Source organism: Chanodichthys erythropterus, chromosome 19 (genome assembly GCF_024489055.1).
Source record: "Chanodichthys erythropterus isolate Z2021 chromosome 19, ASM2448905v1, whole genome shotgun sequence".
NCBI classification, from domain to species: domain Eukaryota; kingdom Metazoa; phylum Chordata; class Actinopteri; order Cypriniformes; family Xenocyprididae; genus Chanodichthys; species Chanodichthys erythropterus.
In genome coordinates, this window is record NC_090239.1 from 30,478,945 (window position 1) to 30,551,033 (window position 72,089).

Below are 72,089 nucleotides of genomic sequence, written 5' to 3' on the forward strand. Positions count from 1 at the left end.
GATAGCCACTTAGAGTATGTTTACATGACAATGATGGACTAAAAAAGGAAACTTTTTTTTTTGTACAAATGACAACGTTATCAACTATCCTTGTTCAAACAGATCTGCACAAATGACTAAAAACGTTGAATTACGCATGCCAGACAAGTAGTTGGCGATGTCACATTGTAAAGAAAGACTACTCACCTGCGCATACGCATTCTTTTACAGAGCACTACATATCCACCTTATTTTAACAGTTTAGTGCACTTTGATATTCTTCTCATTATTTCCCTATAGCGGCTAATAAATCAGAAGTCTCGCACATTCACAGAAAACAAACTGAAAAATAAAGTGGATAGACTAAACACAATACGCATGTGCATGACGTCACTGTTTTCACAGATTTGCGGTTTTGCAGTTTACATGGAGATGACAAAGGTGTTGTTTTCAAATCTTTCACTTTGAAACCTCTTTTCAAAAGTTAGCATTTTCAGGCCACCAAAACGCCATTGTTGTGTGTATGAACGGCCAAAATGCATAAAAAGTTTTTAGTTGATAACGGTGTTGTGTAAACAGCCCCTTAATTTTAATATTGTGTCAAATATGAATTTTGGGTACCACATTATTTTAAGGGCCCGATAGTGAAGTGACATGTGGCCAAGAATGGCGTCCTGGAATTTGTGCTTTGCGTTTCACCCACACACAGCAGTGAGTAGTGAACAAACAAACACAGAGAGCACTGGGCAGCCATTTTTGCTGCGGCACCTGGGAGTAAATTGGGGGTTAGGTAGCAATTGGGAGTTAGGTTGTGGGTAATGAGAGTAGAAGAGAGAGCTGTTCATTCACTCTCCCCACCATTTCCTGCTGGTACCTTCGGTTTACAAGTCTGACTCTCTAACCATTAGGCCACAGCTGCCCCAAATGTAATAAATATGTAGTATTGACACACTGGTAGTTAATGATTAACAGAACATATAGTAAAGGTATATTAGCCATTATGCAGTAATTAAGTTTTAACAAACCAGTAATTATTAATTAATTAATTGATTAATAATTAAGGGGATTGTTCACCCTAAAATGAAAATTAAGTCATCATTGGTGTTGTTCTAATGCTGTATGCCCTTCTTTCATGAAATTTACATATGTTTTTTTTTTTTTTTTTTTTTTACCAAACCCTATTGTACCCTCAGAACACTTGAGGAATATATGAGATGTGTTGCGGACCATTCTTTGATATTTTTGCATCTTTTTCTAAAAGCTTCACGCTGGTCCCTATTCACTGCCATCATATGGACGAGTGCGAGTGGGACATAAAAAAAAATCCTTTTGTGGTTCAAAAAAGAAAGAAGGGTATATGGCATTAGAACACCATTGGAACAACAGAACAAAATGATAACTTAATTTTGATTTTAGGGTGATCTCTTTAACTGAACATTATATTAAGGGCATATTATTATTTACAGCTTATCAAACATTTGAAGGATAAATAAGCAGAAATGACACTTAATGAGTTATTCACCAGAAGAGCCAGTAATTATGGCTAAGTTCCCAGTAATACCGTACTACAATTTCTGGTGTGTTCATGCTTAACTATTGCATAAATAATGCCTAATATGCCTTCATGTTCAGTTTATCATTGACCACTGGTGTGTTAATGCTTAACTACCGCATGATTGATTATGGACCCTTAAAATGAAGTGTTACCAAATTTTTATCCATTATTGCACAGGTAACTTGCATAAAACTATTATTCTTCAGGTTTTCCTTTTTAATTTTAATAATGACATCTATTTTATGTAAGAAAACTGAATCAAACCATTTTTTACTGCAACATTGCTTTCATAATGCATGAAAAAAGGGTTAAGAGGAGTTGTTCTGCACCAGAATGCATTCCCTGAAGGTGCCATGGAAATGACCATTACATGACAACTCCTTGCTCTGAGTGGGTTCTTGAATTTGTTCCCATGTTTTCTCAGAAGATTTGTGGTGCCTTGTTATTCTCCCTCCATAAGAGTTATCCTCCTTGGGATAAGAATGTGGTATATTTCCTTTCCCATTTCCTTTGTTGTGTTTGGATAGGTCTGCTATTCTGTGAAAATGTGCTGCATTATAGTCTGGATGTCATTACTTCAGTAGTTGTTTCCGACTGCTCTGTAAGATTTGTTGACCCTGTTGGCTCTCGCAGTGGTTCCCAGACATAGACTGTCAGGGCTGAGCTCATGTATCTCCATTTGTGGTTGATTTGATATTCCACACAACATTAACCAAAACCATAACTCACATTTAAGAATATGTGGATGCCTATGTATTATATAACAAAATATCAAGCATTTATTTTTTTATCAAAGATAGCATAGTATGTTTCTCAAGTAAATCAATTCAATAATAATTTAATAAATTAGTTAAAAAATTAGTTTGATGAAACAACACATGCAGAGATTTACATAATACCAGGGGTGTCCAAAGTCAGTCCTGGAGGGTCACTGTTCTGCAGAGTTTAGCTTCAACTTGCCTCAAAAAAGTTCCTAGTATGCCTAGTGAGACCATTTATTAGCTGGTGGTGAGTTTAATTGGGGTTAGAGCTAAACATTGCAGGACAATGGCCTTCCAGGAGCTGGATTGAACACTCCTGCAATGAAGACAGAAGACCCTTTGCTGTGACATTCATATATTTAACTCAAGTGCTGTCCATTTCTTCTGATCATCCTTGAGATGGTTCTACACCTTCATTTGAGTCCAGCTGTGTTTAATTATACTTTTTGATTGGACTTGATTAGGAAAGCCACACACCTATATAAGACCTTACAGCTCACAATGCATGTCAGAGCAAATGAGAATCATGAGGTCAAAGGAACTGCCTGAAGAGCTCAGAGACAGAATTGTGGCAAGGCACAGATCTGGCCAAGGTTACAAAAAAAATTCTGCTGCACTTAAGTTTCCTAAGAACACAGTGGCCTCCATAATCCTTAAATGGAAGACGTTTGGGACGACCAGAACCCTTCCTAGAGCTGGCCGTCTGGCCAAACTGAGCTATCGGGGGAGAAGAGCCTTGGTGGGAGAGGTAAAGAAGAACCCAAAGATCACTGTGGCTGAGCTCCAGAGATGCAGTCGGGAGATGGGAGAAAGTTGTAGAAAGTCAACCATCACTGCAGCCCTCCACCAGTCGGGGCTTTATGGCAGAGTGGCCCGACTGAAGCCTCTCCTCAGTGCAAGACACATGAAAAAAATACCTGAAGGACTCCAAGATGGTGAGAAATAAGCTGATAGAACATTTTGGCCTTAATTCTAAGCGGTATGTGTGGAGAAAACCAGGCACTGCTCATCACCTGTCCAATACAGTCCCAACAGTGAAGCATGGTGGTGGCAGCATCATGCTGTGGGGGTGTTTTTCAGCTGCAGGGACAGGACGACTGGTTGCAATCGAGGGAAAGATGAATGCGGCCAAGTACAGGGATATCCTGGACGAAAACCTTCTCCAGAGTGCTCAGGACCTCAGACTGGGCTGAAGGTTTAGCTTCCAACAAGACAATGACCCTAAGCACACAGCTAAAATAATGAAGGAGTGGCTTCACAACAACTCCGTGACTGTTCTTGAATGGCCCAGCCAGAGCCCTGACTTAAACCCAATTGAGCATCTCTGGAGAGACCTAAAAATGGCTGTCCACCAACGTTTACCATCCAACCTGACAGAACTGGAGAGGATCTGCAAGGAGGAATGGCAGAGGATCCCCAAATCCAGGTGTGAAAAACTTGTTGCATCTTTCCCAAAAAGACTCATGGCTGTATTAGATCAAGAGGGTGCTTCTAATAAATACTGAGCAAAGGGTCTGAATACTTAGGACCATGTGATATTTCAGTTTTTCAGTTTTGCAAAAATGTCAACAATTCTGTGTTTTTCTATCAATATGGGGTGCTGTGTGTACATTAATGAGGAAAAAAATTAACTTAAATGATTTTAGCAAATGGCTGCAATATAACAAATAGTGAAAAATGTAAGGGGGTCTGAATACTTTCCATACCCACTGTATGTTATTTGCGCCTGCGTGTTACGTCATATCCAGAAAAGTAACTCCTGCTGTTGTTATTAAAAGTTCGTCATCACAACGAAAAAAAAAACATAATTCAAATAAGTAAACATCCGGGGAATTCACTAATAATTGCGTGGATTGCTTGAGAAATTCTTAAGAAAAATTTTAATTCATGAATACAGAATACCAAATACATTTGTTCTTGTGTTAGTGAATCTATGGCCAGGGGCTAGTTGCTCAAAAAGTTTAATCTGGATCAGAATGATCTGGATTTGGAAATTGCATGTTTTGCTATCCAGGATCAGGTAATCCATCTTACTTTGCAAAATTGGATTGGATCACTCTGATCCAGATAGGCCAACACACTTTTTCAGATGAACAAATCTGGATTACTAGTGCTCTACGGAGCCACTAAAGGGACATGATGATAGAAAGAATATGAGATGGGGAAAAAAAAAACATTTCAATGCTTTTGCGTTCACTCAGAAAAGTTCTGTGTAGTGTTCACCTGAGAAACTTTGTGTTCGCTCACAAAGAACTTTTGACTGGCTCATCTTTCTTATGATTGTGCCAATGTAGTTTACAATGATTAAAAAACACTTTGAATTAAATAATATATTTGTTTGATATTTACAGCTGTTTGAGGATTATTTTGTTGCACCAAATCTCTTTTTGAAAGGCTAAATATGTAGCCTAATGTCTACTTCTAATTTATTACTTTAAAAGTTAGCTAATAAAGAGCAAAATAAAAACTATCTGTGTGTATATATAATACATGATGAAAATGTTGTTTTTTTCGACCAGTTTTAGACACTTCTGATGGAATCAGTATAATCCAGATTTTTTGGATCAAAGGTATCACAATCTTACTAAAAATTTTTGAACAACACAAACTGATGATTTTATGGATTTTGTGATCTAATCTGATTTCAGAATCCTTTTTTCCTTTTCAACAACCCATTTTCAAGATTTGATCCAATCCAATGGCCGATATCCAATCAGAGAACTTTTGAACAACTGGTCCCTGAAGTTCAAAAGTAATCTGATCTGATTTCGGCTATCGGATTGGATCAAATCTTGAAAATGGGTTCTTCCAGTGCTTGAAGTAGAAAAATAAAAGTGCCGGTACACCTGATGCTCAGTTCAAAATGTTTTCTTAAAGAAGGGAGGGCACGGTGGTCTTCCGTACACACAACATGTCGGAAGTGTCGGTACGCAAGGAAAACTGGCGCTAAAAGTAAAAATAGTGTGTACTGGCCCATTTCAAGCACTGGGTTCTTCAAAAGAAAAAAAGAATTCTGAAATCAGATTAGATCACAAAATATAATCTTGGTTTTGATAATATAATCTGGATCATCAGTTTGTGTTGTTCAAAACTTTTTAGTAAGATTGGGATACCTTAGATCCAAAAAATGACTGATGTGTATTTGGATTTATTACTTTAACAGTTAAACTAATCAAGATATAATCAAAATAAAAAATAAAAAAATGTGTGTATGTATATTACATTATAATATATTATTATATTATAACATAATATATTATTATATTATAACATGCTATAAAAAATTATCTGTGTACTTCACATACACACTCTAGGGACATCAGAGACTTATTTTACATCTTGCAAAATGGGGCATTATAGGTCCCCTTTAAAGTTTTATTACATTTTTGTTCCCGAAATCCACCCTTCTAATGGGATTAGTACTGTATAATTTTTTAGATCAAAGGTATCCCCATCTTACTAAAAAGGTTTGAACAACACAAACTGATGATTTTATTCAAAACCAAGATTGGATTTTTTTCTCTTTTGAACAACCCATTTTCAAGATTTGATCCAATCAGATGGCCGAAATCTGATCAGATTACTTTTGAACAACTGGCCCCAGGCTACTTAGCCTTTCGGTAACCTACTGTAAAGTAAAAAAGAGATTTTTGTTCCATAAAATTCCCAAACAGCTGTAAATATCAAACAAAAATATTTTATTTAATTCAAAGTGTTTTTAGGGTATTATTGTCTGTAAACTACATTGACACAATTATAACTGATGAACCAGTTAAAAGTTAGCTGTGAACACTGTGCATAACTTTTCTGAGAGAACGCAAAAGCAATTTGAAATGTTTCTTTTTTCCCCATCTCATAATCCTTCTGTCACCATGTCCTTTGGGGGTCTCCGTAGAGCACTAGTAATCCAGATTTGGTAGCCTAATCTGAAAAAGTGTGTATCTGGGCGATGCAATCCAATTTTGCTTTGAAAAACAGATCATAATCAGCAAGCATGTTTCTAAATAAAGTTGTTTTTTAAATAAAGTTTGAGGAAGCTTGGTGGTGGTGAGGTTGATCGCGACCATGGTGTGCTGTAGTCCGTTTATAGCCTACTGTTAGCTTTTTATATCTGACGACTTTATTTAGGCTTCAAAATGTATAAATGTTGTGTTAACTTGTAAAGATTATCTTGATAGACAAACGTGTAAGTGTCATAACCCTTTGTTAAACACAGAGCTTATTTTTTGCAATTTTCCAAAAGTCTATGGGAAAAATGCATAATGCACGTGACGTCACTGTCGACTATTCGACTACTGCGGTTACGCCCACTGAGTGGCAAAAAGACTGAGCGGTAGCATTGGTTTTCAGCGTGAACGCCACGAAAAACACACAAAACCAAAACGGGAAAGAGCTTTGCGACTGACTGTACAAATAGCTTTGACACAAAATCTTCGGTATTTTTACAGAATGCTGAAAGCTACAGAAAAAAGAAGCAAATAGATCGCTGCAATTCACAGAAACAACTGTACTCAGGCAGAGAAACATTGATTTGCAGTTATCATTTTGTGTCAAAATGTTGGATTTTGGGATAAAATCATACTCTTTATATTGTATTGTTATATATTGTGTTGACAACTCATCAATTAAATATTTACCATCTTATATTCTGCATAAGGGTGTTTTTAAATAAACACTGACAAAAACCATATAAGTTTTAGAGCTGGACGATATGATGATATATATAACATTGATATAAGTGATCACTCCGATTTAGACCTACCTATATTGTAGTTATATAAAGTGTTCACAGGCAGATTTGCGTATTTCCTCGGCGTCGAAATCAGGTACATGTCAGGAAACACGATTCCTGGCTGCATGCCGATATCCATGGATTAGGTTTCTTTGACATGTTATAAAGAACACTTTCGAGTCCAACCTTTAGTGTAATCGTTTGTTTTACTCGCGTTTTCCCAGTTTCCCCTATTAAATCCAGTCATGCAGCAGGTTCTTTTGCCACTCAGTCCAGCTGAGGGAGCGCGTTCCGGCGGGAAAGTGACGTCTATGCATACCCTCTATTGGACTCTTGTGCAATACGCATGCAGTTTTATTTTTTAACCGCTAGAGGACCTAGTGTACCTAAAACAGGGATCTACCTGAACTCTGGCAGGTCTAGTGTCCCGCGCGAGCCCTCAAGCGGAGAATTTTAGTTCTTCAGCCCTGTGTAAGAACTCACGCGCCTCCCGCTGCAGAGAGGAAGATGTTTCTTGTTACTTTGTTACAGTTTAATGTTTCATTAAAGATTAATGCGTCGTAAACTGTAAGTTCACATGATTTATGAACCACTGAAGATGCTGCTACAATCTGCTTATCTATTGTTTACCCCACAAAAGCCACACTCTTACCAGAGTGTAAGTGTTTAACTAATTTATACAACTATTTTCAGATTACTATTTTGATTAAAATAGTATAGAAGTAAATACAGAAGTAAAGTTTTTTTTAAAATCTCACTCCAACGCCAGACTAAATCGTGACTAGTTCCCACACAACATTACGAGTTTATTTTTAATGCACTGATTAATTGTGTCGATGGGATGTGGATGCGGATGGGAGGGGAAAACTCTGGACTTACATGTGAGAAAGAGACAGTGAGAGAGAGAGAGAGAGAGAGAGAGAGAGAGAGGAGGTGATTTTTTCACTCTGTTCAAAGCTGTATCATTGGACGCGAACTTGCACAGATTGCAGTTGCGTCTCATTTATGAAGAGACTCAAGACTCAACAACAAACAACAAAAGAATTCATCTGGAACAAACTGCACTCAAGACCACGATTGCTCAATAATGCAGCTCGCTTATTTGTAAAACTTAAGCGGACATGTATGAGGATCAGAGCGATTTTAGGCGTTGAGTCTATGAAGGAACTATGACGCTGAATTTATTATTTCAAAGCACATGTAAAGAGTGAATAATCTATCCGCACTACTTCATCCAGGACGCCCTTCATCCAGCATGTTCACTGTGACTGTAGTATTTCTGCTCGTGGTGAGTACAGTCTCCAACTCCAACTTTTCTTGCTGTTTTCACACTTGAGAAAGTGGAACATCATTGATATAGCAAACTATGAGTGAATTAAAAATAAGTAAATACATTTTAATATGTTTTTTGTGCCTTCTGATTGTGCTTATTGAATTAGTTTTTAAATTAATTTTCTGATTGATAATGATTGATTATTTTATAACAAAGGCATCTCAGTGGCTAAAAAGTGTCTTAATTTGCCTGAATTCACCATATATAACAGTGCACTGTAATGCTTTCATAATAACTTATATTACACTTTATAATAAGATGCATATTCTTATGAATAATAAAAACGCTATAAAACATATGATTCTATAATAATACATGTCTATTCATGCATCTTTTAAGAGTATAATGCATTACAACATGATTAGTGTCATGTTTTATAAGGCATTCAATCCTTTACATATTTAACAATGTAGAAATGTGTTTTAATGCTTTATAATTGTTTATGAAAACATTTAATACATTATGAAGCATATAATAAGGCATTATGAACACCTTTATTATATAATGCATCATACAATGAGGCTTCAAACTGTTACCTCTTTATTATACAGTATGAGGAATAACTCAGATTACCTTGTTACACCCACTTTGACAGACAGCACATTGTGTTCTTGCACTTGTCTCACTTGCTGAAATGTAGTTATTTATCAGGCTAATTGTTATTTCGTTTGTGTGGGAGGGTTGAATGTGGGGTGTATGTGTGTGCTATTGAAGCAAAAGCAGTGCCAATAATGACAAATAAGTCATCAAGTATACCACATAACTGCGGGCACATTTGTGAGCCTAACTGCTTAATGTTAATGCTCGATGTTTGTACCAATTTCCTGTCTTGTGGTCACATGTCTTGTCTTGTTTCAAAACTGAGGCTGGAGCTACACCCATCTGAGCAGCATGATGGGCGTGTGGGCAATAACTACAGTATGTTATGGCAAGAGGATGTCAGCGCGTGTCCTTCATATTAGTCATTTTTTTTCTGGTAGCTATAATTACTGTACATTTTTCTTCCATAATATAAGTATACAAACTGAACAGTGCGATTAATTAATTGAAATGAGTTCATTTCACTCAAATAATAATGAAAGTTCATTGTACTTAATAGAAAAAGGTTGCATGAACTCAAAATTTGATTGTAGTAAGCTGAACTTAATATGATCGAGTTGATGCAGATTTCTAATTCCTAGCATGCTTTGCTTCAGATTGTATAAGGAAAATAAATGTTGAAATTAAGTGTTATTTTGTGTTTTTGCACAAGATTAACATAGGGATGCATACGTTTGTGTTTAATGTTGTGTTATGCTGGGATTTACAGGGGGTTCTGCTGTTATGCTATGCCTTGTTTCCACCAAGCGCTACGGTTCAGTACAGTACAGTATGGTACGCAATTTTTGCTGTTTGCATTGTCAGAATTTTTGCCGTTTGCATTGTACCCTTTTTTTTAGGACCCTTCTGTTGGGGTACCAACACAACAGTACCAATAGTACCAGTACCAAAAGGGCGGAGCTATCTCACTGCAGAACTTTGATTGGTTGACAGAGAATCATCACTTGCGCGCGCTACAAGGGGAATGACAACACAATACAATTGCAACACAATGTGTATTTTTCGGTTGTTTTTCCTTGCAGCCTTCAGCCTTTGCTCAAACAAAGCTGCCGTATGTCCTCCATTGTTGTTTACTGTCACTTTCTTCTTCACACGAGAATGGCGTCGATCACTACTTTCTGGCATACACCACGCCCATCAAGCAAGCCGAATCAGAGTTTTCAGTGCCGAATCTTACTGTACTGTACTGAACTGAACTGTACCACTCAGTGGAAACGCGGTGGTGAAGAGTAGAGCCTGTGGTTAGGTTGAAGATGGGCTGAAAAACTATTAAGAACAAATATACTGTATGTTGTTTGATTTTTTATATATATATATATATATATATATATATATATATATATATATATATATATATATATATATATATATATATATACATATATATATATAGACTGTACATGAAAATATATAATGGCAGTCACTTAGATAATTAGAAATAGCATGTGTTATTTGCTATCTAACATTTAAAGCTGCAGTCTGCTATATTTGGCCCTCTAGTGGTTAATAAACAGAACTGCATGCGTTTTGCGGAAGAACATTGTAGCCGGAGATACTTTTCTCCATGTATGTCTATGGCGAGTCACGCAGTTACTGCGATACTCTGCGGCGGGTCCTACCAGTCCGGTCTGAAATAGTCTGAATACAAACACTTATTATAAGTGTACCATAATGATTCAGGATAAGACAAAAACACGGTTTGGAAAATGGATTCATGTTGTACATTCTCATTATATAATTTTTTAAATTTTGAACACAAAAAAAGTTACGGACAGCAGCTTTAACCAAGATCTGAATGTGATGTTTATGTAAATTAACTGTATAATTAACATTAACGGTGCCCTCGAATGAAAAATTGAATTTATCTTGGCATAGTTAAATAACAAGAGTTCAGTACATGGAAATGAAGTGAGTCTCAAACTCCATTGTTTCCTTCTTCTTATATAAATCTCATTTGTTTAAAAGACCTCCGAAGAACAGTTGTTATGTTATGCAACAGTCGGGGTGTACACCCCCAATATTTGCATGCCAGCCCATGTCCATTACACAAGGGCAGCCAGTATTAACATCTGGATCTGTGCACAGCTGAATCATCAGACTAGGTAAGCAAGCAAGAGCAATAGCGAAAAATGGCAGATGGAGCAATAATAACTGACATGATCCATGATATCATGATATTTTTAGTGATATTTGTAAATTGTCTTTCTAAATGTTTCGTTAGCATGTTGCTAATGTACTGTTAAATGTGGTTAAAGTTACCATCGTTTCTTACTGTATTCACGGAGACAAGAGCCGTCGCTATTTTCATTATTAAACACTTACAGTCTGTATAATACATAAACACAACTTCATTCTTTATAAATCTCTACAACAGTGTAGCATTAGCCGTTAGCCACGGAGCACAGCCTCAAATTCATTCAGAATCAAATTTAAAAAATATAACAGTATACAATACTCACATAATCCGACGCATGCATGACGAACACTTTGTAAAGTTCCATTTGAGGGTTATATTAGCTGTGTAAACTTTGTTTAGGCACTGTTTAAGGCAAGCGCGAGCTCCGTGGGCAGAGAGCACGAGATTTAGCAGCATAAATCGGCTCATATTTAATGATGCCCAAAAATAGGCAGTTAAAAAAATTAATAAAAAAAATCTATGGGGTATTTTGAGCTGAAACTTCACAGACACATTGAGGGGACACCTTAGACTTATATTACATCTTGTAAAAAAACGTTCGATGGCACCTTTAATGATGAATGCGGCGAGGCTGAGAACTGTGGGAGAGAAGGGAAGCAGGTGATGTGATTGTTAATGAGAGATGCCAGTGCACCACACTGGCCTTGCTCCGCTTCCATGGCTCTCGGCCCCGCCCCACTTGTCACAAAAATTTTAAGTTCTTTTAACTTCTTTTAACTGATCTCAAGACCCACAGAGAGTGTTTTCTGTGTCAGAAACTCAACATACATATTGCAAGTTGAATAGCCTATGACATGAAACATCCATTATTTTTCTGTTTGTCTTAGACATATGATTTTGCATTTTATGAAGAAAATGTGAGTGGTTCCTTTCACGTGCAAAGTTACATCTACAGTGCAAAGGTTGCTATAAAGTGGTTGCTTGCTAGCCCAACATTCTATGAGATTCTCGTCTCAAGATATGACTCAGGTCCCACCTTCAAAAATAAGTATGTGATTTATTTATTTATTTATTTTGCTCTACCAGGCAGAATCGTGAAATTTTAACCTGGTGGCGCTAGAGGTTTGAGAAAATAACTACAAATGTGGTTTGATGACATTTTAGAGCTTGCCCTGTATCATTATGCCAACTGCCAACTTTTTATGATACAATTCTAGAGGATTTACAGGCAAGGATGTGGAAAAATTAACAGATATAATAGGTGCCTTTGCACTTGAATATTCTCCAATAGACTCAAGGCTTCTGGAAAACACAGAAAATAATATAGCTTTAAAGTACAAACTAAAAGCAAGCAAGAGAGAGAGCATGAAAGAGCTCCATTAGCTCCAGTATGCTCATTAGTTAGAGTCAGCTTTGCCAGAACAGTAGATGACTTTGAAATGTTGACAAGTGCCAACAGGCTATAAGGGTTAAGAGTTAAGTGTATTCGAGCATACAAACAGCAGCTCTCAAACATCATAGCCCGTGTGACAGAATAGGAGGGAGGAACATTCTGCAGAACTGACTAATTCAGCCGCATGATATGCAAATCATGCAATTATTTGACAGTCATTCGTTGGTTATTCAGTATGTACCATATCTGTCATGACAACTTTATAAAATGGTGGTAGTTTGGAAGGGGGTTCTCAGTATAATAAAGGGATGCTTTGGCATACTTGTCTTTCCTAAGATTTGAATATATAGGATATATTTTTCTGAATTCTACATATAGCCCCTTTAAGATATTATAAACATCACCATCATGGTTTTCTGTGGAACTTTGAAACAATGTGTATTGTGAAAAGCACTATACAAATAAATTTGAATAAAAACCACTTGGAACACCGTAGAAATTACATAAGAGGATGCTTTGAATATGCTTGCATCATGGTGGTGACTTTCCATTCACATTTTTTATAGAAAAAGTTAAAAAAGACTTGTTACAGTTCACTGGAATTCGACAATCTCACAATCATGATGATTTGACACCAATGATTTGACAGTCAGCAGCCAAACGTTGGTAAATGCATTTAATTAGGACCATTCTTAGGTTTATGAGTAATGAAAATAAACATGTCCATAAATGTTAAGCTACTGATTTTTATCTGCTTAAACAAAACTGCACAAGTTACAGCAGCTTAGCCTGTCAGGCTGAATGTGACTGCAAACAGGTTCTATGACATGTGTTGTTGTTTGTGACCCTTCACACATTTCTAAAAACCTGGTAATCAATCAACCTGATAATTGCACACAAATTCTGTGTGGCCAAATCTCCAGAGTTACCCATTTGAGTCATGGGCTGAAATTTTGGGGGTTGTTGAACTTTACCTGAGTTGGAATGCTCCTGTAGGGGTGTGTTTGTGTTTTTATGTGTGTGAGGAGTTAACCCATGCCAGGGGGTAATGTGAGGGACAGGTAGAAACGAAGGGAATGTTAATTTGTGCTTTCCCAACCTCCTCTTCTTCTCACTCAGCTCTGTCACTTCTCCAGCTGACTCACAAACGCCTTGAGGGAATCATCTATTCTCTCTTTCTTTCATTCTTTATCTGTCTTTCTTCTCACTCTTTTAAACATCATTCCACACACCTGTGTTAAACGTGGTTACTCGATGCACATCACACAGTCAGCCAATCAAATATTGGCATTCATGTTGCACCTTCAGACAAAAAAACATTCAACAGCTGCTTCAAGTTATCTTCAAAGGCTTATGTTGCGTTCAATTTATGTTGGTAATATCATATTTGTGTGATGCACACATGACTGGCATGGCAATGTCAGATTTACAAGTGGGAACTACCATTTCGAGAATAATATAAGAATAATAAAATACATAAAGCATTCCTGAATTCTGTGTACATAAAACATTTTTACATAACCATTAAACTGTCTCAAAAAGTAAAATAAATGTAAGTAAATAAAAAGTAAAGTTACACTTTGAGATATAAAGTTGTCATTACAACACAAAATGTCACAACTATAAGAAATAAACTCACTATGTGAGATATAAACTTACATTTGCAAAATATTAAGTCACAATTATGAGATCCAACAATTGCAATTGGGAGATATAAAGTCACAATTATAAGAATTAAAGTTATAGTTGCAAGATTTAAAGTCACAATTGCATTTTTTTTGACTCTGAGGCAGAAACAGGCTTCCATAGAAATGAAAGCACTAATTATAGAAACGATTACCACAGAAATTTGTTCTGCTCGCATTGCATGAATGAGGCCCCTAACGAATATCCCTTTTCATTTTGCTGCACCAAAAACTATACTCATCAGTAAAAAAAAAAAAAAAAATTTCATGTCAAATTTATTTTAGCTAAAATCATTTAGGTAATTTTTAATTTTGTGAACAAAGTAGGGGTTTGAGTAACAAGAATGACTTACAGATGAAAAAGTTGCAATTGTGAGATATAAAGTGACACTGTGAGATATAAAGTTACATTTGAAAGATATTAAGACAATTATGAGAAGCAAAAATTATAACTGGGACATATAAAGTTGCAATTATGAGAATAACATTTACAATTGCAAGATGTAGTCATGTAGTCAATTAATTACTCTGAGGCAGCACTAATAAAGCACAAATTTTACAAACTATTCCACAGAAATGTGCTCTGCTCATGTTTAATGAATGAGCCTAATGAACCTTATGTGCATCCTTTGCTTTTCATTTTGCTTCACTAGTGCTAAAACCTATATTAATCAGTAGAAAAAAAGGGGGGAAAAAATCACATACATTTTATTTCAGCTAAAATAAAACATACATCATTTTGTAACAGTACAAATTTAGAGATTTCCAAGAATGACTTGCATGCATCATAAATTATTTGCTATTTTATCTTGTGAACATAAATAAAAACCTTTAGACAGAAGACATGCTTTGTAAGACAGAATACCCTGTTCAGCTGCCATTGCTAAGGCTGTACCTGTCAATCATTCAGTTAGATAGATGTTCAAAAGAAAGGCTGTTGTCGGAGAATTGAATTAAAGGATTAGTTCACTCCAGAATTCAAATTTCCTGATAATTTACTCATGTTATCCAAGATGTTTATGTCTTTTTTTTTCAGTCGAAAAGAAATTAAGGTTTTTGAGGAAAACATTCCAGGATTTTTCTCCATATAGTGGACTTCAGCGGCTACCAACAGGTTGAAGGTCCAAACTGCAGTTTCAATGCAGCTTCAAAAGATTCTACATGATCCCTTCTCTAGTGAAACGATTGGTTATTTTCTTAAAATAAAATAAAGATTAAGTACTTTTTAACCACAAATGCTCATTTTGCACTGCTCTGTGATGCGCCGTGAATTACGTAATCACGTAGGAAAGGTCACGCGTGATGTAGGCGGAAGTACCGAGCAAGTGTTTACAAAGCGAACATGCGAAAACTAAGTCAAACGGCCTTAAAAAAAAAAAAGATAAAACAACGATGTCAGACGATTTTTCTGCCCTACCGCTGTACTTTCGCCTACGTCACATGTGACCTTTCCAACGTGATTTTCGTAATGCGCGGCACATCGCAGAGCTAGTGCAAGATGAGCATTTGTGGTTAAAAAGTAAATACATTTGTTTTTTTAGAAAATGGCTGATCGTTTCGCTAGATAAGACCCTTAATTCTCAGCTGGGATCATGTACAGCCCTTTGAAGCTCCAAAAATCCTGGAATGTTTTCCTCAAAAACTATAATTTCTTTTCGACTGAAGAAAAAAAGACATAAACATCTTGGATGACATGGCACCCCCATGTCATATGTCTTTCTTTCTTCAGTAAATCTACAGTAAAATATCAATTATAATCTTATGCATACTACAGCGCAGTGATTGGATTGAATGAGCTTTTTCTCATGAATAAATGCAGAAACTGCATGTTCGACCAGCCCATACTTGGAGCCAACCAGCACTCCGGATCTTGCCGGTGGTACACGATGACGTCAGATTTTGTGACGTTGCTCCGACTTTGCTTTTCAAACCGGAAGACAGAAATCGCTCTGAAAAATGCAAAAATAACTAATTTCAGCTTTTAAATAAAATTAATGAGTACCTTTAATGTTTTCAATAATGTGCAGCCTACACATAGTCCTATCTGTTCACATCTCAAAAAATGTGTTCTAGGGTTTCATGACCCTTTAAATGTACCGTAATGATTTACTGGTAAAATGCATGTATTCCCTTTGTAAACTCTGATAGGCATCATAAGACATTATCAAGACTAAATAATGGAACAAGTCTAGCTCCATTGTTATACAAATAGTATTTTTGGCTCTAAGTCTGTGTGGGAAGTTGTTGGCTTCTGGGATTGCATCCCCTGGAGATAGACACTCTAAATACATAGGAGTGGGAAAACTCTGTACGGTTCATGTCTGTATCTACATCTGCAGACTTTTTCACAATGTTTCCCTTAGAATAATTTAATTGCTTTATTTCTTTCAAGTTGTATATCTGTAATATTATATGTTGGCTCACAATGCTGAAGCTACACTAATTTCTATCAATATGTACACAGTAGTTTTAAAAGGGACCTATTATGCAAAATTCACTTTCTAAGGTGTTTGAACACAAATGTGTGTGTAAACAACCAGCCTATAATGGTAAAAATCCACCCACGTTTTTATAATCCCCATAAATCATAAATAGTGTCTCCGAATGCATGGTTCCAGATTTCCCCCTACTCTTACGTAAGAGTAGTGAAGCCCCGCTCATGACTGGAGACGATCTGCCCTATTAGCATACATACCGCCCTGAGAGAGCCGCAGCTGTCCGCCATTTCTGTTTACTCGCTGTAGCAGCTAGAGATATACAATGTCTACGCCAAAAACTTTAAAAATGTTCTGTTATTTGAACAGAGTCTCCATAGACTCTCTGCATCTGAGGACACTGTGGTTGAATTTCTTTTTTTTTTCCTCCTGAGTTTCTCCATCAGTGTCCAATTCTGTTTCGAACAAGTAAAGGCCGAACACCACTACTGCAAATCGTCATTTTGGCTGCGTGAGATTCTCCAGCTTTGTTGTTGTTGAGCAACCGAAGCGTGAGCTGTTAAAGCTCCGCCCTCTTCTGGAAAGTGGGCTGGGAGCAGCAGCTCATTTGCATTTAAAGGGACACACACAAAAACGCAGTTTTTGCTCACACCCAAATAGGGGTAAATTTGACAAGCTCTAATAAGTTATCTGTGGGGTATTTTGAGCTGAAACTTCAAAGACACATTCTGAGGACACCAGAGAATGCATGTATCTGATGAAATGTACATTTTTATTTCTGTACTATTTGCACAAAATATCTATACTAAAGTCGCATTGAGATCTTTTCTTCCATATTGTGAGGTACATCCGAGTGTCATTTTTTGAAAATTCAACATATATATATAGATGAATCATTCACTATAAGATATGAATTTTAATTTCATGTTAACTTTAATCTTACCCTCTTTCTCTCTATAGGGGAATGTCTTGTCTACACAGGACTTGTGTCCTTCAGGGGCATTCACAGCCAGTGGAGAGTGTTGCAAACAATGCCAACCCGGGGAGGGGGTGGTGAAGCCCTGCGGAGCGACACAGACAGTTTGTGAACCTTGTCTTGACAGTGAGTATCCACAGAGATGTTGGCCGCAGTGTTGCTAAAATGAAGCAGCTGCCTTATTTAAAATGCCATTTCCTGTGCCGAACTCTCACTTGAGGGGAGTCAGAGGGCTTTTGAGCTGTGAATGGTAATTAGTAGTTAAAGGGGAAATGCTTTTAGGAAATGAGACTTGACAAAACATTGTCTGGAGTGCTTAGAGACCAATCTGGGTGTTTTCAGCCACTCATGACTCTGAGTGATATTAATTAAGGCAAAATCCAGTGGTACATTGCATTTGCTGCACTGGCAGGGTCACAGAGCAGAGTGTTTGTACCAAGGTTTGGGAGTTAGAGTTTTTTTTATTTACGTTGGCTGGTCCTGAGCCAAGTCCTGGTTCAGAGCCTGCCAGAATCCCACCACTTCCAAAATGATCTCCCACACGTCTGCTTGCATGACCCAGCTGAATAAGACAAGATAGGAGGAGAGAGATGAATGGAAATAGAGAACGAGTAGCCAGAAATGTGACCAAAAATGGTCATCCTTTAGTGCGTATTTTTGTAGAGTTTCATGCCTCCTTAAATACAAAAAAAAACAAAACAATATATATATATATATATATATATATATATATATATATAAATATATATATATATATATATATACTGTATATATATATATATATATATGAAGACTTCAGATGCAAAAGCCTCTAAGTGCCATTTGAAATTTTCTTCTAAAATTAGAGTTTTTAACAAGCTCATATGTTTATGTTCAGTAATTTCACTTTAATGTTCATTAATAGGTCCTTTTCATTGCCATTAAAGTGAAATAACTGAACATAAACATACAAGCTTGATAAAAATGCTAATTTTAGAAGAAAATTTCAGATGGCACTTAGAGGCTTTTGCATCTGAACTCTCTCTCTCTCTCTCTCTCTCTCTCTCTCTCTCTCTCTATATATATATATATATATATATATATATATATATACTTTAAATGCAATATTGAATAACACACTAGTTAAATTTATAATCAAATATGGTAACACTTTAGTTTAGGGTCAAATTTTAGTTGCTTATTACCTAATCCTACCTAATACCTAAACTTAACAACTATCCAACTATTAATAAGCAGTAATTAGGAGTTTATTGAGGCAAAAAATCATAGTTAATAGTAAGAACTGGACCCTAAAGTGTGACCTCAAATACTTTACATGTACTTTAAGGTAAAACGTTTAATTTTACATTATTACAAAGTGAACTTTTTAAACGTGTTTTTTTTTTTTTTTTTTTTTTTTTTACTGAAAGTGTTTATGCTTATAATATTTTTTGTAAATGTTGAAAATGTATTCAATTTGGAAAAAAAAGCTCTCAGACATTCTGAATATTTCGATTAAAGTGCTTTTGGAGAAATAATGGCAGACACAAATGAAATTAGACAATTGTTGACCTACATTAAGACATAACCATGATCTGATTAACTCAGATCATGGTCTGAGAACATGTTGAGAGATCCCTTCTGAAACTCTAGAGACACATGATTGAGATTACTGGGGTCTTTTTCTTCGGAGAAAATTGAATAAGTCGGAGACTACAGCAAAATCTCTGTTTGCTATTTGCTATTTCATTTGTGATTTCTTTCCTATGGGATATTATCGTATAAATGGTTTGTTCGACATATTATCACATTGACAGATAACTGAACCTACACTTGAGTTCTGTCCATACTTTTTTGTTAATATTTAGTAGCCTTGGGTGAAGGTCAGGGAAAGGCATGTCCAAGAAGACCCCTCGACATAAGACCCACCAACCTCCTGTCATTCATCACAACCCTAAACATTCTTCCTTTAGTAATTTTCATCTATTTGTCAGGCCTTCCCTAAGGGCCTGTGCTGGGATCTGTGATCCTCATCCATCAACTTTAACTATTACATGCTGAAAACTCCAAACGGTTCTTTTCACAGCCTCATAAGTCACCTAATGCTACTTGACAGTACTTCAGCAATAATGTGTTGACACGTAAAAGTAGCATTCGGGATGGTACTGGAATGAAAACAGATGTTTAAGAAATGATAATTTAAGTTAACCGGCTCATTTTAATTCCTAACACATAAGTACTGTGTAATGTGAAAGTACCAGGTGTGTTTATTCACCAATCACGTCTCCATTTGACCTTCTCAGAAAAAAAAGGTTCAGCATTGAGAATCCTGCCCAGCCCAGCAACATTGGCTCAGCCAATGGTGTGAGTCTGGCTCGATGCATTACAGCACAATAACAATATATTTATAGGTGTTTTTTGAAGGGTTTTGGCCCCACCCAGTTACCTTCCACTTAAAATTACTGACTGTAGCCCGCAGGGAGATTTAGAAGTTTACCATCATCTGCCTTCTGTTTACTTGAAGTTGTCACTACATTCTCCGATTACTGGTAGAAGACTCCATAAGACTCTAGCTTCATATTTAGCAGACTTTTGTTCTTCATTCAGTGCTTAATGCTGGTACTCTGAAACAGCGTCATGGCTTAGGTTAATAAGATAAAGACATTTATGATTGAAGTATAGTTTGGGTTCACTTGAGAAAAAGATATGTGCTTAATTGTATTTAATGTATACTTGTAGAATTCTTAAAGTCCCCCTGCAGTCAATAATTTTATTTTTAAAACTCATCTTTGATAATCACAATGACATATTTAAATGCTTTTTTTTCCTGTGAAAATAAATTCTTCATGCCTTAAAATAGCTTGCCCCACAGCCATCTTTAGAATTTTGAACTTCCGTGTTTGTAGTAGCTCTGTATAGTTCTATGGCATCGCTGTCGAAGAGTAATTGTAAAGTTAAAGAAAGATATTGTGAGCACTGTAATGTTCAAAGCAAATGTCATTACAAATGTCTGGATTTTAAAACCTTCATGCTGTGGAAATACAAACCGGAAGACCCTGTTGAGTTCTGGGTAACTCATATATATTAGGACACATTAGGAGGATCGCGTTGCCTTTCTGCTAGTGAGTTTAAGGCAGTGTTTTGATCTTCTGTCGTGATAGTAAAAAATGTCACCATTGTAGGTCATTCATGCTGCAGTTGAAATAGAAACTCACATCATGGCTCAGGGATAAAACTGGACAATGTAATATGTTTTTTTGCCTTTTGACAAAGGGAAGTGTTTTTTTTTTACGCTTTGGAGAATACCAAATGTTTCTGTTTACAATGTGTTTTTGCAGCAATGAGCAATGTAGCCAATCACAGACATGTTTGCTGATCTCTTGAACGCAATGGCCAATCAGGGGTGTTTAATATAGTCAGAATCCACTCACTGCTAAAAACACCGTATTTGTTCAGAGTTCTGCACGCTCACAAATCCCCTCAATAACAAAGTGTAGACAAAGTCTACAATTTATTAAAAATTAATTTTACAGTGTAGACAACTTAATTTATTACAACAGAACTTTGTGAGATTGCAAACTGAGATGAGTGATTGTAAATGGAGCAGTCTTTGTGCACTTTATAGGCTAAAAATAATCCATTCAGAATTTGAATGAAAGTCGACACATAACGGTTATTTCTGTCATGACAACTCTCTGACATTTTGGCATGGTAATGACAACCTGGTCTCATAGGAGAGACGTACCCGTGGGCACGTTTTCGCGAGACACAAAATTACGTACCGATGCGTACTGTACGTCTCACTGCAGTTTCCAACAGAAACTAACGCTAGAGGCCGGTAAAACGTCAATAAGCTTTTTTGCTCGTTTTCACACGATCGTTTTCGATGACGGCTGGGGTCAGATTATGGATTCATAAAGACTCGTTTTCACATCTCCTCGCGCAATATTATGTTCCGACTTCAAACTCTATGCGTTTCGCTTTTTTTGGCCATAACCAAGCTTACTCGGTAGCTTAGCTGCCTGGGTACGAATCCCGTGAAAAGCCACTGACGGCAAAAAAAGAGAGCTCAAAGAGAGATCTAAACGAGCTGAAAAACAGTACGATCGCGGACGCTTTTTACATCACGTTTGCTTTTGTTAACACTATCGGGTAGGTTTAGGCATAGTGTTGGTGAGAAGTTATTTTAAAACGCAATGGAGCACAAATGTCAAATCAAGAACCTCTGTGATTCGTCTAAAAAGCAACGTCATATATACAATGGGTACGGAAAGTATTCAGACCCTCTTAAATGTTTCACTCTTTGTTATATTGCAGCCATTTGCTAAAATCATTTAAGTTTTTTTTCCTCATTAATGTACACACAGCACCCCATATTGATAGAAAAACACAGAATTGTTTACATTTTTACAGATTTATTAAAAAAGAAAAACTGAAATATCGCATGGTCCTAAGTATTCAGACCCTTTGCTCAGTATTTATTAGAAGCACCCTTTTGATCGAATACAGCCATGAGTCTTTTTGGGAAAGATGCAACAAGTTTTTCACACCTGGATTTGGGGATCCTCTGCCATTCCTTCTGGCAAATCCTCTCCAGTTCTGTCAGGTTGGATGGTAAACGTTGGTGGACAGCCATTTTTAGGTCTCTCCAGAGATGCTCAATTGGGTTTAAGTCAGGGCTCTGGCTGGGTCATTCAAGAACAGTCACAGAGTTGTTGTGAAGCCACTCCTTCATTATTTTAGCTGTGTGCTTAGGGTCATTGTCTTGTTGGAAGCTAAACCTTTGGCCCAGTCTGAGGTCCTGAGCACTCTGGAGATATCCCTGTACTTGGCCACATTCATCTTTCCCTCGATTGCAACCAGTCTTCCTGTCCCTGCAGCTGAAAAACACCCCCACAACATGATGCTGCCACCACCATGCTTCACTGTTGGGACTGTATTGGACAGGTGATGAGCAGTGCCTGGTTTTCTCCACACATACCGCTTAGAATTAAGGCCAAAAAGTTTTTGGTCTCATCAGACCAGAGAATCTTATTTCTCACCATCTTAGCAAACTCCACGCGGGCTTTCATGTGTCTTGCGCTGAGGAGAGGCTTCCGTCGGGCCACTGCCATAAAGCCCCGACTGGTGGAGGACTGCAGTGATGGTTGACTTTCTACAACTTTTTCCCATCTCCCGACTGCATCACTGGAGCTCAGCCACAGTGATCTTTGGGTTCTTCTTTACCTCTCCCACCAAGGCTCTTCTCCCCCGATAGCTCAGTTTGGCCGGACGGGAGGAATGGCAGAGGATCCCCAAATCCAGGTGTGAAAAACTTGTTGCATCTTTCCCAAAGAGACTCATGGGAGTCTGTATTAGATCAAAAGGGTGCTTCTAATAAATACTGAGCAAAGGGTCTGAATACTTAGGACCATGCGATATTTCAGTTTTTCTTTTTTAATAAATCTCTAAAAATGTCAACAATTCTGTTTTTCTATCAATATGGGGTGCTGTGTGTACATTAATGAGGGAAAAAAATGAACTTAAACGATTTTAGCAAATGGCTGCAATATAACAAAGAGTTAAAAAATTAAGGGGGTCTGAATACTTTCCGTACCCACTGTACGTACCGTATTCACCGTATTATCTGCTCCAGCAAAAAAAGAAAAAGGAACACGCTTGAGGTGCCACTCAGTTGACATTTTGCATCGAAACTGCAGCGATATGTACTTATTGGTACGTATTTCGCGACTCACGAGTCATGAGAACAGGTTGGGTAATGAGTATAGCAATGTTAATGTGTTTGTTCTTGGCAAAATAGATCTGTTACACTGCTGCTGCAGAGCAAGTACAGAACTTGCCACATACACACGACATGCTGCTATGAGCAAGCAAGACATGCTGCTGCTGTACAAGCAAACATGGTTCACCCCCGCAGCAGATTTACAGGTGGAGCTTGGGAAGGTGAAGGGTTTCTGAAAGCGATCTGCAAACTGCTACAGTAAACAATAGGCAAGAATTTGAATGTTGAGCAGCAAGCTTATTGGCTATCAATACAGCAGAAACCATTCAGCTGTGCACTATAGAGAATTATGTAATTGCAAACAGATTGGGTTGAGGACATACGAACCTGCACAATCTAGTGTTTCATGACAGAACTTTTTATTGATATGATTAGCCTTTGGCTTGACTGTTATTGAAAATCTAATAATGTGTTGTCACACAGCTGTCCTCTAAAAATCAGCATCCCAAGAACCTTAATTTTTCTAATTTAATGTAGAAAAATATGTATTGTATATATCTATTGTGAGTAGGGGACATAGCACACCTCCATTTAAGGAGAATATTCCTTTGGGCTTACAGAGTAGTAAAAGCGACCACTTGAGTAACGGGGTTAGTTACTGGGCTATTATTGGATTCCAAAAAAAGAGGCATTAACGGATTAAGGCTGAGTTCGGCATTTACCGCTTTTCCCAGTGTGTCAGATACATTGGACAAAAAGGTTAACAATCAAGGGCTTGACCTGAACATATGTACACAATCTGCTGCTGCTTGTCTACACCGATTACAAGTATCATTCTTGTCCAGAAGAAAATTAGATAACTTGTCAGGTGCCTGGTGCAAATTGATGAAGAGTGTACCTGATTTAAGATATATTGCCCATTGGTCATCCGAAATGAGAGTGAAAAGCTCACGTTTTTGAGACTATCTTTAGTACACTGCAGTTTTAAGGAGAAAAAACTTTCCCACAGGGGGTCTTTAAAAAGTATATTTTAAAAAACTTGCAGAAAATATATTACTGAAATCTAGAGCACACTTTTATGACTATATTTCATAACACACTTGAGTACACTTTTAAGGTGCACTTTGTAATAATCTTTTTCATGCTTTAAAGAAGTACACTTTTTTTGATGTGTTGACTAACATATTAAAAAAGCACATCTAAAGTACTTCATTATAAATGTAACTCTAGTATGTTATTCAATATTATATTAAAAGTTAATTTATTTAAAATTTACTAAATTGCATCTTGATCATTATAAATGTGTAATTATAAATATATTTAAATACATGACATGACAAATTTCAATAGAAATTTCATTAAAGTATATACTTACCATCACTTGCTTATTTGGCAGTACACTTTAACTATATTTCAAAGACAACAGAATTATGAAATTAGATAAACTTAAGTAAATAAAAAAAATCACTATACGTTCACCTAATTGCATTAAATTCAGTGTGCACTTAAGTACACTGTGTGCAGAATTATTAGGCAAGTTGATTTTCTGATCATATTTTTTTTCCAAGCACATTTTACCAATTCCAATCCACATCAATCTTAATAACTACTATTAATATTGTTTTTAATCATTTATAAGTGATATATAATTGTTCATGAAGGCTGGAAATGAAAAATGCCCTATATTCAGGTGTGCAGAATTATTAGGCAGGTTTTCTTTTACAGATAAAATGAGCCAAAAAAAGAGATTTAACTCAGACGCAATAGGACGCAATACTAATGTAATACTAGAAATTGCAAAGTTAAAGCATGACCATTGGACAGTGAAATGCTCATTGGGTCAGCGGGGTCATACAAAAACAGCTGGAGAAGAAAAGACACGTTAACTGCAAAATAATTAAGAATTAAGGTGAAGAATTAAGTGTGAAACCATCAGGAACCCTTTAGTCTCCAGCGCCACCATTTCCCAGTACTGAAACCTACCTGGAGTCTTCAGAAGTGTGAGGTGTCAGGATCTCAGAGACTTAGGTTAGGTGAAGAATCCTAAAAAATGACCCGCTCTTAATAAGAATCACAAGCTGAAGTGTTATAAAATACATGAAGACTGGGTTTTTATAGGCCTTATAGACAGACAGCTTGAGAGTGACTCCTGAAGGACCAGCACCACATCCTCTTGTACCACTGTTTGAAGAATTTATCTTCCAGAATCTGGCAGTAAGTTTTGGAAGATCATTTAGTCCATCTCTGCAAGATGGACATTTCAGGATAAGAGATGGACTAAAAGTGAACTCCCACACCTCCTATATACCACCTCCCACACCAATTATATATCACTTATAAATGATACAATATTAATAGTAGTTATTAAGATTGATGTGGATTGGAATTGGTAAAATGTGCTTGGAAAAAAAATATGATCAGAAAATCAACTTGCCTAATAATTCTGCACACAGTGTATATATATATTTTTAAATATCTTATTTCCATAATAAGCATAAAGGTCAGATCAGTATAGGTGCAATATTAAAATTGTAGATGGAAGCTAACTATATATATATATATATATATATATATATATATATATATATATATATATATATATATATATATATATATATATATATATATATATATATATATATATATATATAGTTGGAATACACATTAAATGTTAAACTATGACTTTGCTTGTACCACATCTGAGTAACAGACCAGACTTTCTTGCAATGAATGAAGCTATTGTTTCTATTCACTGAAAGTTCTGAACAGTAAATGGCAAGATGATGCATTAACAAATCCATTTTGCGAAGCTGATCCAAAATCCAAAAGAAGCTGCATGCATAATACTATAATAGGTTATAGTAATAATCAGCAGTTTTAAATGAAGAATAGATGTCATATCTCAGGACATGTCATTGTTCAACCAATATATCAGATAATATTTGTCCATTTTGAGATTACTGGCACTGGTCGATAACTCAATTTGAGTTATTTCAAGTTTTCATTATATCTCCAAAAACCACCAACTTTATTCATGCAAATTTCACATTATAAGTTTTTCAAATGTTTGATTTTTTGATTTTGATTAAGTATTGTGTAAAAATCTGCAGTTTTGCACTGAAAAATTGTGCAAAAAATGACCTGTCTTAATTAAAAATATTATTTAACATCACTGAATTACTCTGAATACATTACTGTAGGTTATGCTAACAAAATTCATGGTTATAGATCAGGCAGAAATAGCAATTTCATGATTTCTGTCATTAAATTATTTATATTTTGGTTTTAAATTGGCATTTTGCCACCCTGCTCTTTAAATATCTGTATCGCATCAGCCATTAATAACCTGTATCAGTTGACCACTACTTCAAACATGTCTTCAGTGTCATATCGGCTCAAGACATGAGTATTATCACCTGCAATTGTTTGAGACCATAGTTCCCTAGCAGTTTATACAGTGCATTACTGTGCGGTCAGAATAGGTTTCCTTTTCTGGAAATTAATATACAGAAGCCACTGACAGAACGTTACCTCAGCACTTTGTAGTACTAATGTTGACTGACACATAGACTTACATGACTGTACTGATAAGAACACCCCCCACACATCGGTTGTCTGTCATAATGCATAGACATTCATTATTGATAGCTAGCATTATGCTAATGGATCTCAGAGGGCAGGGATCAGGAGAAGAGTACACTCAGAAGGAGAAAGGCTGAGTGGACGGGATTTCATGTGCAGGAAATGCACAGATTACCCATCATGTTCTCCTAAATAAAGCCCCAATAACTGGCCCCCAGAAGCCAGCAAATTACCCCCTTATCATTAGAGCCATTAGCAGTTCAAACACACAGGGGAACCCATAATGTGCAACTCTATTTGTCCAGCACAAAGACACAATAACATTTCATCCACTTTGATTATAGATCTAAGGATAACTATGGCATTAGTGTGTTATCTTCTTTGCCACTGTCTGGCCCCTGCTTCTATGGATATCCTGCCAGTGGCATATACTGAAACACTTGGTATGGTATGGGATCATACAGTGTGCCTTAAAGAGGGGGTTGCACACACACACACACACACACACACACACACACACACGGACAAAATAGCTTCCTGAATAATTTAGTGATAGCTAGACCTCTATACTCTAATATATCTGAATAGGATGGATGATAGGAATACAACACCATAAGCATGCAGTATTTCTCTGGAAATATTAACATCATAATTTTTTCTCTTAGCCAATTGATTCTAGATATCTATGAGAATACATGTATATGTCTTCCTTTTATCCTTTATCCTTTTTTTGTAAAACTCTAAAATCTCTCTCTCTCTCTCTCTCTCTCTCTCTCTCTCTCTCTATATATATATATATATATATATATATATATATATATATATATATATATAAAACAGTTTAAAACAGTCTAAAACAGTTCGATAAAGGACCCATTCTCTCTAAACCTCTCCTTTCAGGGAGTCTACTCTGCTCTGATTGGTCAGATGCCCCAGTCTGTTGTGATTCCGCTTGCAAAGTGTGCAATTTCATCTCCGGAGCACTGATACACAGTATTACGAACAGTTACGATGGCATCGGTTTTACCATATAAATTCGAGTCCACATACTAATCCTTTGGAAGTGCAAGCAAAGTGTAGCCTACACATCTTCCTGACATGTTGACAACACAAACCAAACTCCTCCAAGCCACAACTACAACTACAGTGATTTGATCTGTACATTCATGAACAGCTACATAAGTTAATATATGAAAGTTAATATTCGATAGAATGGTGCCATATGGTATTTTAGAAATTATATTCAGAAATCATATTTTTCTTCCACAGCCCCAAACTGGTAGACCCATAACTGCCATAGACATTGGAGGTCCACCATTATTCAGAATACTGGTCAACAAAATCAGTCCTAAAGAGCCGCTATCCTGCAGAGTTTAGCTCCAACCCTGAAAAGAAAACTCACTTGCCTGTAGCCTTAGTAATCCTGAAGACATTGATTAGCTTGTTCAGGTGTGTTTGATTAGAGTTGGTGCTAAACTCTGCAGGACAGCGGCTTTCCAGGACTGACATCGCCTACCATAAGCCAAACCTTAAAGCAAAACATTATTTTAACCCAGCAGTTGTTTCAAAAAAATTATTTGAATAGATTACTGTGTAAATTCTGGAGTAACACTTTAATACAATAGTCCACTATAGACATTCCACTAAGTAACTTTGCAGCTACATGTCAACTAGCTGTCATTAGAGTATTAGTAGACTTTCTGCTTTTATCTGCTAATGCTTTATTTTGATGGACCCCCAACAGACAATCTACTGACTATAAGTAACTTTGCAATTACATGTAAACTTACTCTACTAACCCTAACCATAACTCTAACCTAACAGTCTAATAATACTCTAATCGAGTTAGTTAACATGCAGTTTGGTGGGTAACACATTACAAGTAACTTGAATTACGTAATTAGACTTTTTTCAAGTAACTAGTAAAGTAACGCATTACATTTAAATTTACAACAAATTATCTGAGTTACTTTTTCAAATGTGTAATGCAAGTTACTTTGTTTTCCCATGTATTGACTGACAGCTCTCCTGTGCCCAGGTTGAGAGAAATCGAGAGTAAGTCCATAGTATTTTGTGTGAATATGATGGTTATTGTAGTTCTAGACTAAATGTGAGCATTTACTAATCTCACTTGCACAGTTTTTCAAAACAAAATTTCCTCAAAATAAATAAAAATGGTGAAATGCAATCACCATGCAGACTATTAACCTGCTATAATTAAATATATTGAATTAAAATAAATATACTTTATGTATTTTTCTCAGTTTATTAACCAATGTATTTGCTGCTGACCTTCGATGATCCAATTCAACCATACTAATAAGCAAAAATTTTGAAAAACATCACATTTGTGATCAGCCTGAAGCTTATTCATTTCACTCTTGGTGTGAAAGTGCTTTTACATTTGCCAAAAATAGAAATCTTTTGTTGTTATTAAAAAACAAACAAGCAAGCCCAGCCCAGGTGAGAATAAAAAGTAACTAAGTAACCCAATTAGTAACTTTTTTTTAGCAATATTGCGCAATATTGTAATGCATTACTTTTAAAAGTAACTTTCCCCAACACTGTTGACGTGTAGTTGCAAAGTTCCTTATAGTTAGTAGAATATCTTCAGTAGACTATCGAAAAAAAGTGTAACTAATTCTGGTGGCATAGTTTGTATATTAATCACACATTATATTTGACCTTTGCAAGGTTAAAAAAAAGTGTTAACAAAAAATTGAGAAACATTTTGAACCATGAGGTCAAGAAAAAAATTTGATTTCAGAAAGATGGAACTATTATCTATGGTTTTACTTTTAGTTAGAGATAAAACCCCTCGAATGCACAACTGCAAACTTTGTATGAGTGAGATGTCTCATTTCTTCTTTTGTCTTCAGGTGAGACGTTCTCTGAGAACTTCAGCCACACGGAGAAGTGCCAGCCGTGCACACCATGTTCCAAACTCATGCGCATGCTGACGCCCTGCACTGATGCCAACGATGCAGTGTGTGTCTGCGACTACGGGTATTTCTTCAGCACAGTGGCAGGGCGCTGCGAGGCCTGCACGGTGTGTCCTCTGGGCCAGGGTGTGCTGATACGCTGTAATTATGACCGTGACACAGTGTGTGAGAAGTGCCAGGATGAAACGTTTTCAGATCAGGAGACCTCTTTCGACCCCTGCCTGCCCTGCACACAGTGCGAACTGCCCGAGATGGAGTTGGAAAGCTGCACTTCTGTCAGTGATGCTATCTGCCAAGGTAAGAGAATGGAGAATCAAAATCAAATAAAAACTGTAAATAGATGGGTTACCATGAAACAATGTGACAAATAGTTTTCTGTTACTCACCATCTTGCTTGTTTTTATAATCACTGGCCAAAAAATTACCCCATGCATGTGTTGGCCCGTGACGGCTCTGTTCTCTGGAGATGACAGTTAAAGACAAGTTGATTATGATGACTAGCTTTTTACATTTACCAATGCAAAAGCGACCACTTGTTTCTAGGGTATTGACATTTTTTGTGTTGCTGTGGGGTTGCTAAGGCATCGTTAGATGGTCAGTAATTTGATAGATAAATGAATGGATAAATTGCGTGTAGATGGAGTATGTCTACAAATACATACAGTGCTATGAAAAAGTGCTTGCCCCCTTGCTGATTTTTTAATTGTTTGCATGTTTATCACACTTTAATGTATCAGATCATCAAACAAATTTAAATATGAATCAAAGATAACACAAGTAAACACAACATGCAGTTTTTAAATTAAAGTTTTTATTATGAAGGGAAAACAAAATCCAAACCCACATGGCCCTGTGTGAAAAAGTGTTTGCCCCCCGCTGTTAAAACATAACTGTGGTTTATCACACCTGAGTTCAGTTTCTCTAGCCACACCCAGGCCTGATTACTGCCAAACCTGTTCGCAATCAAGAAATCACTTAAATAGGACCTGCCTGACAAAATGAAGTAGACCAAAAGATCCTCAAAAGCTACACATCATGTTGAGATCCAAAGAAATTCAGGAACAAATGAGAAAGAAAGTAATTGAGATCTATCAGTCTGGAAAAGGTTACAAAGCCATTTCTAAAGCTTTGGGACTCAAGCGAAAAACAGTGAGAGCCATTATCCACAAATGGAACAATGGAACAGTGGTGAACCTTCCCAGGAGTGGCCGGCCGACCAAAATTACCCCAAGAGCGCAATCCAAGAGGTCACAAAAGACCCCACAACAACATCCAAAGAACTGCAGGCCTCACTTGGCTCAGTTAAGGTCAGTGTTCATGACTTCACTATATAAGAAAGGGACTGGGCAAAAATGGCCTGCATGACAGAGTTCCAAGACGAAGACCGCTGCTGAGCAAAAAGAACAAAGGCTCATCTCAGTTTTGCCAGAAAACATCTTGATAATCCCCAAGACGTTTGGGAAAATACTCTGTGGACTGACAAGACAAAAGAGAACATCATACCAACAGTAAAATATGGTGGTGGTAGTGTGATGGTCTGGGGCTGTTTTGCTGCTTCACAACCTGGAAGACTTGCTGTGATAAATGGAACCATGAATTCCGCTGTCAATGTCCGGCCATCTGTTTGTGACCTCAAGCGGAAGTGAACTTGGGTTCTGCAGCAGGACAATGATACAAAACACACCAGCAGGTCCACCTCTGAATGGCTGAAGAAAAACAAAATGAAGACTTTGGAGTGGCCTAGTCAACGTCCTGACCTCAATCCTATTGAGATGCTGTTGCATGACCTTAAAAAGGTGGTTCATGCTCGAAAACCCTCTAATGTGGCTGAATTACAACAATTCTGCAAAGACGAGTGGGCCAAAATTCATCCACAGCGCTGTAACAGACTCATTACAAGTTATCACAAACGCTTGATTGCAGTTGTTGCTGCTAAGGGTGGCCCAACCAGTTATTAGGTTTAGGGGGCAAGCACTTTTTCACATAGGGCCATGTGGGTTTGGATTTTGTTTTCCCTTCATAATAAAAACCTTCATTTAAACTGCATGTTGTGTTTACTTATGTTATTTTCAATTCATATTTAAATTTGTTTGATGATCTGAAACATTAAAGTGTGACAAATATGCAAAAACAAAACAAAAAAAATCAGGAAGAGGGCAAGCTCTTTTTCACACCACTGTAAGTAATATGATTGAAACCAAGAAAGCCAAAAACACTTCAACCTTTGTGATTGCCCAACTCACTGAACTTTTTAACGTCAGATTTTTTTGTTGTAGCCAGAAGCCTAATATTTGTCATCTTATTGCTGAGCTGAACTTAGCTGTGAATAAAATTAAAACAGTATCTTGAACTAAGAATCACATTCAAAGATCTGGTCATCATTACAGGCTTTGTTTTTGGTCTGGCCACTAACATGGTTTCAGAAGTGGATCAGAGAAAGAGGCTTTACATGGCCCAAGTTCTGCCATTAACAGAAACCATACTAAGTGGAGTAGGGTACATAAATGGATTTTCAATGTACTTTCTTAATGTATTCTTAATATGGCATTAAACACACAATGAACAGAACTGTGCAAAAGTCTACGTCAGCACTGTGCAAAAGGTATGTTAGTATATTCACATCCCTAAAAAGGTTTTAAGCCAGTTATTTATATATTTTGCTGTAGTGTGTCAGTAGGGAATATCAGTTCACATTTCCAAACATTCATTTTGCCATTAAATTTAATAATCCAGTGATATTTTTGAATACACAAGGAGTCTGACAGCTGGTGCTCCACACGAAGATCTGCTCTCACCTTCATCGAATCTGTCTGTGATTACATGAAGAAACAGATGAAACTGAGACAAACTAAATCTTTTGCACAGTAGGGTATATGAGGTCATTTTGAGCATTTTGTGCAGCATTTTGATTCAGTAGAAAGGTGTCTTAAAGGGATAGTTCACCCAAAAATGAAAATTTGATGTTTTATCTGCTTACCCAAAGGGCATCCAAGATGTAGGTGACTTTGTTTCTTCAGTAGAACACAAATGATGATTTTTAACTAAACGATCGGTTTGTGGGAGAAACCGAACAGTATTTATATAACTTTTTACCTCTAATACACCACTATGTCCAACTGCCTTGAGTTGTTGAAAGTCTGCAGTGACCATTTTTCCCCTGATGATTTTACATACCCCGGAGAGAATCACGACGGCTTAAACATTCAGCTGTGCCTGCAGTTGGACATAGTGGTGTATTAGAAGTAAAAAATTATATAAATACTGTTCGATTTCTCGCACAAACAGAATGTTTCATGTCTTAGGACATCAAATTTTTACTCTCATATATTTTGTTACCATTGCCATGCAGTATACGACTGACAGACTGCAATGGTTGAAAAGTTAAAATATATGATATAAAATATATAAAAGTTAAAAATCATCATTTGTGTTCTACTGAAGAAACAAAATCACCTACATCTTGGATGCCCTAGGGGTAAGCAGATAAACGTCAAATTTTCATTTTTGGGTGAACTATCCCTTTAAAACTGTTTTAAAGCAGCTAATAATTCAGACTGGCTCAAATGCATGCATTGAAATTGCTTGTACCAAATGAACAACAGTCATGAAAATCGCTAGCTAAGAATAAATACTAGCATCAAGTGATAATTGGGGCAGCTAGACCACATACAGGCTGAGTTGTTTTACAAATGGAGTACAAGTGATATTAACTTATATTAAGCATAAGGTTTTTTTATGATTATGTGCATTTACTGTTATTTCTTTTTAAGCGCTTCCCTAATTGAGTTCTCAGTTATGTTTCATTGAATTATCAGCTTTATCAACTGTTTTAGGTGTTTCTCCTAAATTATTTATATCTTGGTATAATATAATATATTTTTTATATTTATATATATATTTTTTTAATATATTTTTTTCAAAATATATGTTTGTTATATTTTGATATTTATCCACAAACTAAAGTATGAACAATAAACAATATAACAATAGTGGTTCAGTTAATAAAATTTCTAAATTTCTAACTTCTTTATTTTTCTGGATTTTACTTACTTTGACAAGTAAGTGTTTTGAACAAAGATTATTAATACCATTGTCAATAGCTAATCGGCAAACATTAAATACAATGTGGTTTGGATCAGTCTACATGTATCTGCCGAGACATGTGTGTATAACTGTGTGCCTGATGTTTATCTTTCAATGATCAACATGAGATTTGCTTTGACCCCGTCTGACCTCTTTTTGAGGTCTTAACATGAAGGTGAGAGGTCATAGGTCATGGGTGGCTACTGATTTCAGTTTGACTTGGGATATAAACATGGAAATTGACACCAAATAAAACATGGTGTTCATTGAAATGAGGTGTCTGTTTCAAATAAAGAATGCATGTATCAGGAACATTAGAAATTACTAGACTATAGATGCTGCAGAAATATAAAAAATGGTCTGAGGGTTCTCACACCTTCCTTTTTAAAAGAACCAAAATCAGATCTCTTAAAGTGGACCAAAATGCGAACCAAAAGAACCCAGATCTCTTTATGTTCACACTGTCCCTGACCCTGAAAGAGGACTTAGATCCTTTTTTGGCCCAAAGGGGTTCAGATCTCTTTGTGTTACTGTTGCTTTTTGGACTTAGTCCACTTCATTGCATTGTGGGTACAGCAATAATACTGTATGCAGGATGGCTGACTTAAACCCTCCACCAACCCTCTTGACAACACTCACTTCCATTATAAGTGCCTCACTGTAACCCAGATTTTTTTTTTTTTGAAGAATATAATTATTATTATTATTATTATTATTATTATTAATTATTATTACACCTTGAGCAAAACATGGAAAATGTACTGGTAATTTTAAATTTTAAAAGTCTTACATTCTTCTTCTATTTATTATTTTTATTTTATTTTTTTTCAATTTTACATATTATTTGAATTGATGTAATATTGTTTTGCAATTTTTGCAATTTAAAATAGTACTGTCAGTGACTACATCTATTGAAAATTATTTAAGAAGTGCATATCCAGTAAAATAACATACTTTTTTAAATGTACTGGTGAAATCAGGTATTATGAGGACTACCAAATATCAGCCCCAATACATTGTTGCACATACATTTTATTCATTATTACATACAATAGTTTAATATTATCATTAAACCGTGATAAAGTTTTGTCTCGCTCGCTTAACACAAAAATATAAACAAGACGTTAGATTGTTCTAACAGCCGCATCTGTTTGGAAGTGGTTGGAAAGTGAATGCCATGAATGAATAATTTGGTGAGATCTTCCAACAGAAGTAGCCGTGATAAATAGATTTATATGGAGGCATCCAATGACCAAACTACATGGGAATTTACGAATGGGAAAATCAAGTGAGCCCATAGCGATTTGTGTCCACAATGCACGTTTGCGAACCGTACTCAGACCACCTTCCAAGATGATCTTGATTTGCTTCATTTTAAAAGGGTCTGAGAATGTTTGGAGTTTTCACATATGGGCCATAAAGCCAGCAAAATGTGCTCAGACCCTTGAAGAGGACCAAGTGTAAAAGCAACCAGATCTTCAGATATAATGGGAGCTCTAATGGGAGATTAGTCATGTGTGAGAACAAGCACCATAAAAGTGGCGTGTAATTTCATTAAAAAGCATGAAGTTGTGTTGGTGTGTGGTATGTGTCAGAGAGCCCCATAAATTGGGTAAATCTTACAAGAACAGGTCACATTTCACCCCAAAATCAAAGGGATAAAAAAAGGGTTTTTGGCAAAGAAAACGGAGCCTTTTTTGTGCAGTTACGTTTTTTGCAGCACGACAGTTCTTATTAACATAATTCATCAGGAAGTTTCGCTTTGAAGGTTTTGTTGTCATTGATGATTCTCATTAAATTCTCATTCCTGTAATAGTTATTTTGAATCCGTACAAATGTAATACCACAAATACTATTGTGATGTATAAATAACACAACATTTTTATTTTCACATTACAATAATGACATTTTTGCATTATCATAATAAGAATGGAAATGGGATTATTGTTGAGAAAAAATAATGTTACAACTTTAGAACTAAAGAAATAAAGATTTACATAAAAATTAATAATCTTAATCAATTTATGCTCTTCATGTTATACTTTAAAAAATAAGATAATCAAAGATTACAAAACCAAATCTAAGTACAAATTGATTGAACAAGCATCATAAATGAAAATGCTACAGTCATTTCTTTTGCCATCATTTAACGCTCACATAAATTTATGCTTTAAAATCACTAACATTGTTGAAGGTGATTTTCATTAGATTCTTATTGCTGTGATACAGTTATTTTGAATCAGTGGTAATACCACAGTATACTGTTATGACATATACATAATTCAACATATAGTATGATTATTTCTTTTTCACATTATAGTAATGACAATATATGGTAATGGAAATAGGATTACTTGTCTTGAGAAATAATTTCACTTTTGAATTGAAATCTAAGGTCAAAAAAGTACATGAAAAATTAATAATTTTAAATCAATTTTGTATACATTTATTTGTATGGTATTATGAAACTTTTATTTGTGAGTGGCCATTAGACACTGGAGGGCTCTCAACATTGTGTTTGTGTGTGTGTGCGAGCACACAGAGGAGCTTTATTGGTCAATATCCCTCCCATCCAAATCTAAAGATTTATCATCACCCATATTGACTCTTTAACTTTGACCTCTCTTTCTGCCTAGTACAATGTATGCCTTGAAACAGAGACGTCTGTCTGTACTGGGCAGAAATAATCAATCTCTCTCTCTGTTTACCCCACTCTCGTCATCCTATGACAATGAAGTGTGTCCATTCATGACAACTGCTCATCCCCCACTTGTCTGGCATGTGCCCTATGACATTAGTGGACAGCGATGGGCTGTTTTCTGGGGTAACGCAATGCTTTGCCCTGATGTGAGGGTCCAGGGGTGACTGTCTGGCGTGTGCCTGAGCTTTTGTCACCCCATATGAAGCAAGTTTTCTGACTTATAAATTTCTGAAGCTTTTGGGTCAGTGATTCTGTCCTACTCTCCCTCTGGGATATAGCTGGGATTGTGGCTGGAATTACATCGCTGAAATTCCAAGATGCCCGATGTGGAATTTCAGCTTCTTACAAAGGTTTTTTTTTTTTTTTTTTTTTTTTTTTTGCGCCAACGTTTCCAAAAGAATCCTTTCAGTCTTTCAGTTGAGTACAATTTACATCTATTCTTCTATCTCACAATCTTCCCCTTTACAACCCTAATGTCAAGGTTCACCCACTATATTGTGTGGCAAGATTGCATCCGGATGACATCACTGACATTCAAGCACAGAAGTTCATTGGCTAGTGAAGTTAATGAGGTGTGGCGGACTGGCGGTTATAGGCCATGTTAAAGGGTTAGTTCAGCCAAAAATTTAAATTCTGTCATTAATTACTCACCCTCCCTCATGTCGTTCCAAACCCGTACTTTCATTCATCTTTGGAACACAAATGAATATCTTTTTTTTTTATGAAATCTGAGAGCTTTCAGTCCAGTGAATATCCATATTTCACGCTGCACATTATAATGTTTGAATGATTTTATTTTTTGTTTTATTTTTAATTATAGAAAATAGTATAGAATTTTTATGTCAGTCATTTATTGGTTATCAGCCATTACATAATTATAAAATAAATAAATAAATACCAAACCATAACATAACATAACATAGTATTTATTTTTCCTACTATGGTAGTCAATGGGGGATGAGATCTGTTTGGTTACTGTCATTCTTCCAAATATGTTCCTATCTTCCAGAACAAAGAAATTCATATATGTTTGGAACAACTTAAGGGTGAGTAAATGATGACAGAATTTTCATTTTTGGGTGAACTATCGCTTTAATGGTTTAGGATTAGTTCACTTTCAAAAGAAAATTTCCTGATAATTTACTCACCCTCATGTCATCCAAGATGTTCATGTCTTTCTTTCTTCAGTCGAAAAGAAATTAAGGTTTTTGATGAAAACATCCCAGGATTTTTTTCCATATAGTGGACTTCAATGGAGCCCAAATGGTTGGAGGTCAAAATGACAGTTTACAGTGATCCCAGACGAGGAATAAGGCCCTATCTAGAGAAACCATCGCTCACGTATAAAAAAATTATACGTTTTAACCATAAATGCTCATCTTGAACTAGTTCTCTTCTTCTTCTGTATTAGAATTCCGGCAGTGTAGACACTGCTAAGTGTATTACTGCCCTCCACACGTCAAAATTTGAACTAAATTGTCATATACAATATGCTAGTGCAAGTATATAACAAACTTTGACCTGTGGAAGGCAGTAATACACTTAGCAGCGTCTACACTGCTGTAATTCTAGAGAGAAGAAGAAGAGAGCTAGTTCAAGATGAGCATTTATTGTTAAAACTTATATAATTTTTTAAATTTATTTATTTTTTAGAAAATGGCCGATGGTTTCTCTTGATAAGACTCTTATTCCTCGTCTGGGATCGTGTAGAACACTTTGAAGCTGCACTGAAACTGTTATTTTGACCTTCAACTGTTTGGGCTCCATTGAAGTCCACTATATGGAGAAAAATCCTGGAATGTTTTCATCAAAATCCTTCATTTCTTTTTGTCTGAAGAAAGAAAGACATGAACATCTTGGATTACATGGGGGTGAGTAAATGATCAGGAAATTTTCATTTGAAAGTGAACTAATTCTTTAAGTAACATTGTTACAGTGTAATTACACAAATGTGCATCCCTAACAAATACTATCCTCTACTTTAAAATGCTATAGCATGTATATACTTCATGTAACGTGTAACTACATCACTTTAAAATAAAGGTTTACACTTTATTTTAAGGTGTCAGTATTACAGTGTAATTATACATGTGCTACATGTACTTAGTATAGGGTTAGGTGTAGGATTAGGGTTAGGTTTAGGGTTAGTTACATGTAATTATGCATAATTTATAGTTATTACTACAGTAACTACATGTAAGGACACTGTAAAATAAAGTGTCCCCATTAGGGCTCGGAAGCATTCAGGCAGAATGCAGATCTTGCAACTCAGGCCAGGTTCCTATAACAAATAAAAAATTAAGATAACGTTAGTGCTGCCTATGTTCATGTACATATTTTTTTCAAAAGAAATTTCATAATACATTTATTTGTCTAAATATAAATAGCCTAAATACCACTAAGTAACATGTTACAGAAAAAGGAAATATTCTTGACTTATAACTGACAGGAAGCCCTAAAGATCTTGAGTGACAGTGAACAGCATTTATGCATTAGCACTTAATTAAATCAGGTAGTAGGAAGTACTGATTGAAGATCAGATTTCCTCGTCAGTGAGCTCTGACTCTGAGCAGTGGATGACATTGTTAACTTACCCTAGACCAGGTTAACTTGGTGATTAGAGGGACACAATTTGACTCTGTTGACATGATACAGATCATATGATTTTGTGGCTTGCTAATAAAACAATAGCGAAAAAAGGATTTGAAAGAGGAAGAAAATATTAGTATAGCAAAAGATCTGAAAGAAAGAATGAAAACACAAGAGAACTGAAAACAAGAAAGCAGAAGAAAAGACAGATGTGTATCAGGAGACAGATTTAGTGGCAAGGGGGAGAAAGCATATGTACAGGAGTGTTTGTGGTCGATAATAGAGATGGAGTTTCTCAGCTGCAGTCTCAGGTTACTCACACTGACCTTTTGTGAGCGGTATCACATTTTGCTGCAGAGAACACGAACGCACACGAACAACATGCTACATATTCTCCGGCGTGACAAGGCATGTAGCCGCTTTTTTCCGATAAACATAATGACACAGTCGGATTTCACTTACAGGAAATACTTTCTCCATATCGTCATCTCATTATAGACCTTCTCAATCAAACAGTCGTGATTGTGAAAAATAATTATCTGTCTTGTTCTGATTTTGGCATACATGATTACAGTAATGCACACATGCTGACTATTATGCCATAAAATGTGTTAGAATGGAGACTGTTTGTCCAGGCCTGTCCTCTTTTGTTGTTATTACTGTATGGGATGTTCTGTAACATTATATTGCAACTTCAGTGGAAATGAAACATATAGTAAGCACTATTATCCCAAATACAACTGTGTCTACACTGGAAGTGACCAACAGCCAAATGCTAGGGTGTTCCGGGTGGATACTAGGGTGTTGCTAGGTGGTTTCTTACTGACATAAAGGTCTCTTACACTAAAACTGTAGTGATAACTATGAACAAAGATTTAAAAATCATTGTAAATCTAATAGCAAAGTCCAACCCACAACTATAACAATAATGGCACCGATCAGATTGAAAGGGGTGGTGTAGATTTAATCCGATCAACAGGAAAAAAAAAAACGTGCATGTAAACACTTGAATCTAACTGTTTTCTAAATTAGATTCAAAAATACCTCATATTTTGCACATACAGTGCTATGATGAGCTTACATACTATTTACATACATAACATTATTTGCATCTAATGCCTTACGAACTGGGGTGCGTTTCCCAAAGCGAACTATGGTCTCAAGTTCCGTCGTTACCAATAGAGTTCAATGGGACTTACGACCATAGTTGGCTAACGATGCTTTCGGGAAACTCACCCCTGGTTAGTGGATGAAACTGAATATTTACTACATATTTGCTAAAAAGCTTTTCTGATATAAATCTCAGCATATGTCAGCACATTGCATTATTGCTGTGATTTTCTAAATGTGGTAATTGTGTACTGGGCATGTGCTGAAGTTTTGTTTGGAATACATGTAATACGCATGTAATAACTGAACAGACACCCTTATATCAGTGGTTCTCTACCATTTTTTTACTGCAAGGCTCCTCATTGTCCACAAAAATATTTGAAGTCCCCACAAATTAAAAAAAATAAATAAATAAATAAAAATCAGTTACACTTTATTTTAAAGTGTCCTTGTGTAATTATACAATTAAAGGATTAGTCCACTTTTAAATAAACTTTTACTGATAATTTACTCACCCTCATGTCATCCAAGATGTCCATGTCTTTCTTTCTTCAGTCGAAAAGAAATTAAAGTTTTTGATGAAAACATTCCAGGATTATTCTCCTTATTGTGGACTTCAATGGGCACCAAACAGTTGAAGGTCAAAATTAGTTTCACTGCAGCTTCAAACTGTTCTACACGATCCCAGACGAGAAATAATGGTCTTATCTGGTGAAACCATTGCTCATTTTCTGAAAATTGAAAATTATATAAGTTTTAGCCATAAATGCTCATCTTGAACTAGCTCTTCTTCTTCTTCTTCTCTCTAGAATTCCAGCAGTGTGGACACTAAGTGTATTACTGCCCTCCACAGGTCAAAGTTTGAACTAATTTTTATATGCACTATGCTAGTTCAATAGTATATAACAATTAGTTCAAACTTTGGCCTGTGGAGGGCAGTAATACACTTAGCAGTGTCTACACTGCTGGGATTCTAATAGAGAAGAAGAAGAGAACTAGTTCAAGAAGAGCATTTCTGGTTAAAACTTTTTTTTCAGAAAATTAGTGATGGTTTCACTATTTCTCATCTGGGGTTGTGTTAAACAATTTGAAGCTGCAGTGAAACTGTAATTTTGACCTTCAACTGTTTGGTGCCCATTGAAGTCCACTATAAGGAGAATAATCCTGTAATGTTTTCATCAAAAACCTTTGTTTCTTTTTGACTGAAGAAAGAAAGACATGGACATCTTGGATGACATGGGGGTGAGTAAATTATCAGGAAAAGTTTATTTAAAAGTGGACTAACCCCTTTAAGTACTAAGTAATAGTAATTATCTACATGTACTTACTATATAATTAGGGTTAGGGTAAAGGTTTGGTTTAGGGTTAGTTGCATGTAACTATGCATAATTGACTGTTATTAACATAGTAACTACATGTAAAATGTGTAACAGGGACACATTACAATGTAAAACACATGTAAAATACAGTGTTATCAAAATTTCTACCCAAAATATATTTTACAACTTGGCATAACTATAAAATTGTATATTAATTATAAAAATGTCCATGGAGTTTTATTATTTTATTAATTTACTTTATTGACTTTTCCATGTCTAGAAATCACGCTTTCAAAATGAGGCTCTCATATATCCAGGTTTTCTTTATCCAGGTTTTTTTTTATCCAGGACCCCTGCATGTTCAAAGGAAACAAACAGTTGTTGAGGAGGTGAATTAAAATAAGAAATATTGTTTTATCTTTTTATCTTCTATTTTAATTTATCTTGAAACCCCCTTGTAAGTTTTTCTGAGGGTCCCTAGTGGGCCCTGGCGAGAACCAATGTCATATTAATTTTTTGGGATCAACAGTCAATAACTACTAGTCTAGACATATGGTATGAGGTGCAAGCATTGCACATTCTTTTTTTCTGACAGTTACTAATGTTAAAACTATTGTCCTCTCAATATATGAAAAATGTCATTTGGGGAATTATGTGGTTGTAGAGGGAAATGAAACTTCTGTTAAGTGCGTAGGAGGGCATGCAAGGAAAGAAACAGAACATTTTTAACCACATATCTGAGAGGATGAAAGCAGCGGGAATGTCCCGTAACCAAAGAGTTTTACATTAGTATTAAATCCATGAAGATGCAATACAAAAGATTTTTGTTATTTACAATCCTTATCTGTTACTACAAGTGGCGAGTGCTGGAGATACTGAACCGTTATGTTTCATTGACTGACAATTTTGTGTTTTAAGTCTTTTCAAGTTCATTTTGGTTTAGACTTGACATAAAGTGATGATTCACAGATCAAATGTTTGAATGGGTAAGTTGTTTACTCTGTAACTAGTTCATCTTTGCCCACCAGTTTGATCTATTCAGGTCGATTTGCGGACCGTTTACAATCATGTAAGCCAGGCATTATCACATTGTTAGCTAACAGTGACATCGAGACACTGGTCCTTCTCATGAGACACTTCATATGTATGCCTCTAATCATCCGCTGAGACGGTATTTGTGTATATAAGAACAATATGTAAATTTGCTATATAGAAACAACAAAAGTATACTAAACTACTAAGAGGGACAGAGGAGCAGGAAGCTGAGCATTAGAAAGGAAAGGACAGAACTGTGTAGATGAGTGAGTCGCGTCTTTATGAAGCTGAGGATAACCGCCCGACTAAAGGTCAACCATGCATGAGAGAGATGTGATGGAGAGATAATGGAAAAGAAAGAAAGCAATACGGAGAGGCAGAAGACTTACAGAGACATGGGTGTGTGTGTGTGTGTGTGTGTGTGGGTGGGTGGGTGGGGTGGGGGGATTGTTTCTTGACAAAGAACATCTCTGTCCATGATGGTGTCTGGTGTCCCTTCTCCAGTGATTCAATATGTGTGAGTGAGTGTGTGCAGGAGGAAAAAGGAAAAAGGAAGCGGATATGAATTGAAAAATTGAATTTTGGGCCTGTTTACCTGCAAATACAATTCAAAGCCTGATATGATACTCAAATAATGTTTTCAAGATAATATACTAGTGGTGTCTGTTAAGGCTGACATCACTTTTAATATTGGTCATACTTAAAGGGGTCTTGAACTACGTTTTTTATTGTTTTATAATGCTTCCTGGGGTGCACTTACAATGTTAGTATGCTTTTTACATAAAAAATTGACATCATTTAGAAATAAAAGGCATTTTTCCTAAATTGATTTTTGCCCTCTGATTTGAACGCTCTGTTTTAAGGGGCGTGTCTACTGTGAGACTTCAGTGTAAACAACCACTGCTTTGATTGGCTAACATGCCTGGAATAGCTAAGTATTACTCTCTCAAAAACTTTTAGCATGTTTTTACTATTACAGATCTCAAGGTCAACTAAACATGAAAAGCATTACATTTAGATATATTTAGATTGTGGCATGAAAGGTTGCAGTGATGAACACTGTAGCCAGTCACAGACATGTTGTTGAGTGCATGAAAGCAGTGATCTCGTCATAGCAACTCAATTTCTGCACACTAATGAATGCTTTCATCATAACTAACAGTGCAAATGTGATGTAACTAAGAAATTTGTTGAATAAAACGGGAGGTGTGGCGCGAACTCAGAACTCTAGAACTCAGTCACTGATAAACTTGCGCTGTTTGATTGACAGCTCCAGTGATTGTAAAGGGAGCACTCTTTGATCACTTTCTATATATACGTAATTTAATCACCGTTTAAATAGCAGATAAAGAACATATGACTGTACATGAATAATTACATATCAGATCAGGCATTAGAATTAAAACAATTAATGAAAATTAGTTATGAAGTCGAATATCGAGCTTCCGCCACACCGCCTTCCCTATTAAACTTACGGAAAAAGTGTAAAAGACGCGACGCAAGTTTACACTTTCTTTGTAACTTTGCATACGGAAGGCGGTCTGACAGAAGCTCGATATTCGACTTCATAACTTTCATAACTTATATTTTTTTTACACAAATGCATCGCTTCGCTTCAGAAGGCCTTTATTAACACTCCGGAGCCATATGGAGCACATATTTATGATGGATGGATGCGAATGGAAGCACTTTGTTTAGCTCATATTCATTGAACCCTATCACTGCCATTATAAAGCTCGGATGTGTCAGGATATTTACAGTCTCTCACTTCCGATAAAATGGATCACGGATTTTCGTGACATCACCACGCACTTCAGCTTCTCATCAAATCTTCTGTCCAATCAAATGCTCTCTAGAATCTAAAATCCCACCCCCTCCTACACTATCAACAGACACTGAAGCTGCGGCTGAATCGGTCATTTGGTCACACATTTACTAGTTTCTACATGGTGAATGGCACATAGTGCACTATATAGAGAATAGGGAACGATTCAGACAGTGTAAATATGCTTTCCATTGACATGAATGAAGTCCGTTTTTGCGTTAGTATAACGTGAACCGCTGCAGCGCGGGCACTGTCTGCTCCAGTCCAGAGACACCAGAACACAGAGCAGATGATATCCGCGAGTCGGCTCAGATCACGAGAGGTATCGGACCCATTTGAATTCAGCACAGAATTCTATATTTTAAAGTGATATAGAGGAGATTAGGAGGAGAAACGGTTATATATTAAAAGGAAACAGAGGTTTTACTGAGTTTAACAGCTCTGGCCGAGCTGTGATATAAACGAAACACTATTGGCTATTTTAAAAATGGGGCGGCGTTTCAGTTGAAATCACGTCAACACATTGAATAATGCTGCACGTTCCAAGACACTTCAGCGGGCCTTTAAGTCTTTGCCTATTTAAATCAAAACAGTGACTTTTTTGTTGCCCGGGCAAAATCAACATTTTTAAATCAGTAGTCTTTTATAATACTACATTATTTTTAATCAGATTGCCATTCACCTCATTGGGTTTTAGTACTTTCCCTCAGTCTTGTACCTTTGTCTTTTTGTCTGATTTTTAAAGGTACCCTAGATTCAAAAATTGAATTTACCTCGGCATAGTTGAATAACAAGAGTTCAGTACATGGAAAATACATACAGTGAGTCTCAAACTCCATTGTTTCCTCCTTCTTATATAAATCTCATTTGTTTAAAAGGCCTCCAAAGAACAGGCGAATCTCAACATAACACAAACTATTACGTAACAGTCGGGGTGTACGCCCCCAATATTTGCATATGCCAGCCCATGTTCAAAGCATTACACAAGGGAAGGCAGTATTAACGTCTGGATGTGCACAGCTGAATCATCAGACTAGGTAAGCAAGCAAGAACAGCGAAAAATGGCAGATGGAGCGATAATAACTGACATGATCCATGATAACATGATATTTTTAGTGGTGTTTGTAAATTGTCTTTCTAAATGTTTCATTAGCATGTTTCATTTTGAGGGTTATATTAGCTGTGTGAACTTTTTTTTATGTTGTTTAAGGCAAGCGCAAGCTCTTGGGGTGTGGAGCATGAGATTTAAAGGGGCCGCATACCCTGAATCGGCGCATTTATAATGATGTACCAAAATAGGCAGTTAAAAAAAATTATAAAAAAACAACTATGGGGTATTTTGAGCTGAAACTACACAGACACATTCAGGGGACACCTTAGACTTATATTACATCTTTTAAAAACATGTTCTTCGGCACCTTTAAATACTTTTTTTTCTTTTTTTTTTTTTTGTGGTTGATTTGGTTCATGGCTTATAACTCTTTAACAAAGACTTTAAATATTCCTATGGGGAAAAAATGAATGAAAAAAATACTTACAGAACCAAGACCGCTGAAAAAATGGGTTGCGCTCTATTAGCAACTGACCCAGAACACCCTAGCAACCACATTTAGCAGCTTCTAACTTGAAACAATATCATTTGAAAAATATTCTTTTGTAAATTGTTAAATTCCATTCCATGCAACAATATTGTTTCTACAGAAATTTGTTCTACTTGTGTTTCATGAATGAGGTCAATTACTATGCTTGCCACAAAACAAGCTCACATGCCCAAAATTCTCTCCAAAATGTTTCATGCTGCAGTACTTTGATCAATAAATCCATACACAACATTCCCTAGGGCATGGCCCTTCCCCAAATCAAACCCCCAATGACCCCCCCATCCCCCTACAGCCAGAATATCTGATGATCTTCAATGTGTCTGTCCATCTGTCTATGGTATAACTTACACCACCCATTCACACACACACACACACACACACACACACACACACACACACACACAGTAGCCCCAGGCGAGGCCTGTCCTACTTGGGCTGAGTTTATACCTCTCCAATCTAATCATAGTCTCCTGCACTATCTGAGTGTCCATTAGGTTTGACTCAGGACAAAGCCTGTTTATTACGGCCCCCAATTGAATCAAAGATAATCCAATGAAAAGAATCATTTTTTAGCTTGCCGGCGAACAGAGCTCACAGGGCCAAGACAAAGCAGTCTTAGTACTAATGTGCTTTAACTCAATTTTACAATATTATGTTCTGTGAAACACATAAGAAGATATTTAGAATGAATGAACATTTTTAAAACATCTTCTTTTGTGTATACATGATTAGAACAACATGAAGGTGTGTAAATAATGAAAGACATGAACTATTCCTTTAAATTACTAACTTAAACACAGCAAACCTTATTCAAGCAGAACAAATGTTTTATATATGTAGATATAAACATGCAAATCATTCATTTTTTATGTTAATTGTGGTATTGTATTTCATGAATGAATCCCTAGTATCACTATTGACTCTATCCTTCCCTGGCTAATTATGTGGCTCATTTGAAATAACAACTATATGATTTATATGCATTTTTAACTTGCTTCAGAAACCTCTCATGCCATTTCACATACTAAAAAAGCTTTTTAGCAACTAACAGATTTTGTCTTTCTTTGTCCCTTTCCTCCAACAGATTTAGATCCTCCTAACAGCTCAACCTTTCCTTCTCCTCCTTCTATTCCATATGTTACACCTCCTCCTTCCCTTCCTACATTTTCTTCTCCTGCTCCATCAGTTGTCTCATATACAGACAAGTCTCCACCTGACAGTCCTACGGAGAGCGTGACCACAGCTGACCCTGGACGGACGAGACTCCCTGGGCTGAGTGACAACCTCATTCCCATCTACACCTCCATACTGGCTGCAGTGCTGCTGGGCCTGGTGGCCTTCATCATCTTTAAACGGTGAGGAGGATTGGAATTATTCTCTCCCCTTGAGATTTTTATCTCCACTTACAAAGCACAGTGCTATGTAGGCTTTAGTTCAGTTATTTTTATAAAGGAAAGAAGGGGAAAAAATGCTTCTAGGCCGTTTTTCCATCTGATCCATCACGAGTGCATTGTTTATTATGTGAGGTAAAACAGAGCCACTGATCCCAGATTAGATTAAAAAACATTCCTGACTTTCATTTGTGATTGGATGAAGCAAAGTCAAAATCTTAAGTGAATATGACAATATAATAAAGACAGCATATTCAAATATGCAAAATAATAACTATATGTTTTCACAGATTTATAACTATGTAGAAAAAATAAAAGATTGCAGTTTTCTGAGCAGACACAGATGGTGTTTGTGAAGGAAGGGGTCATAAAATATTAAAATCACTGCTGGAGGGTGTAACATTGACCTGCTTTGGTTCCTAAAGGGTGAGAATGTTAGAAGTGAATAAAGATTTTGATGTTAAAAGCTTCTGATGTTTGCTTTGATGTGTTTCAGGTGGAACAGTTGTAAGCAGAATAAGCAAGGAGCCAATAACAGAGCATGCAGTGCAAACCCCAGTCAGACTCCTTCTCCTGAGGGAGAGAAACTCCACAGTGACAGCGGCATCTCAGTGGACAGTCAGAGCCTACAGGAGGGCCAGGGGCCGCCACATACAGGTACAAGGGTCGCAAATTATGGTAATCTCTGGCACGTGAGCAAAAGTGAGAGGAGTGTATGTTTTAATTTAGATAAAGTACCTCGTTCCTCATAGTAACACAGCTTGTTTTATTAAAGGATTAGTCCACTTTTAAATAAACTTTTCCTGATAATTTACTCACCCTCATGTCATCCAAGATGTCCATGTCTTTCTTTCTTCAGTCGAAAAGAAATTAAAGTCTTTGATGAAAACATTCCAGGATTTTTCTCCTTATAGTAGACTTCAATGGGCACCAAACAGTTGAAGGTCAAAATTAGTTTCACTGCAGCTTATAATTTTCAAATTTTTTTTCAGAAAATGAGCGATGGTTTCACTAGATAAGACCCTTATTTCTCATCTGGGATCGTGTAGAACAATTTGAAGCTGCAGTGAAACTAATTATGACCTTCAACTGTTTGGTGCCCATTGAAATCTACTATAAGGAGAAAATCCTGGCATGTTTTCATCAAAAACCTTAATTTTTTTTGTCAACTGACAAAACATGTATATATTGGCATTATTATGTAATCAAAATAAAAATTATTATTGTTGGTCTTCAATGATAATATCAAGTTACTGTAATGTATTTGCACCAAAAAATTATAAGGATTTATGCCGATATCGGCAGTGTACATATATATATAATATATATATACACAAACTTTGTATCAAATACAATTTGCAATTGGGCGAGCAATTCACAGACAGCTTTTCTTTCTCGTGAAACAACCCACATGCCAACAAACCAATGAAAACAGAACAATAATGATGATTCATAACAATATCATACGCTGTTGTGGATCCACTCACCCGAATCCCTCTGTAACTGGCACAGAAAATTACCATCATTTGGCAAATAAATAATATACGGGCAGTTACACATGTATCCCCAACATTTTATTATTTAAAGGTGCCCTAGAACTTTTTTTTAAAAGATGTAATATAAGTCTAAGGTGTCCCCTGAATGTGTCTGTGAAGTTTCAGCTCAAAATACCAATAATTTAATCATTTTTTTAACTGCCTATTTTGGGGCATAATTAGAAATGAGCCGATTCAGGGTGTGTGGCCCTTTAAATCTGGTGCTCCCCACCCTACGAAGCTCGCGCTTGCCTTAAACAACATAAAAAAAAGTTCAAACAGCTAATATAACCCTCAAAATGGATTTTTACAAAGTGTTCGTCATGCAGCATGTCTAATCGCGTAAGTATAGTATTTATTTTGATGTTTACATTGATTCTGAATGAGTTTGATAGTGCTCCGTGGCTAAAGCTAACATTACACACTGTTGGAGAGATTTATAAAGAATGAAGTTGTGTTTATGAATTATACAGACTGCAAGTGTTTAAAAATGAAAATAGCGACGGCTCTTGTCTCTGTGAATACAGTAAGAAACAATGGTAACTTTAACCACATTTAACAGTACATTAGCAACATGCTAATGAAACATTTAAAAAAGACAATTTACAAATATCACTAAAAATATCATGTTATCATGGATCATGTCAGTTATTATTGCTCCATCTGCCATTTTTTGCTATTGTCCTTGCTTGCTTACCTAGTCTGATGATTCGGCTCTGCACGGATCCAGACGTTCTTCCCTTGTCTAATGCCTTTCATAATGTTGGGAACATGGGCTGACATATGCAAATATTGGGGGCATACATATTAATGATCCCGACTGTTACGTAACAGTCGGTATTATGTTAAGATTCGCCTGTTCTTTTAAACAAATGAGATTTATATAAGAAGGAGGAAACAATGGAGTTTGAGACTCACTGTATGTCTTTTTCATGTACTGTACTCTTGTTATTTAACTATGCCAAGATAAATTCAATTGTTGAATCTAGGGCACCTTTAAGCTTTGTGTTTCACCTCAAATAACAAGGGAATTTAATGTTAATTTTAATTAGCCAGTCCCTGAACTCACTCTCTCAAATGGCTTGGGAATACAGAGCATTCATTCATTGCTGCTGGATAGTATTTGGTCTGGCAGACTAGATCTGCTACATATGTTACTGTTACTGTTGCAGAGCAAGTACTGAGATTTGCTTCTTTGTAGTCTTGTATTAACTATATATATCCAGATGGCTAAATGTATTCTCTTTGTTTTAGTGGTCAAGATAGATGGAAGTTCAGCCCTGTCCTTGCCCTTACACACACGGGAGGAGGTTGAGAAGCTGCTAAATCGTACCTGTGAAGGGGAGGAGTCAGGGGCCAACGAGGAAACCGATTGGTGCAGTCTGGCAGGGCTACTTGGATACAAAGAAGAACACATTGCTAATTTCAAGCAAGAAGAGAGGCCCATCCAGGCCCTTCTCTCTCATTGGGCAAGCCAGGATTCGGCTAATATTGATACGCTTTGTACAGCACTGAAGAAGATCAATAGGGAGGATATTGCGCAGAGCATCACAGTCAAACCAACTGCTACATCTACCGTATGAGAGAACAAACACACGCTCACAAAATCACACTTTCAAGTGTGCTCCCCAGCTGTAGGCTCCCAAATACACACTTTACATTGCCTTCAGCATACTTCAGTGTTGATGTATCACTGGTGAAGTTGATGTATCACTATATCCTTAACTTTAGGCTGTAAACTCAAGTGCCGATTCCCTTTAAACCCTTGATTGTATGGCCAAACTATGTGCAACGAATGCACCGTTCTCTAAATATTGTTTGCATGTTCCTTTGATTTGATGAAAGCCATATGGACTCGAACATGAATATTCATGTCTTTCCTGAAAATGTTCAGGATAAATGACTCAAAATCATGCATTTTACTTTCAACACATTTCAGTATCACAAATATACCAACTACAAATCACTTCCAGCTTTAGCCAACCAATAATTACTCCTAATAATAGATATAAGTTTAAAGACAATTGTCGGCCTCTATTCAGTATAGAAACTGCTATGTAACATCCATAATGCATATGCTAATAATATGTCAAATGTGGCCAGTTCAGTCATTTGCTAAGTGTACCATAACCACAAACCATATCCACTGATTATATCGCGTCAGAGTTGTACACAGTTGATGTTGTGCTCCTGTACTGTAAATATGACCAGTGACAGCATGAGAAGGACCAGTCATAGAAAAATGAATAAGACAAGAAATGTTGAAAATTGAAATATTGTTTTCTGTTATGTGAGCTAAAGAAGCAAGATTTATAATGCCAAGAGTTTATTGCTGATTTGATTGTAAACTAAACCATCAACCATGATTTACTACTTGCTATTGTAAGTCGGTGCCAGGTAGTATTAGGTGTCGCGGTTTGGTTGGAAGGCAAGGAGAGTTGAGGTGAGGATCTAAACACTAGCGATATTTATTAAATGAGAACAAAAACCACTCTTGAACGCAGGAGAACTCTGGAAACCCACATGAGCAAACCAATACATTGGAAAGATCAGACAAAAGGGAACTAAAACACAGTTCTATCCTCTTTTTTCCTACACCCCATGAAGTTTTGTGCAAATTATGGGAGTAACTCGTTAAACTGTAAAAATAAAATCAGCAAAAGGTTCGCTCTATAAACGCAATAAGCATTTTCAAAAACAATGAGATGACATCTCATTGTTTTTGACACCCTTCAACCACCGAACATTAAAAAGAAATATTTCAAAGTGATTTCCGTCATTTTGATTAACCTGTATTTGTATTTACCAGGTTTAGAAACATTCCAGTAAACACTGCTAATAGAAATAAGAAGTGAAAAAAAACAATTAAATTAAATCAGGAGAACAGACCACAAATACAAATGTGTTTTTCATACTGTTACAGTGATATACAACGAAAAAAAGGAAAATAATCAGGAGGAAAAGAATGCAGCAACAGAAAAGATTCTCTTTCCAGCACATTAAGTCAAACGGACAGAAAAAAGGATTATTTGTAGCGCAACATTATGATTTGAAATGATCTGTTTCAGTCTTTTTGAGTGGAACTTCCCCAAACCGGAAGAGCCTCCCATAATCTAAAACGCAGTTGGCTTGTTAGGAAAAAGGTGGACATTAATAGAATAAACGAGCAACTAAACAAGACACAGGTGAACATAATCAGGAACTATGGAAACAAATGAGAACCTAATTAGAATTAGAACCAAGGAAACAGGAACTAAACGCAGGCACACAGGAACAGTGGAGTGAAATGAAAATCAAAATAAGAGTCCTTGAACAAGCATTAACAAAACTAAATGTGACAGTAGGGAGTTGGGACATTCTCATTATAGAGAGAATGTGTAAAACTGTGTATGTTTCTGTATATAAGAAAAATGCTGTACATTTTAAATGTTAAAAAATCAATGTCAACTTAGGAGTACACTAGCATTTATTGTGTACTTTTATGGGTCTTTAAAGCAACACTAGCATGAGTTCTCAACTGCATTTCTTGGTCACCCCCCAACCCTTACCATTTTGGTAAGAGTTAAACTGCCATGTACAGTAGATGTTAAGTCAGGTATTACACAGAGAGGTGCAATGGTGAAAACAGAGAAACTTCAGAGAGAGGTCTTTTTATCAGATGCTTTCTGGTGCCTACTTCTGATGAAGTAACCCAAAGTATGATCAATAGCGGCATAAACAGACACCACTTAAATATGTTCATTGTGTGATGTCTTTATCAGTTTTTGTTCTGTCTGCATCTGGGCAGGTGACTCAGAACAATCTAGAATTAATAAGCAGGAGGTTTTGTTGTCCTGGTGGTCCGGCTGAAAGACGATAGCGGTTTGGTTTTTTGGTTTTTTTTACTTTTTTCTTCATTACGGCAGTAACCCGACACTGGTCACTACCTGGCTCAGGTCATCACCATGACAAAAGCGCTTGGCCATGCAGTCTGTGACCCAGATAGAAAAATGTTAAAGACACATATACACCCATAAACACACAACAAAGAAACAAGCTGCCCTGTAAAATTAACCACTGACTGATATGAACGTCACGGGTGATTAAAAGTGACTCTTTTGAAGGCATAACACAGGGTTCCCACGGTCATGGATATCAGGGAATTTTGAAAAGTGGATTGGTCGTTGATTTGGTCAGAAGTGTGGGAACACTGAAGGACTTTGAAACCAGGAGAACAACTCAAAGAATATCTTTTGTGCTTACTGTAATGTTGGACTCGTAAGATTCAGCAACATATGAATGGATACTGTAGCAAGAATTGAAGTGATCCAATGTAACTATTTGGTTTAATGTAACTGATATATTTGGTTCAAATACTGAAGTTGGTGTAGGACATAGTGCTTTTTTTGGTGACAAGTAAATCAATTCAAAAGAAATCTCCAGGGCTTTATAATTTCTCAGGGTTTAAGTGGAGATTTGCCCATCTGTCAATGTTTCATGTTGTTATGTCATCAGTATATCAGTGGCCTTATAATGGAGTTTTATGGTGGCACACAGGTTGCAAGAAGAAACTTCAGCGCAGACATTTAGCCTCAAAGAGCTTTTTTACAAGTATGGAAGAAGGTCAGTTTGAGGAGGTAGAAGTGTTGGATTTACTTGTTATGTAGAATATATGAAACAACATTACAAATTCTCTAGCTGCATGATTATCAGTATTCATAGATTCGTGTGATGTCCATTCAGTTTGAAAAGCAATGCAGCAAGCATACATTATTAATATTTCTGAATATTAAAGTCACCCTAAATACCGATTAACTTTTTTTTTTTTTTTTTTTTTTTTTTTGACTATACATTTTTGGGAAAATTCAAGCACACTGTAATTTGTATCTTAAAATGAAGGCATTCTCCATTTCTGGATGTGAATTTTTTTTTCTTTTTAATTCTTTTTAAATCTTCTTTTTCTACCAGATTAGAGTGTAGCACTTACAAAATATAATATACATTTTGTATAACAAATGCCTGAGATTAATATCAGGTCTGTGTTGTTTTTGTTCTGTTTAGTATGTACATAATTTTACTGTTTATTCATTTTGTGTTTATTCATAGCCTCAAAGGCTTGTTATTGGTTGTTACTGGGGAATATCAGCCAATCCTGAAACCACAAAGCCAACAAGCTCAAAGAAAGTCACATGATTTGCCACTGTTTACTTCCTCAACATTTGCCTTTATACCATTTTGCCAATTTGTTCTTGTATAAAATCATCTTGATAATTTGAGAAGCATGCCGTTTTGGTTTAAATTTATTTGTAGAATATTTTTGTAGCATTACACAATATCTCTGAGATGGATGTACTAATGTGGCAAATTGCTCTCTGACAATCAACTAAAAGCATACTTGTGTAGTTGTTGGAATATGGCGTTGATCAGAACCCATTCATTCCGAGAGACTGAATCTTGCACTTGGTAGAGGAGCTTTGTGAGACGAGTGTGAGGAGCATGAGAGGGTGAGCAGAGGTTTTGTTGGGCTTATTTGGACAAGAAGAAACAATACTGAATGTTACTTGTATTTACTGTTATGTACACTGTATCATATAAATGTGAATTTACTAGAATTCATAAAGTAGGTTTAATGCAGTTACTATTACAAACAAATAATAAACTAAATAAGATTGCAACTGTACATTTGTCTGATTTTTTGTTTCACAAATACACACAAACACACACAGACTAATTTAAATAAATGTTTGTTTAAAATGTTAAAGTGTTCAAATTTGTTTAAAATGATCACGCTGTAAGTTTTTACATATCAGGTCACTGCATGTGCGACAATCAGTAGTGTTAGGTGACCTGAAACATCTTTTTTCTCCTAACACTAGTGAGTTCATTTGACCTGTAGTTCTCACATCTGCACAAACGTCTCTGAGGATTATGGGAATTAGTAAAACTGTTGATATAACGGATGTCTTATTTCCCCTGTGATGTTCAGTTCTGGGCCAATAAATAGGCTGTCATTGGAGCCAGCATTCCTGTCTGTGTGTGTGTGTGTGTGTGTGTGTGTGTGTGTGTGTGTGTGTGTGTGTGTGTGTGTGTGTGTGTGTGTGTGTGTGTGTGTGTGTGTGTGTGTGTGTGTGTGTGTGTGTGTGTGTGCTTTTGTTTATATTACATTGTGGGGACCAAATGTCCCCATGATGTAATATAAACCTGAGTTCACCTACATCGTGGGGACCAGCCAGCGGTCCCCACAATGTAAATGGGTTTATAAATCATATAGAATGAGTTTTTGTGAAAAAGTAAAAGTTTGCACAGTTTCCTGTGAGGGTTAGGTTTAGGGGTAGGGGCAGGGTAGGGGGATAGAATGTACAGTTTGTTCAGTGTAAAATGCATTGAAGTCTATGGAAAGTCCCCACAATTCACAAAAACAAACGTGTGTGTGTGTGTGTGTGTGTGTGTGTGTGTGTGTGTGTGTGTGTGTGTGTGTGTGTGTGTGTGTGTGTGTGTGTGTGTGTGTGTGTGTGTGTGTGTGTGTGTGTGTGTGTGTGTGTGTGTGTGTGCACACAAACCATGAGGACCGGTTTGAGTTTTAGACCATCGGAGTGAGGACCAAGAGAGTAAAGTGAGGCTTTTTTTGCTGTTTGAGTGTCAAGACTTAGTTATAGGTTTCCGGTTATAGGTTAAGGGTAGGTTTAGGGTAATGGTTTGGGTGAGGCACTTAATTGTGATGGGTAAGTTTAGGGTAAGGAGCTAGAGATTGCATTGTGTCAATGAATTTCATCATAAAGATAGATGTACAAGAAAAATTTAAATTCTGTCATTATACATTGCCCTCCACAAATATTGGCACCCTTGTCAAATATGAGCAGGGGTGGCTGTGGAAATAAATCTGCATTGTTTATCCTTTCGATCTTTCAGAAAATTCTAACATTTCAAGTAAAACAATTGAAAATGGGGGAGAAAGCTCATTATGAAATAAATGTATTTCTTTAGTTCACGTTGGCCACAGTTATTGGCACCCAATTATTGCAACGTCCTTTTCCCAAGATAAGAGCTCTGAGTCTTCTTCTATAATGCCTGATGAGTTTGGAGAACACCTGACAAGAGATCAGAGACCATTCCTTCATACTGAATCTTTCCAGATCCTTCAGATTCCAGCTGCATGTTGGTGCTTCTTCTCTTCATTCAGAAGCTTCATTTTGTGCTCAGTGACACATTTTTTTGTTGATTTTGATGTTTGTTTTGGATCATTGTCATAAGTGGTCAGGTTTTGATTTTTATCTGTTAGTATTTGATAGAATCCATAATACCATGTATCTCAACAAGATGTCCAGGACCTCCAGCAGAAAAATAGGCTCACAGCATTAAAGATCCAGCAGTATATTTAACCGTGAGCATGGGGTACTTTTTATCCATGTGTGCACCAAACCCATCTGGTGGGTTTGCTGCCAAAAGGCTCTTTTTTTTTTTTTTTTTTTTTTCATCTAACCACAGAAGCCGGTCCCATTTGAAGTTCCAGTCTTGTCTGACAACTGAATATGCTGGAGTTTGTTTTTGAATGAGTGAGGAGGATTTTTCTTGAAACCCTCCCAAACAACTTTTGGTGATGTAGATGCTGTTTGGTCATTCTTTTAAGCTTTCTGACCCAGAAACTCAACTAATCTCTGCAATTCTCAGCTGCTTGGAGACTCTTTGGCCTTTGTGTTTCCTCATGTATATACTCCTGTGGAATAGGAAGTCATGGCTGGACAATTTCATGCTCATGATAACCCTGGTGTGCTAAAAAATTTAAATATGAATGGGAATATACTTCAGGGATATTTTACTCATAAGAATTTCTAGGGTGCCCATAATTGTGGCCAATGTGTATTTCATAATGTGAGTTTCACCCCACTTTCAATTGTTTTACTTTGATGAAAGGTTAGAATTTTGTGATTTTTTTTTAATGAAAGATCAAAAGGATAAACACTGCAAATTTATTTTCACAGTCGCCTTTGCTCATATTTACTAAGGGTGCCAATAATTGTGGAGGGCACTGTAAGTACAGTTTAGCATACTTTTTTTTTTAAAAAAAAGTAGAAATATGTACTTCAAATGAATATGCTTATGAACTGAATGTAATGCTTTTGAACACTTAATTATGTAAAATGTTGTTGTTGTTTTTTTTTTGTTTTTTTAAATTTACATTAAATGCAAGTAGTTTTTTGACTTGCTTAAGTAAATATATGTAATTATATAATTACTTCCATTGTCTTTGAAATATGGTTAAAGTGTACTGCCAAATGTACTGACTATGTCATGATCACAGTCTGCTCCTGTCAGTTCCTGGACTACACTTCCCACTATCCTCCCTGCCAGTCACATGTTCACTCCACACCAATCACCTGTCGCCACATACAGCCATGCACACACTCCTCACTAATCACCACACCCAGCTGCAGCTTGTTACCTGGACTATAAAAGGACTCTCATTCACATCATCCGATTGCGAAGTCTTGATTACCCTGTGTGTCAATTCCAAGCGTTCTCCTGTTTTCCTGTCTGTTCCTGTCTTTGACCCTTGCCTTGTTATCCTGTTCTATGATTGATATCTGCCTGCCTTTGACCATTGCCTGTGTTTTGACCACGATTCTGCCTGTTCCTTATGATTCCTGTTTGCTCCTGTCTGACCCTGCCTGTACGACCACTCTACTTCAATAAAGCTTGCAGATGGATCTTACCTTGAGTCCCGCTTCGTTACAGACTAGCATTTATGGTAAACTTAAACATACTTTAATTTACTTTTTCCTGAAACATGTCATTATTTAAATATATTTGTAATTGCTCATTTGTAAATGTGGTAAAATATATTAACTTTAAATGTAATATTGAATAACATACTATGGTTAAAATTATAATCAAGTATAATTTACTATGTTAGTCAACACATCAAAATAAGTGTCTTCTTTGAAGCATGAAAAATTTTACTTTAAAATATGTAATTTGACATTTTTACTTAGTAGCTGTTAATTTAATATTATATTATCTTAAAATGCAATATATATAATATATATATATATATATTTTATTTATTTATTTATTTTTTTTTTTTTTATATATATATACTTTTGTGATGTAAAGTGCACATACAGTAAAATGAAGCACACTTCTTTTTCACAAGGGTCATGTCTCTCCAAACCTGTTTTTTTCTGTAAGCAGAAGTAAAATTAAGTAGAATTACTGTAGAAAGTTCACACCGCTCCATACAATGACAACATACAATGAAAGTACCATAAAAGTGGGCCACTGTAAGTGAATAAAAGCTTTCTAGAAGTTGAAGTTTGTTTAAATTGTCCTCCTTTTGTTTTCTGAAACTATTCTGCTTTTCTAAATTTGAATGAAATAATGGTAACACTTTCTATGAAGCCTGTATTTATAATGCATTATAAGTGTATCTTTAATGCAATATAGTACATGCATACTGCCTTATAAACAAGTGTATGACAGTATGACTTATAATATGTTTTATCATCTGATAAATATTCATAACAGTTACAATACATTACTTAGATATTTGTGGTTCTAACTTTTAAGAGTACAATGCATTATAAAATGCATCATAAGTGTATTCTTAATGCATTATAATGCACAAATGCCTTATATACAACCTTATACACAACATGCACAACACAATATTTAAAGCGTGGACAGTTAAGCTTTTCAAAGAGCACCTCAAGGTCATTGAATGGGAATACTTGCCAGGAATTCTTGGCCGCATTATACGTGACATTAGAAAATTCAACTTACACGAATGCGGTTAACCCGACTGAACATGTTTTTGTGCACTTCTGTGCACCTCAAACTATATGACTGTTTATATTGTATATTTAAATATATAATTTAAATATACACACAGGACAATAAATAACCAATTAGCTGGACATAAATAAAAATAACAGTTAACTGCACACACACTTGTGTTATAACACTTCTAAATATCAATTGAAAATGTTTGTTAAAGTGGCATTGGTGTTCTGATTTCTTTATATATATAAATATTAAGTTACCAAATATATTCCATGTTTCCCCTATATTACTACATAGGTACAAACAAAGGGAACAAGACAACAGCTGAACAAAATGATTAATCAAATGAGTAACCATAGTAACAAATGAGTGGTGGGAAACTACGGCTGTGTCCGAAAACTGGAAAATGCTGCCTTCTGAGGACACATTTCAAGGTAGTAAGGCATCAAGGCACGTCCGAATCCAATGTTAGCTTCACTTCCTCTCTCATGAGATACCTTCCTCAGATTTATTTTTGAAGTAAGCATGGATGTATCCTTAGCTGCCTTTGATATCCCACAATCCTGTGCTTTCCATTCTGTGACAGTTGAACTAGAAAAATAAAGATTGCGTCCAAAAGTTGCGTTTGCTGGTCAGTTTGTGTATAAATGTACGATTTTGGACAACATGTTTCAATTTTGATATCATTTCTACCGAGAAATTACTACTGTAGTAATTAAATATTTGTTTAGTTCTCACCAAAGCTCGCGCTATATTGCTGTAGATCATTAAACTGTTACGCTGCCTCAGAAGTCTGTCCGAAATCAGTTTCATGAGGTACCTTCATGCACAAACGCTGCCGTACAAGTCATTCTCATATAAGATAGCGAGGCAGCAAGACTGCTACCTAGGTTTTCGGACACAGCCTACATGTGACTGAAGTCCATGTAGTCCAAACACAATAGAACCGTGACTATTGTAACTGTTGTTATGATTATTTATCAGATACAACATATTGTAAGGTTGTTTGTAAGGCATTATGCACGTATTATAATGCATTAAGAATACACCTATAATGCATTATAAATACAGGTTTCATAGAAAGTGTTCCCGAAATAATCAGTATAATTCAAAAATTTTGAATAGACAGATATTTCGGACTCCACTATTTTGGAGTGTTTTCTGTACAATGGTTTATAATAATTCACTGTGCCACTGATATTGTGCTATATCCTAATAAACCTATTCTTTGATGGCACTAAAAAATAAATAAAAAACTGTGGCTGATGGCTTTACACATCTTGTCTAAATGGATAGTTCTTGGCCAGAATGACCTGCAGTGTGGACCAGACTCTATGCTGATAGTCAAAAGCCTGGATACGTGAGATTATTTCTCATGCTTAGTCTGCTGAATCTCTCACCAAGCTCCATATAAGCTTTTTTCCCTTCGTAGACAAAAACAGACAAATAAACATGCGGTACCCATGCCATGAAGTGCTTTGGAAGGCATTTATGGGAGAGGAATGTGTGTTTGTGTGTGTGTGTGTTTCTGCTCATACTTCTCTTTGCTATAGAACATAATCAGGATCTCTTGGCTCCTGATGCAGCATGTGCACAGTCAAATGGTTCTGAAGTGCAATTAAATGAATGTGGTTACCGACCAAACAATAAAATGGTTAATTGTGCATTAACCCTCTGAATTTCCTGCCCTTCCAAGCAGTGTTTGCTCAGTTTCTGGCCCCATAAAATGTTTCTTGATTCAATAATAAGAGGGAGGAATATTCTAATGATGACTGAACTTTTCTTGTCTATTATTTGAATAAAGCAGTAATGGAAAAAATAGTTTGATAGATGAGTGCAGAAATCTTTAGCAAATTATAGTATGTGTGTTTCATATATTCTGCAGTGATTTGGAAACGCCTTAGAAAAGTGGGGTTTTGGGCAATATTGGCATGAATCCTATTTAATTTGTGATAATTTTGCACTGATAAGGGACAACGCAAATATTTTATTACATAAACAGTTTATACATAGAAAAAAACTTAAATTTTCGATTCATCAAAATATCCACCATTAGCAGCTATCTGACCTAAACTGGGTTTTAATTGGTTCATTGTATTCTAAACTTAATTGGCAATCAATTGTTGAAGCTATTAAGGTGTGCTGACCCAAAAATCTTTTACAAACCTGGGCCAAGTTTAAACCAGTAACCAGGCATCACAGCTGGCAAAGGGGCATGTCTGACTTTGACATGTATATATTGCCATTATTATGTAATCAAAATGAAAATTATTATTGCTGGTCTTCAATGATAATGTCAAGTTACTTTAATGTATTTGCACCAAAAAATGATAAGGATTTATGCTGATATCGTCCGAAACCACACTTTGCCAGGGGTGTTTCCAATCTTTTGGAGGGCAGTGTATATACATTCATGATCTGTTTACTAGCAGCTACTGGAGATTTTTCTTTCTGTTCATTTTCAAGTTCTTCTTGACTTCCAGTTCTAATTTCAGAACATGAAAGCTGCAATCAGGAAGTGTTTCATATATTTTCATCATCTTTCACTTTGTTTCCCTTGACTTCCATTTCAAAATTACATTTTAGTCTGGAAATGGCATGCAGGAAGCACTTTGATGTCTTTTTATAGCCTTCCGGATTTCAAGATTCAATTTTTCTTCATTTTCTGAAACTCTCAGTTTGCTGAAAGGTCTAAAGAGTTACAGCATTAATCACAATCTACAACTGTCATGAGATAATTCAAGCCTAACAAGTCAGTGAGGTTTTGTGTTTGTATGTGTGTGTGTGTGCGAACTTTTGTGATTTATGAGGACACAAATTTGTATAATGACATGAGTATTACACTGGTATTACGACGTAAACATGAAATATGAAGACATTTCATGAGTCCTCATATTTAAAATAGCTTTAAAAACATATTAAACAATGTTTTATTAAAAATGTAAAAATGCAGAATGTTTTCTGTGATGGGTAGGTTTAGGGGTAGGGTTAGTGTAGGGGGATAGAATGTACAGTTTGTACAGTATAAAAATCATTACGCCTATGGAATGTCCTCACTTTGATAGCAAAACCAACCTGTGTGTGTGTGTTTGTGTGTTTTTGTGACATATGAGGACACAAATTTGTATAATGACATGAGTATGACAGGTATTACAAGGAGAGGGTCACTTATGAGGACATTACCCAATTTTTCAAAAGGCTTGTAAATCATACAGAATGGGTTTTTTGAGGAAGTAAAAATGTGCACAGTTTCCTGTGATGGGTAGGTTTAGGTGTGGGGTTGGTGTAGGGTGATAGAAAATATGGTTTGTACAGTATAAAAACCATTATGCCTATGGAATGTCCCCACAATTCACAAAAACAAATGTGTGTGTGTGTATTTGGTTACATTAAGGTGCTTATTTTATGGTTGTCCTTGTTACACTGTAATTATAATATTTAAATACTGAGTAATATGAATTAACTACATTACGATGGAATAGGATTAGGGTTTAGTTTAGGGTTAGTTGCATGTATTTATGCATAATTTATATATTTATTTATTTATTAAGTCACATTTCTCCATATCTTTTGAAAATGTTTTGGGGTTGAAGGTCAGTGCAACATAACCAGCAAATACAACTGTACCACACCACATTATTTTTGTGCTTTTTTATAAAGAACTATTTGTATAAAACATTTTCATACTGATATTATCTCATAAAAGAGTTGTTTTAAAGTCTTTAAACTATAAGAGTATGAGTAAGAGGTTATGATTTTAACCATAATGTTGGTAAGTGCAGGAACAATAACAAATGCTGCAATTTCTCAGAAACTGCTTAAAGTATTTTAGAAAAAAACTTTAGAAAGTGAAAACATGATATTTTAATTTAAATAAAAGCAAATGTAGGAATAATTTGGGATAATTTGGGGGACATAGAAATTGACTGATATAAATTTTAAAAAATTCATTCATTTTGCTTTACACATTAACTCAATCAAATTATTTAAAATCAATACGTTTATCACATTTATGGAGGCTGTTTCTTTAATAGAATAAAAAAAAATATAAAGGTTAATTGCAACTTTTTATTTGACTTTTTTACATTTCAGAGTTTATAACTCACAATTACAAGAGACGAAAATTACTTTTTTATTCTGTGATAGAAACATATATCATATCATAAGTCTAAAATTACATTTGAGTCAAAGAATTCTATAGGCGATAAACTTCTAAATACCCCATAGTTATTTTTTAGAGTTTATGAATATAATAAAGAGTGATATCACTAGATCTGTGTGGAAAGATGTGTAAATTCCAGGCTTTAGCAGGCCTAAAACATCTGTCATAACCACTTCCTCCGGTATTTACTACACTCCACCCTCACAAGAAACCGACTCAACCAGTTGACTGACACCCATAACCTTTCAACAACAACAACAACAAAATTGTGATAGGGTCTAAACAGCTCTTTTCTTTTGGTATAAACATCATATTAAAGGCACATAATTTGTCAATTATGCGATAAGGACTTTAAGGTATAGTTTGATGAATTGCTGCACCTTCTACTTTGCTTTTATTTTCACTCTATGTACTGGGCCACTGCAGCTGTCAGGAATTAGCAATAGAAATATTCGGTTTGCTTGTCCTGTCATGCCATACCTAACAACAGCTGAAAAACACCCACAAACACTCATTCAAAATTTAAAGTTGCATATTGTTTCTTTTCTGGCTATGTGCGTGTCTCTGTGATAGCTCTCTGCTTCACATGAACTCAGAACAGAGGCAGGAGAAAGAAAGAACTTGCACTATTATCAGTGTTTGTGAGGAGTGAACGTCCTGTTATTGAATGCCTGCCTCTCATTCATTAACCTCATCTGCCTGTTCACTGCAATCTCTCAAGCTGTCTTTCCACTGCACACGACAACATGCAAAGCCTTTGGACCGGATGTCATTCATTTCCAATGGAGAGTAGTACAGGGGTTGGTTAAAAAAAAATATATATATATATATATATATATATATATATATATATATATATATATATGAGGGGGGAATTATATTTCAAAACAATTACACTCCCTCAAGAAACTTTGTGTTTGTTCACAAAAATTTTAGTGATTTTGCAAGTAAATGCATTAAAGTGTTAAAGTAAAATTAAGCATTAAAGTATAATTTTTTCCCATTCATGTTCCCTTAGGGACTCAAATTTTAGTTTTACATTTTAGTTATTTAGTTAAAACAAAATAAATCCAAAATAAATCAAATTGTAACATAGGAATCCACTGGAGGCAAGATTGAAGAACCCAAGTGTAGTTTTATTTAACTTAAAGTGAACTAAATATAAAACAAAGACGTGACATGACATGACATGACATGACTTGGCTTGGCTTGGCTTGGCTTGACGAAACTTGAAAAGATGAACTTGAACATAAACATGGCAAACTCACCAACAATGGCTTACACAGACAATACTTGACAAAAATGTATGGCAAACATAAGGGCTTAAAGGTGCCATAGAGCTGAAAATTGAATTTATCTTGGCATAGTTGAATAACAAGAGTTCAGCACATAGAAATGACATACAGTGAGTCTAAAAAAAAAAACAAAAAAACCTTGTTTCCTCCTTCTTATGTAAATCTCATTTGTTTACAAGACCTCTGAAGAACAGGCGAATCTCAATAACACCAACTGTGACGCAACAGTCGGGATCATTAATATGTACGCCCCCAATATTTGCATATGCCAGCCCATGTTCAAGTAATTAGACAAGGCAGTATTAACGTCTGTATCTGTACAGCTGAATCATGAGACTTTATGCAGGTAAGCAAGCAAGGACAATAGCGAAAAATGGCAGATGGAGCAATAATAACTGGCATGATCCATGATAACATGATATTTTTAGTGATATTTGTAAATTGTCTTTCTAAATGTTTCATTAGCATGTTGCTAATGTACTGTTAATGTGGTTAAAGTTACCATCGTTTCTTACTGTATTCACGGAGACAAGAGCCTTCGTTATTTTCATTATTAAACACTTGCAGTCTGTATAATGCACAAACACAACTTCATTCTTTATAAATCTCTCCAAAAGTGTGTAATGTTAGCTTTAGCCACGGAGCACTATCAAACTCATTCAGAATCAAATGTAAACATCCAAATAAATACTATACTTACATAATAGGGTATGCTGCATGACGAACACTTTGTAAAGATCCATTTTGAGGGTTATAATAGCTGTGTGAACTTTGTTTATGCAATGTATTATAGAGTCGCGAGCGTGGGGGCGGGAAGTGCGAGTATTTAAAGGGGAAGCACACTGAATCGGTGCATATTTAATGATGCCCCAAAATAGGCAGTTAAAAAAATGAATTAAAAAAAATATATGGGGTATTTTGAGCTGAAACTTCACAGACACATTCAGGGGACACCTTAGACTTATATTACATCTTGTGAAAAAGCATTCTATGGACCTTTAAATACTTAGACAAGTGAACACATGACTAAAACAACCAATGAACAAGTGACACAAGGAACAAGGGAACCAATGACAAACAGAACTCAGAAACTCATGACCAACCAATCAGCTTATGACACAATAGGCTTGTTTGACTTCAAGATTAGGTGTGTTCGACATCGGCGAGAGTAGCCGCGTGCAGTTGGGGAGGAGCTGAGAACAGAGACGTGAAGTAAGACACTTTCTGCTTCCTGTACTCAAGCTCATGTGGTGTTTGCATACTTTATCACAGCTGAAGTTAAATAAATGCAATATTTGAGTGATACACCGATGATTCAAAGACATTTTTCATTTAATACTTTATGTACTGCTAACAGTGTCTGTTTTTACAAGAATAAAGTTCAACATAAGCCTATACTATTTAAATACTAATTTAGTGGGGTCTAAGTTTTTTTAATCAGTTTTATTTTGATAAACATGACACAGTTTAACATTGTGACTACATGAAAAGAGCTTTAACTGTTATAAAAATACAGATTTGTGAGCATTAGTCGAACTGAAGTTTTCAGAATAAACACGAAACACATGTAATCGTTGTCATGTGGTGAATTCGGCCAATCGTGGACCAGCTATGTCGTCATGTCATGTCAAAGTCACAGTCACATGGTGTCCGCACTGTCTCAAGTCGGACAAAATTTCTAACCGGCATGCACTGCTTCAAGTCAGCCGCCAATTGGTCTGTGCAGCGCTGCATGAAGTCGAACAAGCCTATTGGCTACCACCTGACAAAAGCAATGAATTCTGGTTAGAAAATTTGTCCGAATTTGATCATCGCTGCAGCCGCCTTACGATCACATGTGCCTTCAAAGTACCACAAGAGCAAAACGACACCAGCCACCTAGGTCAGGTGCTGCAGTTTCTCAAAATCAGCTGCAAAAGTCTTGATGACACTTTATTCTCATTGGTCAGATTCTGTAATGACAAGGACGATGTGTGTTGCATGTTTTTTCTTAGACAAGTTTCTGAATTTAACCAATCTTGATATTGAACATCTGATATTCAAACAAAACATTAACAAAAATTAAGATTACACTATATAGTAAATATATTCTTATTTCAATCACATCCACTTCTTTGGCTACAATCAACGAAAAAAAAAAATCGCATGGTCTGCCATGAATGGCGATCAGATGATCAGATTACTTTCAAGCACCTAATAAAGTAGACTATTCTTTTAAATTTACAACAAAATATCGGTGTCACAGAATCTATGAGGGAGGACTCAAAAGCAGGATGAGTGTGACCAGTTTATTTGACACAACAGCTGACAAGATAAGATAAAGTGAGGAGGTGAACACAGTCCAAACAGTAGACAGGTTGAGAGAGAGAGCAGCCGCTGAATCCGACCCAGGATGACAGTAGATTAAGGAGCAGAGATGGTAAGGCAGTGCAAGTCCGGAGAGAAGCAGCGTAGCCCAGGCAGGAACACACAGCTCAAGAGGATAGACACTCGTGGTCTCACTGGCACTGCATAGGTCTTGCTACTTGGCAAACAAGGAGAGCGGCCAGGGAAGCTCAGCTTGCTGGACAGGACTAGGAGAGACCAGACACAGCATACAAGACAAGTTGGATTCGCAAGATTACGAGATTTGCCTGTCTGATGTTTTTTTGAGGTTTTTATGGCTAAATGGTTATATTTTGTACGGTTTAATTGTGTTTATTGCTATGCCATGCTTTATTTTGCTCCCCTATCTTTTACTTAACTTTTATTAGGGGACCTGAGTCTTGGAATAATATGAAGTCACTTTTGATATCTCCTGAAAATAAAAATATGATGTCATGGTGTACTCAATTTCAGCCTGATGCACAATAGGATCTTCAGAATGGTCATGTAAATTAACTGTCCAGAAAGAGGTTGTGTTACTTTACAGTGGTTTGCTCATTCCTGACAAGCTGAATGATCAAAGAACTTCTGGATATTGTGTGTGTGTGAGGAGAGTCTGATATGAAATAGTGTAATGTGAGTCTTTGTATTGAATTGAGATGTTTGGTCAAATGGATTACAGAGTTACAAGGGATTAAATTTGCATTTGCAATGCTCAAACCACTTTCTATGAATAGGATAACCATTAGTGTCATGTGTCTGTTGTTTTTGGTTTAGTTCTAGTTTCTGTACCTGTTTCCTTTGTTCCTTTGTTTCCTTGGTTTTTTGTTCGGTGTTAATTGTTGTCTAATTTTAATTTATGATTAAAGACTTTGTTTGCTACTCCATCGTCATGCAATGGAGCCACAGTACTACAGCCACAGTATGTGATAGAACACAGAACCCAAAATTTGAAAGGACTTACCAGCTGTCTGCCTTTATCGTACCCTCAAGGACCAGACAAGAGACTTTTTGGACATGGTGTGCCTTACCACCAGTTTTTTATTTACTTTACTTTTTTTTTATTAAATTTGATATTTATTTACAAGAAAATAAAATTAGTAACAAAAATTGCAAATCTTGCAAAAAAATAATGATAATTAAAATATTAATGTTTAGATTGACCTCATGCCTTGAAACCAAACATTTTAAGCAAAGTTAAGCAATGTCTTTGAACATTTTGCTGAAAAAGATAAACTTGTTTTAGATGCTATTTTGTTTCATATTCATGGAAAGTGCCAAAAAAACAAAGCAGACAAACACTTGGAGTGTGAGCCTCAGTTCACACCAGAGCATAAGTGAAGCCCATACAGTTAAATATCATTCATAAGCCATTCATCCCAAACCGCACACCTGTCACATGTAAGGCCTGGCCTGGCCTCCCCTTAGGCTCCAAGTGAATCCATTATAAAGATCATAATCTACCACAAAACACAAGGCTGCAAACCACCTACAGATAGATGTCAGACCAATCACACTCAGGATAATGACTCAATAGTTTCCCTCAAGCTAAAAGATCTATAAGCTCATATTTCATTCATTTTCCTTTTAAAACATATCTTTTATTTCTGACAGAGCACCAAAAAACAATATATGAGGCCATGTACTACATGCACGCTCACAAATGTGATTTGCCTAATGACTTTTTTGAAACTGAGAATGACTCATGCAATTTAAAAAAGGACAAAAAACCACAACACTTTAGAGTACATTATTAAAAAGTACATTTTAAAGTACATTTTCTACTGTTATTTGAAATTATATTTGTAAACCAATATCGCTAATACATTAGTACATACAAATGTGCTAAAATTGCAACTTCATCCTTAAAAATGTGTAATTACAAATAAATGTAAATACATGACATACAAGTTTCAATGGAAATGACATTATATTTTAGTTTACCATAAATGCTAGTCAATACATTCAGCAGTACACTTTAACGATATTTCAAAGTTGTAGAATTAATTACGAAATTATAACGATGTACTTATTTAAAGGTACAATATGTACAATTTTTGCAGTAAAATATCCAAAAACCACTTGCCTAGTGTTATATATTTTGTCCAGCTGATTACAAACAATATCTCTAATGTTTTCAACTACTTGTAAATCATGAGAAAATTCCCATTCTAAACAGTGACACGGGGCAGTGCAGTCGCCTGTCAATGATGTCAATTACCTTTGTTACCGCTTTTACTGACGTAGAAACCACATGACAACAATGCCGTGGACAAATGTGGAAGTAGTTTCTAGCGTCCAGCAAACCACTAGCTTGCTTCAAGCAGTTCCTTATTTACTTCTTGCACGTTTTATGGTGGATTGTGTTACTTATTTATGGAACATAATTACTGTTTACCATCTGCCGCTTATTCTGTCGACAAGGACAGCTCCCGTAAACTCATGACCGGAAAAGCGGAAGCGGCGCCGGGCGACTGTGTCATAATAAAAGTCCCCCTGCTCGTGAGGCGTGTGTTGATCAATCGCTCCAGCTCCTCGTTCAGCACCCGCAACACTCGCTCCTGCTCTGCTTCATACTACAGTAACGTTAATAATCGCATCCACGAACATGAGTTCTTCCAGACTCCAAGCCCTATTCTTTTGCACCGTCCGTTGATATGGAGACCACATGTCCCAAGTTTCCGCTCTAAAACTTGGCGTCATCAAACTACGCCTTTGTTTTGAATAGGCTTCTAGCGACCTCTAGCAGAAAAAATATCACAAATTGTACCTTTAAGAGGGTCAAAATAGCTCTCTTAAATTCAACAAATTACATTTACTTCACAAAGTATTCTAAAATGTTTTTTTTTTTCAGTCAATGTCATGTCAGACATGATATTTGAGCTGAAAACTAAACAAGAAAAATCAGGAAGAAGATCTGGCATGAAGCAAGGACAATAGCATCCAATTTACATACTTCAAGGGCTATAACTGCCATTTAGATTAATAGAAACGCTCATGGACAGGTATATTAGACTAAAATCACATGACTTGGCAGGTTGTTAACTTGGCAGCTTTTACAGGTTATTAAGCTGCCTTCAAGTCATGAAGGAATTATCGTTTTTACAAAATGAGTGCATGTGAATGGCAGCGTAATATCATAATTGCCAGCAGGAAACTCTTTAAGTTGAAGGCGTCAAAGAAAGAAGCAAATCAATATTTCTCATTAGTTAGGCTCAATCAACAGCATTTGTGGCATAATGTTGATTATCACAAAAATCTGATTACCATTTTTTCCCTTTTTTTTTAATAAAAGAAGCAAATATCTTGTTTACATGAGACAGAATGAAAGTGGGGCCAATTCATAGATAAAATACTCAGTTTCAACAGTCATTAGACATAAACAATATTTACTTTAGCATGATATACTCAATACTCAGTGACCCAATTTTAAGTTATCAAATTGTACAATTTTTTTGCCATGACAACGTAATGCCTAAAACCCTAAAATGACTTAATTTATTTGTTTATTTAAAATAATGTTTTTTTTAAATAAATTATAAGCTTCAAATTTTTACTTTTAAATTGTCTAAAAACGTGCTGCATCTCGAATTTTAATTTTTTAATGTAATTTCGATTTTTGCTTTTATGCTGTTGATTGAGCTGCACTTGTTTTGAATGCAGAATATTCTTTTAATCATTAAAATCCAAACAGAGTATTTTAATATGCATTTAGGTTGTGAATAGAAGCAATAAAATGTATCTTGTTTAAATCCTGAACATTTTCTCTTCATTCCTTAGCTTGTCCTTATACTTTTCTTTGTCTTGCCATCTGCTGTTACAGTTAAGCACTCAGTCATACATCAAAAATTGTTTTTCATTTAGAAAATAAAAATATATTAAAATATATTATATCTATAATAAGTACACTTTTTTTTAAAAAAGTATTCTTAAGTGTACTTTTTTTAGTTAGTGTCTTTTCAGACTTTGAAAAGTGACTGAACAAGAAAAATGAGGAAGCACGCATGAAGTAAGGAGAATAGCATCCAGTTTGCATACTTCCAGGGCTATAACTGCCATTTAGATTAATATAAATGCTCATGGACAGGTATATTAGACTAAAATAAAAAATAAAATAAATTGAAGTAAAGCAAAAGCTGACTCTCATCCACTCTGGCATCTTTCCTTTTGAAAATGCTTAAACAAGATCACCAGATGCACCAGACACCAGACATGATATACATTACATCTCATCTCAAGATACTACAAAAGTTGCATACATTGAAGGGTATCATGTATCTGACATCCGCTCATGGGACACATAATAGGAAAACTTAAGAATGATCTTGCATACCCTCCTCTAACATTATTAACATGGTGCAAAAATCTTCACACAAAAACAAGACCAACAGGCTACAGCCTTCCCTTACTGTACTCCACTATCCTTTATATCTCTCTCATATGCTGTTCTGTGGCTGAATCCCACTGGAGCACTGCAATGGTGTCGGGTTTAGCGGCGGTATCGGTTATCAGGGATGGAGCGACATCAAAGCCGTAATGTTAAAAGACACAGAGCTGAACTCAAGAGTGGAAAAGAAGAACTTGCCTCCATCCACTCCCATTCTCAATCACAGAGTGCAGTAAGGGACATGGCAGCCATGGAAGAGAGGCTGGAGATGATGGACTTTATTATATTTGAATGTGTTATTTTGGAAAGTTTACATTAGCTTTTAATAGTTCCATGAAGTTTAAATGAGTGGATTATTTGCCTGTGAGAAACTTGCCTCCATCTCTAATGGTTGCGTTTTTTATTGACCCCTGTCAAAGGTCAAAACATTCCACCTCAAAGTCTCAAATATTGTAGTCTGTATTTGAAGTCTATTGGATGTTGTGAATGTTGTTAAAGCTATTGTAAACTCTTTTTTTATCATTCTTTGTGTGAAAATTATTAATATAATCATTAAAACAGTAAGAACACACTTCTTTTCTACAAGCTGCATGATTTGAGTCATGAGTCATTCATGTCTGTAGCACAAACATTTTTGGATGAGTTATGTAAGAAAGTTTATTATTTTATAGTCACCATGAAATCAAAATATATAATTCTCATATTATACAGGTGCTGGTCATATAATTAGAATATCATCAAAAAGTTGATTCATTTCACTAATTCCATTCAAAAAGTGAAACTTGTATATTATATTCATTCATTACTCACAGACTGATATATTTCAAATGTTTATTTCTTTTAATTTTGATGATTATAACTGACAACTAAGGAAAATCCCAAATAAAATGAAAAAAAAAAAAATTAGAATATTACTTAAGACCAATACAAAGAAAGGGTTTTTAGAAATTTTGGCCAACTGAAAAGTATGAACATGAAAAGTATGAGCATGTACAGCACTCAATACTTAGTTGGGGCTCCTTTTACCTGAATTACTGCAGCAATGCGGCGTGGCATGGAGTCGATCAGTCTGTGGCACTGCTCAGGTGTTATGAGAGCCCAGGTTGCTCTGATAGTGGCCTTCAG

The 72,089-nt window shown here is 36.0% G+C and overlaps 1 protein-coding gene across 2 annotated transcripts; it reads left to right on the forward strand.

The window, feature by feature from the left end:
• Positions 1–8,013: 8,013 nt before the first annotated feature.
• ngfrb (nerve growth factor receptor b) lies at positions 8,014–54,647 on the forward strand. 2 transcript variants are annotated; one of them, XM_067369154.1, is made up of 6 exons: positions 8,014–8,315; positions 17,571–17,712; positions 29,749–30,108; positions 47,159–47,429; positions 47,962–48,122; positions 50,255–54,647. In XM_067369154.1, exons 1-6 carry the CDS (start codon positions 8,283–8,285, stop codon positions 50,581–50,583), a joined length of 1,296 nt encoding a protein of 431 aa, XP_067225255.1. In that variant the 5' UTR covers positions 8,014–8,282; the 3' UTR covers positions 50,584–54,647. The 2 variants fall into 2 exon arrangements, with proteins under 2 accessions (XP_067225255.1, XP_067225257.1); XM_067369156.1 differs by having other exon boundaries at positions 47,261–47,429.
• The last annotated feature ends 17,442 nt before the right edge of the window (positions 54,648–72,089 follow it).

Coding starts and splice junctions, on each gene's coding strand:
- ngfrb (XM_067369154.1), top strand. CDS start 8,283: ATGTTCACTGTGACTGTAGTATTTCTGCTCGTG. Junction 8,316..17,570: donor CTGTAGTATTTCTGCTCGTG/GTGAGTACAGTC, acceptor TTCTCTCTATAG/GGGAATGTCTTGTCTACACA. Junction 47,430..47,961: donor GCCTTCATCATCTTTAAACG/GTGAGGAGGATT, acceptor GATGTGTTTCAG/GTGGAACAGTTGTAAGCAGA.